Source organism: Lynx canadensis, chromosome D2 (assembly GCF_007474595.2).
Source record: "Lynx canadensis isolate LIC74 chromosome D2, mLynCan4.pri.v2, whole genome shotgun sequence".
Taxonomy (NCBI): Eukaryota; Metazoa; Chordata; class Mammalia; order Carnivora; family Felidae; genus Lynx; species Lynx canadensis.
This window is the reverse complement of record NC_044313.2, coordinates 56,163,340-56,214,551: the sequence shown is the minus strand read 5'-3', so window position 1 is coordinate 56,214,551 and position 51,212 is coordinate 56,163,340. Positions and strand designations below refer to the sequence as shown.

The window sequence follows — 51,212 nt, the reverse complement described above, 5'->3', positions numbered from 1 at the left end:
CCTTGGGCAAGTTAGCTTCTCTAAGGCTGCTCCCTCATCTGTAAAACATGCATAATAATATCTACCTTGTATGGCAGTTGGGAATACAGAGATAAGATCCCTAGAAGGCCTAGTACAGCACCTGACTCAGCCTGCATGCCTACAAAATTATCTATGATTGTTATCACCTTCTGAACACATTCTGTCTCTTATGTTTCAGGAGCTCAGGAAATGGATGCTGTTCATTGCCCAGTGAATTCAGAAATGTGACGATAAAGAATGGGAACCCAAGGGACATCTTGCCCTCTTTACAATGCAGGAAGCCACAGGGGCAGGAGAAAATGCACATGATGGCCAGCCAGAAGCGGGAACGCTAGTCCCAGCTCCCTGGCCTCTCAGAGAAGTCATAACCTCTTTGAGCCTCAGTTTCTTTATCTGTAAAACGTAGGTGAGAATAATAAGCAGCTTGCCTCCATCGCAGGGCTGTGGCTCAGCTTAAGTGAAATAATGGTCCAAAAGTGCTTTGTAAAGCAGAAAAGTATTATCCAAAGATAAGGGGTGATTATCCTTATGGTGATACAGATCTTGTGTGGATGGCCTCATTATAGGAGGTGGGGCCAGCCTCCTTCCACCCTTGGGAGAGACAGAACTAGAGGGAACAGAGGCACCAGATAAATGTAGGGAGAAGGAATGAGTTTTGGAAAGCCACGGTGGCTAACCACAATAACAGACTACAGGGAGGGTATCCCTGGGTCAGAGACACCCAGGCCATTTCCATTTTTTTTTTTTTTGCAACTTCAATTATATTATCAAATGTTAAACATTCCAAGAAAGAGCTGCCGAAATGTGGTGTATTTTGCATGTTTCATCAATAATTTGCATGCTCAATGGCAGTAACTCAGGTATGGACCTAGAGGTACTGTGTCTGGCTGGCGGGGGGGGGGGTCACAATTGCACTGCAGCTTTCCAAACCCAACTATCTAGATAACTTCATTCAGAGATAATACCCAACTAGTACATTTGAGGCCACATGAGACTCTCCTAGTCCCCCATGGTAGGCTTTGGGGGGAAGAGGCAGAGATATCTTTAAATTCTCATCTGACAAACAGACTGTGGTATGTCCATAAGTGGACTATTACTCTGCCATAAAAAGGAACGGACTACTCATACAAGCAAAACATTGTGATGCATGAAGAAGCGAGACATTAAATAATACATACGGTATGATTCCACGTATATAAAGTTTTAGAACACAGTTAATCAGCAGCCATAGGAAGCAGATCAGTGATTGCCTGGGGTTTGGGCTTTGACAGGGGCATGGTTGATTGCAAAAAGGTTCAGGGGTACTTCTGGGTATGATGAAATATTCTACATTTGATTGTGGTGGTGTTCACAAGAATGGAAACATTTGACCAAACTCATAAGCAAGCATACTTGAGAAGGGAGCATGTCAATTACACCATCGCTCAACTGAGAAACAAAAGTTCTCATCTGAATAGGGCCACGCCAGACCAATGTGCCCACAACTATGTCTGCTGTTTTATCTCTCAGCTTCCACAAAAGGTTTTTCAAGTCAGTTCAGCACATACGGACCACAGGCTGCTTCTGAGCCAGGCCCCGTGGGATTTGAGGCAAGGACGTTCTCATCCTTGTAGAGTTAGCAGTTCTGCAGGGGACCAGATACAGAAGCAGACAATGCTCCTGCACAAGGTCGGTACAAGTGACCTCAGTGTGCACAGGGACCTGCCAGAGCTCAGAGGCAGGGTGCCAACCCTGGCTGGGGAGAGGAAAGTCCAGGAAGGTCGACCTAAATGGAGTATTAAAGGGGCTCGGGCAGTTGAGCATCCGACTTCGGCTCAGGTCTTGATCTCAGGGTTCATGAGTTTGAGCCCTGTGTTGGGCCCTGTGCTGATAGCTCAGAGCCTGGAGCCTGCTTTGGATTCTGTGCCTCCCTTTCTCTCTGCCCCTCCCTGCCCTCCCGTCAAAAACAAATAAACTGTAAAAAAAAAAAACATTTAAATGGAGTGTTATATAAGAGTGTGTGTTAGGCAGGGAAGGGGTGGGGGAGGAGACAATCACTCCAGGTAGGATGTTCACTTTAGGGGACATGGGGCGTCTCTGCCTTGTTTACTGCTATATCCCCTCCTCCAGAAAGCACCTGACACATAGTAGATGCTCAGTAAGGATTTGTTGAGTCAACAGACAGTAACAGCAAACACGGGGGTCTGCAAACTATGGCCCACAGGCCAAATCCGGCTGGCTGCCTGCTTCTGTGAAGAGTCTTACTGGATCTACACTCATTTGTGCACATGTTGTCTATGGCTTCCCTCTCACCATAGCAATAAAGTCAAATACTTGTGACAGAGCCCATCTAGCCTGCAAATCCTAAAGTATTTACTCTCCAAGTTTGCTAACCCCCGACCAAAGGCAAGAGGGGACGCTTCTGGAGTTTAATCCCCCCTCCTTTTTTTAAGTTTATTTATTTATTTTGAGAGAGAGAGAGAGAGAGAGAGAGAGAGAGAGAGTGCAAGCATGCACGCGAGTGAGGGAAGGGCAGAGACAGGGAGAGAGAGAATCCCAAGCAGGCTCTGTGCTATCAGAGCAGAGTCCAAAGCGGAGCCTGATCCCACGAACCATGAAATCATGACCTGAGCTGAAATCAAGAGTCTATTGTTTAGCTGACTGGGCCACCCAGGCGCCCCTGGAGTTTAATCCTTAACTCAAGGCTAGGAGGAAGGAAGTTAGGTAAGGTGAGAAGAACAAGGGAATGAATCCTAGTGTCCAGTTACAAAACAGATATCCACATCTTCTTACCCTTTGTGGTGGATAGGTAGATTGGTACACTCAACACCTGTTCTAACTTCTTTCCGCTGTGCCTTCTTGCACTGCAGGGGCTGGAAAGCTAAACAATGGCAAGCCCCCCCAGATGCGTGTCAGGGGTTGGGGTTCCACCAGTCAGACGCCTTCACACAAGACTTGAATTCAGAATGGAGTTAAGTAGAGGGGGGAGCGGCTTTGTTGCTCCAGGCATCCATTTTCTGGATGGATCTAGTGAGCTCTGTGTGGCTTTGAGGCCAACAGTCTGACGGCAGCTCTCGGATCCCTCATCGTGGCTAAGGTGGGGCTGGCAGCTGGGACAGCAGCTGCTTACTCCCCAGTTTCCTGACTCTGGTCTGGGTAGCAGCTCTCCTGGAGGGTCAGTTCTGCAGGGTTCTGAGGTCATCCCTGGAGGCCTAGCCTGGAAACCATTCCTCTAGTGCATTCAGTTTGTTTTAAGCACCTACTATTCTGAATAAACCTCTTCTGTTACTACAACTGACTCCTAACTGATAGGCTGTTTAAAAACATATGTTGTCCTCGGTTCCCCCCCCCCCCCGGTTGCTCTCTCTCTCTCTCAGCCCCTCCCCTGCTTGCTCTCTCTCTCTCTCTCTCTCTCAGCCCCTCCCCTGCTTGCTCTCTCTCTCTCACAAATGAACATTTAAAAAGATAAAAACATGTTGTGTTCTTTAAATGAAACCACGTAAACATATGTGTTTAGCTATTTACATGTTTTCCCATTAGATTCCCCCTTAAATGAGAGCAGAGGAATTTTTTTTTAAAGCATAAATCCATAAGGACTAAGAAGTCAGGAAAGGATACAGCAGAGGACCCGTGATAGTTACAACATTCTGGAAGTTGGAGAGCAAGGTGGTGTTGGAGAGAGAAGGACTGGCTTAAAGTCTTTAAAAGGAACAGCTGGGACCCCCAAATCTCTTTCACTATCCTGCCCAGCCAAGCACCTTTCCCTCCGTGACACCCACAGATGATGGGAGGTTTACCTCTGAGAGAGGTTGAACAATAGATACAGGAGGTTTGGGGGACACCGGGGTCTTCAGAGACGTACTCCAGGCGTGGCCTTGTGGCCTAGGGAAGGCGCTGTACTGAAAGCAAGTGAAAGTCTGCATTCTGAATGGAGAGAGTCCCTACTCCCTGCCTGGCCCCAGCTTGGTTTTCAGAACCCAGGCCTGGACTTCCATTCCCCTGGCAGGAATATGGAGGCTGCTTTTTTGGGGAATACTGACCAGCAGAAGAGAAAACATCTATAGATACTGACGTTTGGGGATCCACCCCTCCACCCTCCTCCACCCCCCCCCCACCCCCCTGTCCTATGAGACAGCAGGTCTGGGTCTGATTACCATACAGAGAATCTCCTTCTGAGACAAGCCTCACTCTCCACCCCAGAGCTTCCTTAAGTATTTTAGTCCTTCATGAATGGAGAGCCAAAGATCATCAGGCATGTGAGGAATGTTTCTAACCTGAAAAACAGTGGCTTAAAAACAGGCAGAGAAAGTAAACCCAAGGAAATAGAGACAATGCAAGTTGGAAAAGACAATTCCAGAAGACTCCAACATTTCAGGGAGATAAAAGACAGTGCATTATCTAGACTATTATATTGCTGGCCCCCAGTGAACTCGAACTCCTAGTTGAGAGGCTCTTGTCCTCTTCCCCATTGCTTTTGGGCTTGGCCACATGACTTGCTTTGGCCAAGGGGACATTAACAAGTGTGGTGCAAGCAGGGATTTAGCAGTGCTTGCACAGTGGGTTTCTCTTGTTAAAGCACTTATAATCTTTGTGAGCTTGGGCAAGTGTCACGGTTTTAAAATATGTCTACAAATCCTTGGATATGTCACCCTTCAAAAGGTAGAGCCTAATTCCCTCCCCAGAGAATGCTGGCCTTACTTAGTGACTTGATTCTAATGAATAGAATGTGGCAGACGTAACGGTATGATTCGTGATTTCCAAGGTCAGGTCAAGAGATTCGCTGTAACTCATTCCCTATTCCCTCTCAGTTCAATCACTCAGGGAGAAGCCCACTGCTATGTCATGAGGACACACAAGCAACACTGGAGAGGTCCACATGGTGAGGAACTGAGGCCTCTTGCCTCTGGCCATGTGAATGAGCTTGGAAGTAAATCCTCTGACCCCGGTCAAGCCTTCAGATACTTAAAGACCTGGCAAGCATCCTCATTTGCAACCTCATGAGAGAGTGGCTTTCACGTTCCTGACCCTCAAAGACTGACAGATAATAAATATGCATTGTTGGGGTGCCTGGGTGGCTTAGTCAGTTGAGCGTCCAATGTTGGCTCAGGTCATGATCTCGCAGTTCGTGGGTTCGAGCCCCGTGTCAGACTCTATGCTGACAGCTGGGAGCCTGGAGCCTGCTTAGGATTGTGCATCTCCCTCTCTCTCTGCCCCGCCCCTGCTCGGTCTCTCTCTCTCTCTCTCTCAAAAATAAATAAACATTAAAAAAATAAATATGCGTAATTTTAAGCACAAGGTTTGGAGTAATTTGTGACGCAGCAATATATAACTAATACAGCAAGTTATTCCACTTCCTTGAGCCTCAGTTCCCCATCTGTAAAACGGATATAATAATGGAGGCTACTGTATAGGGTTGTTGTCAGGAATACATGAAGCAGTGGTATACATAAATTACTTAAAAGAGTGAGACATTGGACGTGAGTCGTGGTGACAGTCATTGCTCTGCTGATTCTAAAAGTATTCTGCCAACCTACAATGGTCCCACTTCCTCGAGTTCCTCATTCGGAAGTACGTTTCCCCACAGAATGCTAGTTTAAGAAGCAGGTTTTTGTCAAGACAATTCAACAGGGAAAGAATAACCTTTTCAACAAATGGTGCCAGTTGAACCCCTACCTCACTCCATATATAAAAATTAACTTATAATGGAGCAAAGCCCCAGAAGTAAGAGCTGAAAGTATAAAACTCTTAGAAAGAAATAAAGCATGAATTTTTGTGGTCTTGGATTAAGCAATGGTTTCTTAGGAAACCAAATGCACAAGCAACTAAAGGGGGAAAAAATCAATAAATAGGACTTTACTGAAATTAACAACTTTTGTGCTTCCAAGGAAACCATCAAAAAAGTGAAAAGAACCCACAGAATGAGAGAAATTATTTGCAAATCATCTGTCTGATAAGGTTGCAGTTTTGGGAATGTTTATAAAGAACATGTAAAATTCAATAAAAAGACGACCCAATTTTAAAATGGCCAAATTATATGAAGAGATATTTCTCCAAAGAAGATATACTTTGGAGCATTAATAGGAACATGAAAAGATGCTCAACGTCATTAGTCACCAGGGAAATGTAAATCAAAACCATAATAAGATACCTCTTCATACCCACTGGGATGGCTATAATCAAGAAGACAGATAATAACAAGTATTGGCAAAGATGTGGAGAAATTGGAACCTTCATACATCGTTGGTGGGAATGTGAAATGGTACAGCCACTCTGGAAAACAGCCTGGCAGTTCCCCAGATGGTTACGTCTAGAGTTACAATATGAGCCCGCAATTCCATTCCTGGGTGTACACCCAAGAGAATTGAAAACATATACTCACACGAAACTTGCACACAAATGTTCATAACAGTGTGATCCTAACAGCCCCCAAATCGAAACAAACTAAATTTCCATCAACTCATGAATGGATAAACAAAATGTGGTAGGTATATCCATGCAACGGAACAGTATCAGTCATTAAAAAGAACAAAGTACTGGGGCACCTGGAAGGCTCAGTCGGTTGAGCATCCAACTTCGGCTCAGGTCATGATCCCAGGGTTCGTGAGTTCAATCCCCGCATCAGGCTCATTGCTGTTAGCGCAGAGCCCACTTTAAATCCTCTGTTCCCCTCTCTCTGCCTCTCCCCTTCTTGCCACTCCCTCAAAAATAAATAAACATTTTAAAAAAAGAGTCTAAAAAAAGAAGGAACAAAGTACTGATATATACTACCCAAGTTGAACTTTAAAAACATGCTAAAGGGGCACCTGGGTGGCTCAGTCGGTTGAGCGTCCGACTTCGGCTCAGGTCACCATCTCGCGGTCTGTGAGTTCGAGCCCTGCGTCGGGCTCTGTGCTGACGGCTCCAAGCCTGGAGCCTGCTTCAGATCCTGTGTCTCCCTCGCTCTCTGCCCCTCCCCCGCTCATGCTCCTTCTCTTTCTCTCTCTGTCAAAAACAAATAAACATTGACAACAAATTTTTTTCAAACACGCTAAATGGAAGAAACCAGTTGCAAAAGGCTACATGATCTCTTATTTCATTTATATGAAATGTCCCAATAGGGAAACCTAGTAGTGGTACTGTAGTGATTGCCTAGGGCTGAGGAGGTTGGAGGTAAATATGAGCGACCGCTAATGCATCCTGGATGTCTTTTTGGGGTGAAAAAATGTTCCGATGTTAGACAGTGGTGATGATAGGTGAATGATTTTGTGACTATACTAAAAACCACTGAATCAGCTTTAAAGGGCTGAATTTTATGGTAAACTATTATATCTCAATAAAGCTGTTACACACAAAAAAGAGCAAGTTTTTCGAAAGGGTGCGAAAAAATTAGTTGAGGGTTTGTGTGTGTGTGTGTGTGTGTGTGTTTTTTAGGGTATTCTAGAGGTGATAATATCCAGCCATTCATGCGCACACACGACCACGTGCACACACACACATGTTTAATTTCAAAAGCCCCACGAAAGCAGTTTTGTGGGGTTTCTGAAACCAGGACAGGTGGCTATGATACCTTCCATGTGGGGAACGAAGACACCGGAGCTCCCAAGAGGAAAATAATAAACCTCCATTAATTTCAATATGACCTTCCTAGGAGACGATTATTTGTTAAACACCTTATATGCTTCGCTCACAGGACTACTCAGTGAGGTAAAGGTGTTAATATGAATGAGGCCCAGAGAGTGTGAGTACCTTGCCTGGGGTCACACAGTTGTTAATGGAAGAGCTCCTTCCTGCACTCCAGGCTGCCTGTCAAGATGAATTAAAAAACAGATGATACTTCCCTGTCTCTGCAATTTCAAAATTGAACCCTGGTGTCAACCTTATTTACTTCATTTCATTCCATATTCCAACCCAATCTTTGTCCGGAAAGATCTCCCTGTTCGTCTCAGAACATCCCAAAATCTATCATCAAAAGCGAGATCAAGGACGGGTGCACGCTGTAATCACACACTTTGTTTTATACAGATGTAAACGAGTATCTCACCTTTTCTTTCCCCTGGAAAGTGCCTCCTTTCTAGACATATGCAAAGCCATAGAACTTCCAAGGTTGAGCTCAGTCCCCTCCAACCCTGGGGACCGTCAAAGGTTCTTCTTCCTGAATTCTTGGACACTCCCCACAAAATTGGTTCCATGTCATGCTCTGGCCCAACCTGACCACCAATCACAGTATTTGCTCCACTATGTAAGTTTGTTTGTTTCCATCTTTACTAAGCAACTGTTTGGCTCTCTCAGTAGTGAGGTAGTAGCCGTTTTACTCTGGCTAAACACTTAATATCTTGTAGCTTCAATTTCCTTATTCGCAAAATGGGAATGATGGTAGATATTTGGTGGTAGTCATGATTCTCTTTTCAATTCCATCTTGGATATGTTGCGGGTAGAGACAATGCTGCCTAGAGCAACAGTCCTCAAAGAGTGGTCTGGAATTTTGGGGGTCCCTGAGACCCCTTCCAAGGTTCTGTGAAGTTTCCTCTTTTTAAGGACGTACTTGTAGGAGTCTGGGTTTCCTTCACAGACTTGAATCAAAATAATACATCACAACAGTTTGAGTACAGAAACAGATGTGAGGCTCCAGCTGACTTCTATGGAACACACATTCAAATGTTTGCCAAAAAGTAAAACAATGCCACGCTTCTCAGTGATTTCTTTTTGTTTTGGAAAATAGAATTTTTTAAATAAACATGTCATGTTAACATGTAATGACATTATTTTATAAACTAATGAACATTTAAAAAATTCTCAGTTTTAATTTCTAATATAGCAATTATAAACAGATATAATCCACACACACAAAAGCTCTTCAGGATCCTCAATAATTCTTAGGAATGTAAACTTTGAGACTGAAAAGTTTGAGAACCCCTAGAGGAAAGAATGGCGTTCCAAATCTAGAATTTTCAGGTACCTTGTGTTCTCAACCTTTCTCTGTGCTTCGGTTCCTTTCTCTCTAACATAATAATAATCCTTGCGACACGGAGAATTATTAATGTTTCTTTTGTTAATGTTTATATGTTGCATTATGTGTGTGTGTAAGGACTGTCTCCGGAAGGATTCACAAATACACAGCTGGTACCAATGGTTTACCCGGGAAAGGGAAATTGGGAAACTGGGAGACAGTACTTAACCTTTCAGCTCTGATTTTTTTCCTAATACATAGTGCGGGCATTGCCTATATTTAATACGAAGCAATTAAAAGTAAACTTACACTTTTGTTTACGTGGCTAGAAAACAGAAGTTGGCTCAAGTAAAGTAGTGTTGACTGGCAATTTGAAACAAAACAACAACAACAGCAACAAACAACACCTAAGTTTTCCGGGCCGACCTTCGAGCTGCTGCCAAACGCTTCGCGTAGATTCCCACCCACTTGCGTCCGGCTCGCTTGTCTTCGGTCCCTCCTCGCCCTCGCCCCGCCCCCTCGCCCGCCCCGCCCCTCGCCGCCTCGCCCCGCCCCCCGCGACGTCACCTCCGCCGATCCGCTTCCCCGAACTCCCTCTGGCTCCCGCCTTCGCCCGCTTCCGGTCGTCGTCGTCGCCGCTGCTGCCGCTGCTGCTGCTGCTGCTGAGGCTGCTGGCGGAGGCCGGAGGATCGGGCGGCGGCGGCGGCGGCGGCTGAGAGGGCGGCGGCGGGAGCGGAGCGGGACGAGGGAGCGAGAGGAAGCGAGCGAGGAGCTAGCGGAGCGCGCCCAGCCCCGCCCGCCCTTCCGCTCGCCGGAGCAGCCCGAGCAGCCCCGGCCCCCAGCCGCCGCCGCCGCCGCCGCCGCAGCCGCCTGCCCGCCCGCCCGCCGGACAAAGCCCGAGAGCCCGCGCCCAGAGCCATGTCCTCGTCCTCCGGCAGCGGCCACCAGCCCAGCCAGAGCCGCGCCATCCCCACCCGCACCGTGCCCATCAGCGACGCCGCGCAGCTACCTCATGACTATTGCACCACGCCCGGGGGGACGCTCTTCTCCACCACGCCGGGAGGTGAGCGCCGGCCGCCCAGCCGCGGCCCCGAGCCTGCAGCCGGTTTCTTACGCCGCTCTCCCGCCGCGGGCTTTTAACTCAGGGCGTGTCCACGCTGGGCCACCTCGGCCACCGCAGCTCTACCGGAGTCCCCCAACCCCTCCCCCCCACCCCAGCTCCGCGGAAGCCCCCGGGAGACTGCTTTCGGGAACCTTAACTTCGCATTATCTGTTGGCTGCAACTCGATTCAGCGCCGCCGACTCTGAGAACGTGGCTCTCCCGTCTCTGGGGGCGGGGGGGGGCGGTGAAAAAAGCCCTTGTTCCCGCTTCGTGGCAGCTTTACGCGCTCGACCCAGTTTTCTCCCCCCTCTCTGCCTCCTCCTGGGCAAACTCGTCTATAGTTGGCCTTGCTCTCACCCTGCATTGCCTCTGTTTCTTGCATATTGTGCATTTGTGCACACCAGGGCTTGGTTTTGGAGCTCTCTCCCGGGCTTTTTTAGAAAGGAAGTTGGGCAGAGTAATTCGCTCCTGGGACCCTGAGATGACTTGTTTTGCTGCTTTTAGAACAGCGGGAGGAGGCTGGAATGCAGTGTTTGGACGCCTCGCCCAGCGTTATCCTGCTTTGACAGCATTGTTTACTTGCTGGACGAGGCCCCACGGAGGGGGGGTGGGAGGGGAGTCCCCAGGCTAGGGGGGGAGAATGAGAGAATGCTAAAGAAATAACTCAAGTAATAGCCAAGGGGGTAGTGGAGCACTTGGCAGCCCTAACGGTAGGGTTTTGAAGGTGACGCTTTTGGGGGTAGACGAAGAGGGCATTGTCAGGAAGGGCATTCGGATCGATGGGATTGCTTGACCCTGGGCAAGGGCAGTGCAGGTAGAGTTTCCTGAGCATTGCTTTTCGAAGTATGACCAGGAACTGTTTACAAGGAAGAACACTGGGGTAGAGGTGAAGCATGTTGAATTGGTCACGGGAAAAGGGAGCTCAAAGGTTGTCTGTACCCTGACTGGGCTGTTCTCCAGAGGGAGGAGGAGACTAGAGAGCGATCTCATGGGACCTTATTGAAGGGAATGGCGCTTCAGTTTAACTTCGGAACTTTGCCTTCTTTTGGTGATGGCGTGGCCTCTCGAGAGGGTTGAACTTTGCTGCAGCCCCTGCCCTAGGAGATTGCTAGCTTCGTTCCTGTGGGCCGGCTCACCAGCTGTACTACAACCAACCCGGTGCAGTTAGGCCTGGGCGATCCTTGGATTGGTTGCACAATAGCAAGGCCCATAGAGTAGGAAGACCTTCTTGCCAACAACAAGGGATAAAAATCTAGGAAGAGCGCTCTACCGAGGAATCCATCCAGGCCACTGTGAGGGGAGAGGGGGGCATGGAAGACTTTAAAATGACCCAAACAGGAGGAGTTCCTCAATACGTGTGGAGTAAAGAAGTTTTAACTTTGCAGGCCAGTCAGCTGACTTGGCGAGGCCACTTGCCTCATTGGACAACCCTCTCTCCTGACCTGATGTGTTCAAGGCCAGCCCCTGGGCGTGCTGAGGTCTTGCTTTTTGATCCTGAAAGATTTTTGCAGACCAGTATCTGCTCCAGATAGAGTTGTCCTGAACTTGAACTGACAGCTTTTAAGAAATGGGTATTGTTTTCCAAGGTGATAGAGATATGTGGATTCTTGCAGAATTCTTTGTGCTATTTGTCAGTAAATGCCTGTGCCTTCAGCAGTTGAGAACATATGTCATGGTAACAACTGCACTCAGCTATTAGTTATGTGGGAGAGGAACTAAACTTTTAGCTATATATTAATCATTTTTCCCCTGAAGGAAGACTTACAGAGGGGGTACCCTTTGGGTGTATTTCAACCAACCAGGCTACCATGTTTTTAAAAATAAGGGCATAGTCCTTAAGAATTGCTTTAAAGATAGAAGCCTGTCTCATAGTCTGGATTAGTTCCTAAAATGCTTGGAAAGAGTCCGCCAGAAATACTGATTCATTTACCCTTCCTCCCAACTTACACAGCCAGTACTGCTTTCTCAAATATCGCTTAGCCTGTCTCCAGATAGTTTCGATACCCACAGTTTTTTTTGTCTCATTTAAATACTTGTCGTCTTGGCTTATTTATCATATTGAACTTGTATTTGTTGGTAGAGCAGGTTGTAATCTTTGGATGTTTGTTGTTTGTTTTTTGAAGAGAACGCGTCTATAGGGGCAGAGGGAGAGAGAGAGAATCGTAAGCAGGCTTCTTGCCCAGCGAGGAGCCTGACTCCGGGCTCAGTCTGATGCCGTGAGATCATGACCTGAGATGAAATCAAGAGTCGGACACTTAACTGACTCAGCCATCCAGGCGCCCCTTCTTTGGATTTTTAACACAAAGACTTACATAATGTGTTTATAGGATATAGCACTGTTGGGATTGGATTTAATCACTTATTAACTCAGTGCCGTTTAGATGTACAGTACTTACTAATTAAATTTCCCCCCTTTGGAAATTTTCCCATCCTCTGAAGGTTTGTTCATCTCTCTTGTTACATTCCTCTCTCTCCCACCATGTAATTGAACCAGGGTAAGATAGTTGGTTATTTGGTCTCTTCCAGGCACCTGACTTAATGTGGTTAGGTATCTTAAATGAGTTTTGTGGGCTTAGTGCAGTGCTTTGCACAAAAGAGGACCACAGACAAAAGTAGGAAATGCAGTCCTTGCTCTGAATGATCATAAAATCTTGAAGGGGGTTGGGGAGTGATAAGATTTTTCGTTCTAGAACAAAAGACGTATAGAATCAAGTGCTAACATGTGAAAACATTGAGAAAAATGATAGTAGGTTCGTACTGGTGATCTCTATTTAGTGGGAAGGAAGGGGATTGGCATGTCCTGTCTCAAACTTCTGGAGACCTTCTGGAGTGTCTTACACATGTTGGAGCATTCCAGGATAACAGTTGATGTGCTGAATGCCCTAAAAGATCAGACTGGGCAGGGACATTCACAACACAGTGAACTTACAATTTCTCCTTCTTTGAGAGTGCTTTATTCATTGGGAATCAGAGGATACAGCTTATCCTTGAAAAGGTTTCTCACAATTGCCTTCCTGTGGTTTGGGAAATGAGAGGTGGGTGGAAACAACTTGCTCTGTGACCTTTGGGTTTCTCAAATTGCTGGAAGAGTACCTTTTCTCATTGTTAAGGAGGACAATTTTTAAGTAAATTCAAGGCCAAAAAAAAAAAATGCCCTTGGATTTTATTTTGTTTTATCTGCCTGTGGAGGAGTGAGAATGATATTTGGTTCTTCCTTTGAGACACTACATCTAGCCTCAATGGAAGGGAAAGTTACCGTAGTTGTCTTCACTTTTATAACACTTTGGTTAGCTGGAAGGGAGCTAATGCTTTCGTAAGTTCTGAAATTTCTCCCTCTGGGAGTGTTGTGCTCTGGGAAATGAGCAGAAACATAGAGAACTCTTTTTAGCCTTTCTTTCTGCCTTTCTTTTCCTGCATAACATCCTCATCAGCTGTGGAAAAGTGCTGTTGCCGTAACAAGAGCACCAGAGGGGAACTAACTGATGGTCTAAAATCTTGTTCGCGCTGCTGGGCTTCCTCTCTGCCAGCTGGAGAGTTGCTGTGATTGGTTCATTGAGGCAGAATTACCTGAAGGCCATTGGGAGGTCTGGAAATACAGGAGAAGGTAGGAAGAAGGGAAAATAATCCACTTGGAGTGAGCTATAATAAAATAAGAGTATCGGGTGGGAGTCCTAAGTTTTCATCTGGTTTGTTTCTTGGGAGACGAATGGAGTTGTGTGTAGATTTGGGGAAGGAAGGCCAGTATCTGACTGTCTGTGACCTTGGCTTGGGTTTATTCTAGGCCAAAACCTTCTAAACCAACAACTGTACTTATTTGGCTCTCTAGCTTCATTATTAACCAAAGAACTTCATTATTACATGTGAGAAGTACATGAAAAACATAATGAAAGGCGTTCAGTCTCTCTGCCTTGTGTTTGAGGAAGATGGCATTTACTCATCTCAGAATAATGCTAATTATTAACATATTTGTCATTCTGTGGGCGATTCAGCTGTAGTCTCGTATTCATCAGCTGCCAAACCATATATTAAGGAAGATGTACTTCAGTTTTTATGTTGTGCATTTCGGCTTCCGCAGGACTGAATTCTGAGCCTGTGGGGGAGGCAGCAGTCTGCATCCTGAAGGCCTATAGCAATGTCTGTCCTAAGCCAGAAGCGGTCTGACCAGGGAGGAGGGTAGCATGCACCAAGGCGCTGTGCACAGCTCCTTCAGTTCTGCTGAGGCCTGTTGTGGGCAGGAGGAAGAGGGCAAAGTGACGAATCTGTAAACCGGCACTAGCGGGGTTACTACAAAAGACTTGTAGGACTGGAGTCCTAAAGACAATTTTATAAGAGGGGTCTTGCATGGTTTGGCCACAGCGTCGGCTTGATCACGTGTCTGTGTGTGTGTGTAGATTTGCGGATCAGACGTGGTACAGTTAATGTGCAGTAGGCTAGTCCATCTGGTTGGAGAGGAAGACAGCCTGAGCAGGAGAATAGTTTGTTGGTGAGTGGCAGACCTTTTTCTTGGCTTCCAGGTATTTGGATGAAAACACTAATGTTTAGAAGATTTTCGCTACTTCAGTAATTTATAATAAAAGGCAGTTGAGAATTGCGGCCATTCAACTTACTGAATAGGTAAGGCCTAGACTTCCATTTTCAAATTTGTTCATCGTGGAACTTTGTTTTATGAAGGTCCCTTAGAACCTGAGTTTTAACACCCGACAGCTGTCCATCCCAAGGGTGACTAGTATTTGAAGGGCCCCTTCACCTGTTCTCAGGCTGTAGCTTGAAGCCAAAAGCTCAGATATCTGAGTGTTTACATCTAAGTAAATAATCTTTCGTATCTTTAGGATGAATGCCCCGACAAACAGAAGCTCTTCATTTCATCGAGTAGTTTAAGAAAGTAAAAACCTTAGCGAGCAAGGACAGATTGACTGGAAAATACAATTCAGTTCTTGTAGATTACATGGGATTCTCTATAGACAAGCTCATGTCATCTGTAAATACTGATAGTTTCACCTCTTCCTTATCTATCTGGGTGCCTTTTATTTTTTTCTTGCCTAATTGCTCTGGCTAGAACTTTCAGTACAATGTTGAACAGAAGTGGCAAGATAGTGCGGACACCCTTGACTTGTTCTCAGTGTTAGAGAGAAAACATCTAGTCTTTCACCATTAGATAAGAGGTTAGCTGGGGAGTTTCATAGATACCCTTCATCAGATTGAGGAAGTTCCCTTTTATGCCTAGTCTGTTGACTATTCCTGTCATGAAAGGGGGTTGAATTTTGTCAAATGCATATTTTTTTTTCACCTTTTGAGTTGATTGTGTGATTTTGTTTTTTATTCTGTTGACATGATGTGTTATGTCCATTTTTGGATGTTAAACCAGCCTCGTATTTCTGCGATAAATCCCACTTGGTCATGGTATATAGCCCTTTCTGTATGTAGCTAAATTTGTTGTGCTAATATGTGATTGAGGATTTTTGCATATTTGATGTACTTTATTTTGACCCAGATTTTCTGATGGTCAAGGCTAGACAGACTTAAAATCATTTGGCACTTATTTAAGATTAGCTTGTGGTTCGTATACCGTTTTGGACCTGTTACCAGCTAAAAAGATCATCTTTCCAACTCATGTTGCGGCTGAGACTCAAGAACACCAGAGTTGCTTAGCACGCTAGCTTATTTGTGTTGGTCTCCTGAGCCCTGTGTCACTGTGTGTCCTTTCACAAATACTTTTAACTTCTCTGGATCTTAGTTTCTTCATGTCGAAAATGACAGGCTTTTGCCAGATGATCTCTAAGGCCTCTTCTAACACGAGGCCTTCAGGATAGGAGCATGGTCATTATCAACTTTCAGCCTTGGGCGTGTGTTCTGTGATGACGTGTCCTAAGTGATTGGGCCGGGAGCCATCCTTTGACAATATCTTGAAAATCTTTGCTCCCACTACTTGAGACTTGGAGTGAAAGGATAGTGGGATTGGCTTTTCACACATCTTAGATGTGTCCCATTAGCCATAATACTTTGGTCATACTAAGTTATAAGATCCTGAGGCTCCAGTTGTGCCTTCTGTTGATGTAAAAAATTGTCCCTCTCTTGATTTTATTATCCCTTTAGGGACTTGTTTGCACACACCGAATGTGGTTTGGCCATCATCAGCATACCTGGAGGATGCTGGCTTGAGCAGCTTTTAGTTTCCTCTGGGTTATCTGGCATAGAGCGTTTTAGGAGTCTGTCTTTTCATCCAGAGCCTCCCTGAAGAACAGAGGTTTAAACAGACATTTTTTTTTTATAGAGTGGCAGTGTGCCAAGCCCCAGGATATGCACCATGGCTACCAGTCATGGCTTCCCCCAGTGTCTCGTCTGGAATGCATCTGACCCAGTTCTGGCCAAATGAGATGTAGGGGCAAATCTGCTAAGGGTTTGCTGAGAAAGATATTCTCTTGGATGTAGAAAAAAATCCCCCGAGGGACACCCTGTTTGAGTCCTTGTCCCTTCCTCCTTGAGACACTGTTGTATGGAGGTGTAGGTCCATCTCAGGCTTTGGAAGATTTTGTCACCAGCTTGTTCAAGCTATGCGATTTGGGCAAGTTACTTGATGTTTCTTGTTCTGAGTTGTCATTTTGCATGAGTGGATGCTTAATTCTAATACAGCAAGCAGCCTTAGTTGAACAGAATTTTATGATGGGGACTCTGTGAAAGTACAGTAACTACTACTCTGTCAGTTAACCGCATTACAATGGGCCTTCTCTAGGTGGTTTAATTTGAAGTTAATGCAATTTCTTGGATGTTTATAGCATAATGCCTGGATTAATTACTTAAACTAAGTCACTTGGTCTTGAAAGAGACCCTTAGGCTTGAATGACCTTGTTTATGTACCTAACCATCTTGGCAAGTGTAATTTTGGGTCTCTTTCTTTGGCTTTCTTGTTCCTTGCCACTTGAAAATCACTAGTTTTTAGATCAAAGGGTAGAAGTCCCCCCCCCACCCCGCCTTTCTGTTCTCCGCCAAAGGAACTCTGCCGTTTTACTCTTACGTTTTCCTAGTAATGTCAGCATCTAGAAAGTAATGGGTCAAGGTATCAGATTTATCCTAGTAACTGGTCATCAAGGGATGAAGAAAATTTATAAATATCTAATGTTAACCTAGATCGAAAAGTTCCTGTTTGTTCTGAAGTACAAACATGAAGAACGAAGTATTATATGCATAGTTAAAAAATAAAATAGAAAAATAAAAATTAAAACAGAAGCACCTAAAATCCAAAGTAAAATGCCAGTAGACAACTACTTTTAACAGTTTTTGTGTATAGTGCTTCTGTTGGTTATCACTGTTGCCATACATATGTGTGCCACAGTTTCTTGGTTAACCTTCGATAATACCTCTGACTCCCTGTTACGAAAGATGAACATTTTCATTACTTTCTACCTCTCATTTCCCCTCCTCTCCATCTACCAACTTTTGTAAATTGTATTATTGGTTCTGGTTCCTCTGGTAGCTGCCTTTATTTAAAGTGCAAAACAATGGAGTCCAAACCTCCGTGTCTCAATCTGTCAATTTAGCTCTCCACTATATGAAATTATACCATCCGTCCTGCCTCTACTTCCCCTGATAGGTCAACTTTTCCATAATTTTTGCAATATCAGGGCCTGTAACATTTGTATACTCTCCTGTGTTTATTTTGCTTCGCTTTTATTATAGTTTGATTATAATCATTGAAAGCTGTGTATACCGTATATGATATTTTGGTTCTTAGGTTTTCCATATAAAACCAAGGGGTGTGATTATTTTCATAGAAAAGGAAATGGAGAAAACTCACCAGAAGGAAAAACGTCCATGGTCAAGGTGAAATACTTTTTTTTTTTTTTTTTTAACACTCCCATCAGTTGATCAGAATCATGCCCCGTTTTAAAATGGTATATTCAAGGGCATCTGGGTGGCTCCATCGGTTAGGCATCTAACTGGATTTTGGCTCGGGTCATGATCTTGGAGTTATGAGTTTGAGCCCTGCATCGGGCTCTGTGTTGCAGTGTGGAGCCTGCTTGGAATTCTCTCTCTGCTCCTCCTTGCTCGTGCTCCCTGTCTTTCTCTCTCTTAAAAATAAACATTAAAAAAATGTTATATTCAAGGTCTGAATTTCTTGTGTGGTCTTTCGTTTTCCTTCTTCAGGAATTCAGGATTAACTCATTTCTAGTCACTTGTGGCCGGACTGGTTGACATTAAATTGGCCTGACATAAATGTGGCAGGTAGTTTGGGTGAAATGTGAATTACCAGGAATTTCTTGCTTCAGAAAACTGTATGCCTCTGCGTGGGACACGTATGAGAGACCTTGAGTATTTTAGGTTTTTTAGTTTCTTGGAAAAAGTACAATCTCGTGGTAAACACAATACGTGACAAAGGAAACAAAGGGTTTTTTTTTTTCTTGCCATTTTATTCATAATTGAGTCTTAATGTTTTTCTTTGAATAGTTTTGGTTTTTTGAATGATCAGGTGCTTTTAAATCACACCATAGATCCTTAGCTACCCACTGACAGCCTGATTCCTCATTTTTGCTCTATACCTGCTACAATTAAACTAGCAGCGATCTAAAATTCAAGCACTTAAAATTCTATGCTTCTGTACTTCTATTTTCCCTGGCCATATTTGAGAATATTAATGGCATCACTTAAGACTCCAGTTCTTCGGGGTGTCGTCTCTTCTGAATTAATTTGCTTTGTTTGCATTCAAAATCAAATGTATTTTAGGAATCCACTAAACAACTAGATCCACTTAGAACTCATTGAGTTTAACAAGGTTCCAGGCTATAAGATTGGTATACAAAAACCAGTGTATTTCTGTACCCTTTTGATGGACAATACAAAAATGAAAACAATTCCGTTTCTAACAACATAAAAATAAAATGTGTAGGATTTTAATTTAATGAAAAGACCACAAAACTTACACTGTGGAAACCACAAAACATTCTTGAAAGAAATTAAAGAAGCCCTAAATAGATGGAAGGCCATTTTACCTTCATGGATCAGAAGACAACATTGTTAAGATGACTGTGCTTCCCAAATTGATCTACACGTTCAGCACAATCCCATCACGATCCCAGCTGGCTTCTTCGCATAAGTTGACAAGCTGACCCAAAATTTAATACCTAAGAGACCTAAAATAGCCCAATTTCAAAAAAAGAAAAAGTTGGAAGACTCACATTTTGAAATGACTACAGATCAAGACAGTGTGACACTGCCATAGGGATAAACATAGATCAGTGGAATAGAATTGGGAGTCCAGAAATGAACTGTCACAATTAATGACCAATTGGTCTTTGACAAGGATGCCAAAACAATTAAATGGGGGAAAAATCGTCTTTTCAACAGATGTTACTGGGTACAACTGGATATCCACACACAAAAACTTGATCCCACAGCTGAAAGACCTAAATGTATTAAGAGCTAAAACTGTAAAACGTTTAGAAAAAAACATAGGCACAAATCATTATGACCTTGATTAGCAAATAGTTTTCTTTGGCGTGGCACCAAAAACACAACAGAAGAAAAGGGTATAAATCAGACTTGCATCAAAGTTAAAAACTTTTGTGCTTCAAAGAATATCAAGGAAGTGAAAAGGCAATGCACGGAGTAGGAGAAAATATTTGCAAATCATAGATCAATATGGGACTTGTATTCATGGATATAAAAAACTCTTAATAGTAAACAGACAACCCACTAAAAAATGGGCAAAGGATCTGAGTAGACGACATTGTACATCAGAATGGCCGATAGGCATATGAAAAGGTGCTCAACACCATTATCCAACAGGGAAATGTAAATAAAATCAAACCACAATGAAATTTAAGAAAGAAAACAAATGAGCAAAGGCGGGGGTGGGGTGGGGAAGCAAATCAAGAAACAGACTCTTAACTGTGGAGAACTGATGGCTGCCACAGAGAAGGTGGGTGGGGGGATGGGTGAAATAGGTGATGGAGATTGAGGACACTTGGGATGAGCACAGGATGATGTACGGAAGTATTGACTCACTGTATTGTACACCTGAAGCTAATTTTACACTGCATCTTAATTGGAATTTCAATAAAAACTTAAACCACAATGAGATACCACTTCATACCCAAAAGATAGCTATAATAAAAAAGATAGCAAGCGTTGCCTGCAATGTGTACACGTTGGAACCCTCTCTCACTGCTGGTGGGAATGTGAAAATGGTAGAGCCACTTTGGAACAGTCTGATGGTTCCTAAAAGATTAAACAGTTAACCACATGATCCAGCAATTCTACTCGTAGGTATATTCCCGAGACAAATTAAAACATGTCCACACAAAGACATGTAGGTGTACGCTTATGGCAGCATTATTCAAAGTCGAAGCAACCCAGTTGTCCAGCAACTGATTCCTGGACAAAACGTGATATATACCTGTAATGGAGTATTGTTTGGCAATAGAAAGAAGTGAAGTGTTGATAAATGCTAAACAAGGACGGACCTTGAAAACATACGCAACTAAAAGAAGCAGCCGTAGAAGATCACATACTGTACAATTCCATTTATACGAAATGTCCGGAATAGGCAAATCTGTAGAGACAGAAAACAGTGGTTGCCTAGGGCTGTAGAGGTCAGAGGACAATGGGGAAGGATTACTGCATGTGTCTACGGGTTATCTTGCTGGGATGATTGCAGTGTTCTAAAATTGTGGTGATGGTTGCACAATTCTGTGAATACACTAAAAACTTATGTACTTGTAATGCATTATATGTGAACTATAGCTCAGTAAAGCTGCAAAAAAATGTATTTTTTCATCTCTGCAAGGTCTTAGAAGTTCTTCAAAGTTTATCTTAGAATCTCTACTACTTATTTCCTAGTTGGTCCAATTACAGTTCTTTAAAGCATGGGTTATTGCCAGTACATAATTTAGAAATATAAAGCTTGCTTTTATCCTGTGCTTTTTTTTTTTTTTTTTTTTTTTTTTTTTCCATCTCCTCCCCAGAGTTTCCAAGCTTGGCGTACTACAGAAATAAGAATAATCTTGTTCCAGCTTGCAAGCTGAATGTTAGTCGAAGAACATCTCACAGTGAAATCTCACTCTTTGGAAACCTAGCTATGAACAAAAGTGGAGGTGACACAGCAAATGTGTAAAGTCCATCCACTAAAGCTCCGTCCCTTTCATTGGAAAGCCATCGGGGCCCCCCTCAGCCTGTTTGCTTTTATTTTACATAGCCTTCTAATAAGCATATCGCTGATTTCGAAGGCCCTACAAGGTTAGAAGCATCGAGTTAGGATGGGTATAGAGGGTGTGCCCCCTTTTCCAAGTTCATATGTTGAAGTTCTAACCTCCAGGTGATGATATTTGCAGATGGGGCCAAGGGAACTAATTAGGTTTAGATAAGGTCGCGAGGCCCTCATGATGGGATCAGTACCCGTGTAAGAAGAGGCCCTAGGGAGCTTGCTCCCCCACCCTGCCCCATCTGAGGGCACAATGAAAATGTGGTTGTCCACACACCCAGGGGAGAGCTCTCAGCAGAAACAGACCTTGGCTGGCATGTTGATCTTGGACTTCTCAAGAAGTGCGAAAATGACTTTCTGTTTAAGCCGCCCAGTCTGTGGTATTTTGTTGTGCAGCCTGAGCTGACTGAGATTTGGAGGGAAAAAGGCAGTTCAGAGGCCTAACAGTGAGGGAGGGACTACAGATGAGGGAAGGGGCGCTGGTGTGGCTGTGCAGTGGAAGGCAGATAAGGCGCATGAGCCCAGAGACTTTGTGGGCCACAGCGCAGTTTATGAAGTGATCTTCACGCCCGCGACCCCACTTCATCAAGAAAGGCTTGGATTGATTTCTGTTTAAGGTGGTAAAAAGTTTTAAATCTGTACACAGAAAATTGCCATCTAAAATAATTCACATTATTCACTTGTTGAAAGTTGAACTAAGTGTTCTACCATCCAGAATGACTCCTCATCATTTCCAGATGCCTTTTTAAGGTGTTACTATAGTTCTTATTTTTTCAAAGCAAAGAGGGTTGAAGGTAAATTTTTACTGTCCTTGTCCTGAATTTATTTTGAGATGGGACGTAAGACATGTGTCTTCGTTAAACCAGGAACCAGGGATTTCCAACTTTTCCGGGTATTCTTCCAAGGTTGGAGCGAGGCGTATGCAAAGCTGCTCTGCTGGGTTTGGGTTTGTGGTGGGAGTCCTGCCGCGCTTGGGCTGTGGGCCTTTGTGGCTCAGTCATCCTGTGAGTAAAAATAGGAGGTTGATTCTAGCCCCCTCTACGACTCGGAGACTTCCTTTTTGAAGTTTGCAGCCTTTGCTGATCTTGTGGAGCCTTAAAAATGAAAGAACCAGGGGCGCCTGGGTGGTTCGGTCAGTTAAGCCTCTTGAGTCTTGATTTTTGGCTCAGGTCATGATCTCGTGGTTTGTAAGTTCGAGCCCCCAAGTCAGGCTCTGCACGGACAGTGTGGAGCCTGCTTGGGATTCTCTCTTTCCCTCTGTCTCTGCCTCTCCGCTGCTCGCTCGCTGTCAAAAATAAGTGAGTAAACTAAAAACAAAAAAACAAAACAAGAAAAGCACTTAGGGTAATTAGAGCTGTTGACCTGAGTTGTGCCTTGCCATCCTTCAGAGGTTATCCTCTCCAGCACCTCCTTTATTACAGTAGTCTGCAAGTCCCCGTTTACTATTCTGAAATAGACTTCTTAGACTATGGGACCTTCAAAACTGTTTATTTCTGTTACGTACACAAAACCGGATTAACTAATTTATCAAATAACATCAGTACTCAGGCCTTGGCAAACTAGAAGACCAAAAAAGACCCAGAAGCCACCTCTGCCCATCTCTGTCACACTCGAGGGGGCAGTAACCCCACCGGCATCCCACTCTTCCCTCTGGAAAAGCCGTGCTTAGGGCAAGCGGGGTGGGGTCTGCTGTGTAAACCCGTACCATCTACTGTCGCCCTGTTTATAGGGAAGCGGCAGTTACCTTCTCACTGCTTTCGCTTCGGACGGTGTGGCCCCCACTTTGGGCGGCCCAGAGACTGGGGCCGAGTGGCAAGAGGGCTGCCCTGGGAGTCTGGAGACCATGGGCTCAGTTCCAATTTTGCTTCTGGTTTGCTGTGAGCTCCATTAAGTCACTCTCTGGGTCTCGGCTTCACCTGTTGGGGTGACCTCGATAGGCCCTTTCATCATTCTCCTCCTAATTCCTCATACTTCTTTAGTATTTCATCTATTCTCGGATCACTGTTACTAGGCTCTTGGTAGAAGGTTGAAGATGGGTTCTTTTTTTTTTTTTTTTTTTTAAGGATTATTTATTTATTTTTATTTTTGAGAGAGAGTGAGAGCACCAGTGAGGGAGGAGCAGAGAGAGAGGGAGACACGGAATCCAAAGCAGGCTCCAGGCTCTGAGCTGGCAGCACAGAGCCCAACGTGGGGGCTCGAACCCACAAACTGTGAGATCTTGACCTGAACTGAAGTCAGATGCTAACCGACTGAGCCACCCAGGTGTCCCTAGGATTTTATTTTAAAGTAATCTCTACACCTAATATAGGGCTTGAACTCACAACCCCAAGACCAAGAGTTTCATCCTCCACTGACTGAGCCAGCCAGGTACCCCTGAAGCTGTGTTCTTCACTTTAGTGAACAGAAGAATGGTCTGGGGAACTTAAAAATACAGATTTCCAGGGGCACCTGGGTGGCTCAGTCGGTTAAGCGTGCGACTTTGGCTCTGGTCATGATCCTGCAATTTGTGAGTTTGAGCCCGGCATCAGACTCTGTGCTGACAGCTCAGAGCCAGGAGCCTGCTTGGAATTCCGGGTCTCCTTCTCTCTCTGCCCCTCTCCCGCTCACGCTGTCTCTCTCTCAAAAATAAACATTTAAAAAATTTCTAAAAATACAGATTTCCAGATTCTAATCCCTAAGAATTCCGATTCAGATAGAATCTTTTTTAACAAGCTTGTCAGAAGATTCCGATGCAGTTACTTGCAAAAAAGACTGTCCTAATAGGTTCCAAATACGGCACGGCATTTTTCTGAGTACTTTATCAGGTAGAGGCTGGGAGCTAGATACTTTATTTTCACCTCTTACAAGCTGTAGATATGATTATTTGTGCAGTGTAGTTTTAACGGAACTAGGTAGTAAAAACAAAATTGATACCCTTTGGAGTTGGTTTGAAAGCCTTAAAGGTTTTGTTTTAAGATGCCTACATGTGCTGATGGGTGCCCATCAGAGAACATTTCCATCCTGAGACACCTAGTCATTCTTTCCTGTGACAGGTGTTGTAGTATTATGGAGAGGAGAATATGTTCATTAGCACTTGATTCTGGTTGCAAAAGGAAGGATAGGGGGGCAAATTGCAGGGTAGAGTCTCTCCTGGCCACTTTCTCACCTCGAAGCCATTAGTGTGACTCTTATTTTCCATCTAGTTGAAAAGAAATGACTTCCTGGCATTTGCATGAAAGTGTTGTCGTGGTACTACCACAGATTTGAATCCCAGGAAAACCACTGAGTTTGCAATTCCTTTTCCAGCCCTTTAGCGTAATGTTGGTATCATTTCTTTAGATTAAATGTTCATCTCCTTTGTTCTTTAGAAACACTGTCCAGAGTTTCCGTTCCTCTTGCAATAAATGCCTTGCTTTTTTCTACCTGCTTCCTCACATTTCAGGTAGATGTGTTAGCTGTTTTATTTGTCCTTCTGTTTCCTGGGGCATAGCTGTCACGTGTTGTTTGAGGAAATCTGCCTGAATCAGACTCTCATTATTATGACGGGAGTATTTTCACTTGAGAATTTAAAAGCATTGAGCAGCAGGTAGTGTTTGCATTCTACCTCTTTAAATGGATGACTTGGTACACAATCTCATTTTCATATAATATTGCTTTTAACGTCGATGCCCGAACCGTTTCCTTCTTTGGACTTAAGCCTGGTGTGAGCAAGATGCCTTCACTTCCCTTTGTTCCATAGGCAGGGGTGGCGGGTGCGTGTGGCTGCCATCCCCCCCTTCTCCCCTCCCGCCTTCAGCAGACATCGCTAAATGGTGGCCAAGTTCTTTATCACTGAGCCAGCTGTACTCAGAGTCAGCAGCAGAGCCCCAGGCATCCACTACCTTAAGCCAACATCAGCTTCTCTAAGTTGTTGTTTACTTTTATTTTATTTTATTATTATTTCTTAATGTTTGTTTATTTTTGAGAGAGAGAGTGAGAGAGACCACCAGCGGGGAAGGGGCAGAGAGAGGGAGACATAGAATCGGCAGCAGGCTCCAGGCTCTGAGCTGTCAGCACAGAGCCTGACGCGGGGCTCCGACTCACGAACCGTGAGATCATGACCTGAACTGAAGTCGGACACTCAACCAGCTGAGCCACCCAGGTGCCCCTGTTGCTTAGCTTTAGATCTTATTTCTGGCCATTAGTACCTTGGGAAGACCATGACAGAAGAAACAGCAGCAGCAGGTTTTCTTAACTGTTCGTCAGGTCAAATGCACTCCTCGGAACTGTTGTGAAGCACTCTGGTGGCACTTCTTGGTATGCAGATTGTTTTGTAAAGTAGAGACGGGCTGCCCCTTCTAGCTTCTACTCAGTTCTTCTACTCTAGCTTCTACTCAGAGACGGGCTGCCCCTTCTAGCTCAGTCTGGGAAGAACGTTGGCCTCAGTGCCTTTAGAAAGCCTTTAACTTACAGGCAGCTATCTATCTGTTGGTGATTTTTTTTTTTTTCACATACTTATTTATTACTTCATTTGAAACTTTCTAGAGGGCGCCTGTGTGGCTCAGTTGGTTAAGTGTCTGACTCTTGATCTCGGCTCAGGTCACGATCTCACAGTTTGTGTGTTCGAGCCCTGCGTCGGGCTCTGCACTGACAGCAGGGAGCCTGCTTGGGATTCTGTCTCCTTCTCGCTCTGCCCCTCCCCAGCTGTCTCTCTGTATCTTTCTCAAAATAAATAAAAGTAAGCTTAAAAAAAACTCTACATGGCAGGACCTTGGTCAGAGAGAAATAAGACCTAGCCCTGGCATAAGGAAATCCCAGTCTTTACAGAGGCAAATCGATAAACTGGACATTTATGATAGGTGATATGTATTGAGTAAGGTTGGGGGCAGAATTTTTTTTTTCAAGGTTTTTTTTTTTGTAAAGGTAGCGATGTTGGGGCTGAGCCTTAAAAGATGAGTGGCAAAGGAGCCTGGGCCCAGGCAGGGAGGGGAGAACTTAGCCTGTTTGCTTGAACTGTGAACCCTCAAGGCCTAGGTTTGGATGGAGTTTAAAATAAATTCCTGGGGAATATTATCTGTTGAGAACCCCTTAATTCGTTTCAGACTCTTCAACCTTGTTTTCCAGGAACGCGAATCATTTATGATCGAAAGTTTCTGTTGGATCGTCGCAATTCTCCCATGGCTCAGACCCCGCCCTGCCATCTGCCCAATATCCCAGGGGTCACCAGCCCTGGCACCTTAATCGAAGACTCCAAAGTAGAAGTAAACAATTTGAACAACTTGAACAATCATGACAGGAAGCAGGCAGTTGGTAAGAGAGTGCTGGTTTTGGGGGACCAAGAGGGTACGCTTGGGAACTCAAATGTCATTCGGCTGTGGGTGGAACAGTTGTCGAGGCCTCAGTTACAATTGACATTCATTCATGTGTCTCTCAGGTTCTCCCCTCCCATCAGCAAGGCTCATTGAAATGTTCTGGAAATCCTGTGTTCTAAATCATAAGCAAATCTAACCCGAGGGCGGCGGGAAATCCAAAACCAGGGAATAGTAAATCCTTAAGATGCGTCATGAAACCAGGTCTCAGGTACTGCCTAGCCTGGGCTGTATTGGACTGGGAGTAACACACAGAAAACAGAATCGAATAGGTTCCTTTTCCATTGCCTCCCAGAAATAGACCCGTTGCTTACAAGAAGAATGTCCTTTTTGTGGTGCCAGGGGAAACAATATGGTTTGTTTCCCCCATTTTCCAGGACTGCCACCTGCAGATGGAGGGGTCGCTAGGCAGATTTTCACTTGCATTTTTTTCCCCCAGATGCTCCTCCTTGTGGGTGGTTCGACTGCCAGTCTTTTTTTGTTGTTTTTTCAGTTTTAAGTATTTTGAGAGAGACCACAAAAGAGAGCAGGCGCGTGGTGGAGGGGCAGAGAAAGAGGGAGAGAGAGAATCCAAGCGAGTTCCGTGCTGTCAGCGATCAGCCTGACTCAGGGCTCGATCCCACGAACCGTGAGATCATGACCTAAGGGGAAACCAGGAGTCGGATGCTTAACCGCCACCCAGGGGCCCCGACTGCCACTTTTCCCCCTCCCAGATTAAAACGCCCAGCCAAAGCAAACAAATCATTGTTTTAAGGCAGCAGAGAATGGGAGCGTTTGGATTATTTTTTGACCCACGTGCAGAGAAAAGAGCTGCCTGGCTTTTCCTTTTTGTGCTAAACTTTGTCTTGATTCTAACCAGGGGATGACGCTCAGTTTGAGATGGACATCTGAGTGCCCTGCAGGATCGGAAGAAAAGCGGCAGCACCGAGGCTGTGTCACCGGATGGGGCCCAGAGGACCAACAACCAGCAGACAGGAGGGGCGGTGTCGGCAAGCGTCACAGCCCCCGCGTCCCCTTCTTCCTTCCTCTGGGTGCCAAATGATGCAAAGATGAGCTTCATCTGACTATTTCCTCTCCGTTTCCTGTCCCCCTTCCCAGGTAGTCAAGTTCGCTCCAAGGTCCTTGGCATATTTCCCTAGACCTAAGCAGCCCACAGAGGAAAGCAGTTCAACTCTGGCTTCCGTGGTCATTTTACTGTTGAGAAAACCTCTCCTCCCTCCCCCAGCCCCCTCTTTCTTCTTTTAATCCCAAATCAAGTATCAGCCTACCAATAATTGCCTGCCTGGGAAGTCTGGGGAAGTGATAGGTTTGCTGGGCTCAGCATTATGCATGTTCTAACCCTCTATCTGCCCTCCGTGTCTCCCATCTGTGGTTCAGAGCTGCAAGAATCTGGGTTTTCGGTCTTCACAGCCACCAGAGGGAAATGATAAACGAGAAGGGCGCGCTCTCCCTTTTACCTTGAGGTGTTTGTCCTTAGGGGCAGAGCACAGCCTGTGCGTTCTGGTAGCATCCCTGTGTGGTGCCGTTTGGAGGCCCGCTTCCCCACCTTCCTCTGGCAGGAGTGTCTTGTGTCTTTGAGAGCCGAGTTCAGCTTCCCAGGCCTTCGCTCAGCACATTGGTGCAGAAAGGTTTGAGCTCTACCTGAGAAGGGCGTCCTCGGTGAGCAGCGGGGCTCTCCTCCTGTCCTGCCTCCCTGCTGGCATTCCCCTTGCCCACAGTCCTCTTGTCTCTGAGCCGCCCAAGTGGTTCTGTCGCTCCTGGAACAGGCCTGTCCAAGTGACACAGGCGCTCTGGGGAAGGCCTGGTCATCGTGTTCCGCTGGGTGACACCGAAGAATGACCTTGGGAGCGTGGCGAACCCCGAGGGTGCTTGGTCTCAGTAGTCCTTGCTTTTCAGTCCACTGAGCGTTGTGATGTTTGCTGTCTCTGATTGCAGTTTCTTATGTTTTGAGTTTAAAAGGTGACTTTCAGAATGCTCTTAGAAAAGAACGAAACTGTTTTTCTCTGTGGACCCGCTTAGGCTGCTGGGATAGATGAGCATGGGCTTAAAAGTGTGTCCCCACCCCCACCCCCTCCCCGGTTCTCTTGCCTTCCCCATCGTACTCGGAACTGTCCCTCTCTTTCCCCGCTTCCTGCCCTCCCTCCCACCTTGTTCTCTGCCAGGCCATTTTTCAGATATACATCAAAGATACCTCAAGTGTTGGTATCTGATAAGATCTCACTCCTCTTATCTGAGGAGGGGTCTTTTATTTTTAAGATGACTACAGACCTATTTTTAGATATGTTTTCAATACAGTTTTGAACAGCAACTTTTTAATTACACATCTTCCAGTGTTAGGAAGGTGAGAGATGTCCACAGGCGAGTCTGCTGTTCCGTGTCACCCTCCTCTGTCTACCCCAGTTCCTGATGAGCTCTTTGCTTCTCCCTCTAGTTTTGGGTGTGCATGTTTGCAGTTTGTAGTGGGTGGTTTGTAAAACTGGACCATTCTCCTTGCCGTGGGTTGTTTATGAAAGCCTCATTCTTTTCCCTCACCCTTTGCTTTTTCATTCCCTGTCCTCCCTGTCCCGCTCTCCTCACTATTGACTGGCATGGTGATCCCGGGAGAGTGACCCCCTCGTAGAAAGACTTAACGCCTCCGTCCCCTCAAAGAACCACCAGGAAAGTAGCCACTGGTGTCCTGGGAACTTCTGGTTACGTGTGGTATCCTGAGCCCTCTGAAGAGATCACATCCCAGAGTGAGAATAACAGGCCAATTGCCTAAGAAAGAAAGCTGTTTGTTTTTCTTTCGAGCTATGAAAAGACCCTGTTAACAAACACATTTTAGACAGAAGAGAGGAAGGATGTCTGGGGAACTTTGTTCTGGTTTTTTACTACAAAATGTGAATAGTTCAAAGAGTGAACCTTTTGTGATGGTTGATGTCTCTCAGGAATAAGCTGGATCTCCAAAATTGGGGGGGATGCTTTTCAGTCTCAAAAATTGATGATCAGAAAAGTATTTTTTGTTTGTTTGTTTGTTTGTTTAATGTATCCCTGTTCTGATTTTAATTAAACTCCAAATTTCACTTTACCTACTCTTGGAAAAACTTCAGTTGCACTGCAGTTTGCATGGGAAGTTTGCTCAGGACCCCTTTGTCCCCTAGGAGCATGATTCCTTGGGAATGAGGCTTCTCGTTCTTCATAGCTGACTTTGGCATCCGTGGAACCTGGCTCCAGCTCCCGCTAGGCTGGTTGGACCACGAGCAGAAGAGCGCCCCCTTCTTGATCTTTATTGCTGCACATGAAAACCTGGCCTCCTTGCTGAGCAGCGGGGAGTGCCTTGAAAACATGCCAGCTTGGGTAATATCAAGGTGCCATTTTCCCCTTTTTGGCCATTCTGGGGAATCTCTGCACATAGCTCCCTAATCGAAGGCCATTTTGCTAGCAGCTGTATAATAGAGCAGCGGCCCAGTCCTTTAGTCCTTCTCTGCAAGGAGTCCCTTACTGCTTGGTGCAGTTCTCTCCTGGAGGCCACTACTAGGAGAGATACCTTAACCTCCGTGAGTCTGCATTTTAAAGATCATTTCACAAGGCAACAGAGTAACTTGTAACAAACAGACGGCACCTTTGTGCCGTGCCTCATAGAATGATTTTCAGGGCAAGCCAGATCCAGAAGAATGAATAATCTGTCCCTTGGGGAGGGAGTCCCCTGAGGGTACCATTTGAATGAGATGGTTCTTAAAATCTTGGTGATCATTTGTTGCCCTTATGGGGAAACCATGTTTCTGTGCTTTGGGGGCAGTCCATCTTAATGAGAAATGACCTTGTTCCTCCAGATTCCAGCAGGAGACGCCCATTGTCTCGGTCTGGCTTCCTTCTGGTACGGTTTGCCGAGATCCCCACTCACTCACATTCTCAAGAGCACATTGTAGAGCAGCGGCCTTCGTGTTTGTCCTTCCACCTGTCTTCATTCTCTGTTGCCGTGTAATAGATTATTCCCATACCGTGAGTCTTGAGAGAGCAAACATTACCTGTCAGCTTCTGGAGTTAGGAATTGGGAAGCGGCTGAGCAGGACGGTTCCGGCACAGGGTCTCAGGAAGTTGCAGGCAAGATGTTGGTAGGGTCTGCAGTCATCTGGGGCCGGAGAGGCCACTGCTACGCTCTCTTTGTGGCTGTTGGTAGGAAGCCTGGGTTCCCTCCGCAGGGGTGTCTCAGTAGGGCAGCGTGAGTGTCCTCGCACCACAGGGGCTGGCTTCCCCTGAGCAGGGGGTCCCAGGGAGAGGGTAAGTCTCCCAGGGAGGGAGTCTGCAGTGCCTATCGTGACGTCTCTGAAAGCACACACCAGCACCTATTCCTGATTCTGTTCCTTAGAAGCAGGCTCCGAAGTCCGGCCTGCATTCAAGGGGCCGGGAATTACACCCCATGGGGCAGTAGCGAAGAATTTGAGGATGTACCTTAAAACCACCTTACCCCCAACAGAGGATAAAATCAGTCCGACGGGGGGCGTTGGTTAAACTAGGTAACACACCAAGAGCGATGCCGCTACTATGTCTCCTGGCTAGAAGGTGGACACTCTTCTCTTTCCCCAAAACCACCTGCTGGCTTTAAGAGTGACAAGAAATGACATCTCTCAGGAGAATAAAGAGCCATACATTTGCCTAATGACCAGCAGCGTGACAGTGCATCATGACGAGTCCCAGGCTCGGTGACTCTGAGACTCCATACCACTTCCTGATATCTCCCATAGCCAGGAACTGCCAAAGGGAATTGGATCCTCCTAGCGGAGCCCCTAAAGCTGACTTCATTGGAGTCAGGGTTGGTAAGCAAGAGGAGGAAATGGGAGTCAGATGTTGGGTTACCGGGCTGGGTAAAAAGCTTAACGGTTCAGATTCAGGGTGAACTAGATGATAGCATCTGGAAGCCAGGTCCCTGTCAGAGTCTGTGCCTGGCACCCGGTCTTTGCAGCCGTACCAGCTGGAACAGGTTGGGGTTGGCTCTCTCACCCAAGAAGCCACTTCTCCAGTGAAGTCGGAACATCTGGGAATTAGAGATGTCTGGCGGTGCTTGATTGCTCCTCTCAAATCCGGTTTTCTCTGACATGTGCGCCCACCTCGTCCTGGGCTTCCTGAGGGGAATGTGTTCTTAAAGAGAACTGACCCTGTCTTCACCTGTGAGAGAAGCTTAGACGAGGCTAGTCAGTTGAACACATCCTTAGTGAATGTCTGCTGTGTTTCTGGCACCCGCGTCCAGCCACGCTGTAGAGATTTCAGACCTCTTCGAGATGCACATTCCTGTCCGGCTTTAGGCCCCGCCTCTTCCCCGGCGTTTTCTTTAGCCCTGCTTGGTTTTAGCGTGAACTTGAACCAGAGGCACTGCTGCCGAGGCGGCTGTAAGAAAAAGGGTACTTCCTCCCCAAGTAAGGAACTCCTCTTCACAGCACTTTCAGATGAGTTGTGTTTTTCCTTCTGATTTTGAGGCGGATTCAGAATAGATGGTCTTTTATTCTTTGTTGTTCGGGTTACCGGCTCTTTGGGACGCTCCGACCTCAGGTCAGACGTTCCCATTAGCCCGCAGCCTGCTGCATGAGTGGGATTCACCCCCAGAGTCCCATCGTTCAGCCGCCACACGCTGAGTGCCTCCGTTGGGTCAAGCCAGCTGGTACGAGGGGCTCATCATGTTGGCAGTCATGTCCCAGAACCAGACTCTCTACCCATTCTCCCCTTCTTGGATGTTTGATGGGGTGTCAGGCGTCTTGGCTGCTTGAAGCCAGGGCCCTTGGCCCTTTGCATTCTCCTGGAGACAGGAGGTCCGCTGCGTCTCCGTCTGGGTCAGAACTTTCCCCTCTAGGCAGGTTTCTGGACTACGGGCACAACAGCTGTTGACTAATCTGCGAAAACCCAATCACCTACCCACCCGTGACATCTGGGACGGGGTAATACTCATTTTAAAAAAGCATTGTTTCTTTGAAAGGGCAATTGCTGTCTGGACTTTGAAGGGGGTGTGGTTACCACACACACACACACACACACACACACACTCTCTCTCTCTCTTTCTCTCTCTCTCTCTCTCTCTCTCTCTCTCTCTCTCTCTCTCACATACAAACACACACACCCACACCCATCCCCGTTCCTTTAGCTCTGGGCTTTTAATAAAGGACAAAATCAGACCTTGAGGCAATGGGGTCAGAATTCTTTTGAATGCTTATACCCCAGGGGCGTTTCCTGTTCTAGTAAGGATTTTCCGGTTGAGCTCTGAAGTTTCCTTGAGGCTAGCTCAGAGAAATTTGGAGGGAAATGGATACAAACTTATTTTTTCAAACAATCATTCACGTCACCTTGCCCATCCTCTGGAATTTAAATTTCTGTCTCTGGGCTGGTCCTGGAAGTTCATACCTTTTGGCAAAGGTAGATTTAGGAAGTCTCAAGTCCCTGTTCAGATGGTCTTTGGTTTCTCTTTGCCTACCCTCTGCCCGCAGCTCTGGCATACCATCATACCGAATGGATGGCCAGTGCGAAGCATTGCCGAGATGAAACACAGTTCCTGGGGGCTTTGAGTTCTTAACTCTGCTACCTTTCTAAGAGCGGGAAGCTGACAGTTGCTGCAATGCTTGATAATCATGTGGCCGCGCTGAAATTCCAAAGGGAGCTCTTGCCGGTGCTTAAACCCCAAATTCCTGGACACTCCCGAGACAATTCCGTGAATCCAGCACAGCATAAGACAAATGCCCTTTCCCGTCTTAGTGCCACCAGTGGCCCATTTCCATGGGCTCTGAATGGAAAAGTGGAGAGTGCCAGTACTTTCCTCGGTCTTCCCTTCGTCTCCTTTGATGTGATCGTCCCTCCACTCCTCCCATCCATTTCACGGCTGTGGATGGATAGCAGAGGGCACCATGCAGTCTGGAGGCAGCCCTGTGTGAATCCGTGGTCAGTTTTTTGTTGGTTTTTTGTTGTTGTTGTTGTTTTGTTTTGTTTTTTTTTTTTTTTGGTAACTGTCCTAAACCAGCAGGTGTTTGGAAATTACGGAAAAAATTAAATTCTCACCAATGGTTGCTGTTACAGTTAAATCAATAAAGATCTTGAGTATCACCTTGCGTTTTATTTGAGTCTGTAAAATTTCAGGTGGCCTCCCATTTGGAGGGCCTTGACTGGTGAGGTGGGTGGACCCAGACGGTCAGTCACTTCGCGTGTCTGTTCTCAGCATTCGTGGAGCACTTTCTTTGTCTATCTGGCCTTGTATATACAGCGAGGTGACGTGTCCCTTTCCTCAGCAGCTTGGTGGTGAACAGGTGCTTGTGGAGCTGGACACGCCAGGGAAGGCCCTGTCCAGGAACCAGCCTCGCAGAAGCCCAAACAAGGGCTTTTCCTCTTTCTGAAGAGGGCTGCCTGTGCCCCCCAGGAGCACTTGTTAGGCATTCGTCCCATCTGGTCTTAAACTAGGCTGTGCTGCCTGAGCATCCGATTCCTTGCTATTATTAATCCAGGAAGTCTCCTATTAATACCAAGAGCAAGAACTCCTGTTGTGTTCTAGGTGTGAACAGAGGTCCGCAGAATAAAACGGTAGACTCGAGGAAGCGTTCTCCCGTCGGGACAGCGTAGAGTTTCGTTCACAGGCGTCCGAGTGAGACAGCCTTGAATTCCAGGTGAGCTGCTTAGAGGCCTCATCCCTTCCAGCAGGATTCTCTGCTGTAGGCTAGGGTTAGGAACTACAACTTTCCGAGGTGGCTGTGAGGCTCAGCTAGGCTCACGGCAAGCGCTTAGCTTAGCTCAGGGCCTGCTTCGGCAGGAGTTCAGCAAAGGACTGGAGCTCAGCAAGGTTGGCGTGGCGACCAGAGGTAAGCCACTTGGGCCTCCTTTCCCTCAGGAGTGAGCCGAGTCTGGGCGTGGAGCCTGCAGCCACCACCTAGCCCTGGACCTCTGGAAGGACTAAATCTTTAGGGGAAGATGGGGCCAAACTATTTTGGTAGCACTTCACGCATCCTTTACTTTGTCCAAAGGTAGGTAGGATGTTAACTTCAAAGGCAACTTAAGGGGGCTTTGCCCCTAAGAATGGGAGACTGGAGAAGAAGGAGGCAAACCCCTAATGGTGCTACTGGAGTCACAACTGCTTCCCACATCCCGTGTAGCCCATGCTTCTGCTGCTCTCCCTTTTCGTTGTCTGTCCTTTTCTCCACTCCCACGTGCCACCGGGTCCACCCGCTTCCCCAGCCAAGGAGAGCCAGGCATCCCATTTTCCCCACTCAGCTACCGGCTTAGCACTACTCCAAGTACGGTAGGCCTTTGGCTGGAGAGCAAGTTCAAATCCCTGTTCTGTAAAGCCCCTTCCTGGCCCCCAGGTTAGGGCTCCGTTCTTAGAGATGGTATTTCCTCTGGTTCAAAGCTTTACTGCAGGGCCCAGAGCATGAAGCAGTGTTTCTAGGCTTGACTCCCAAGTGCCTCTGGCCAGGCAGCAGGGTGACCTACTGCGGACAGGCCCAGTGCTGAGCTCCCAGCAGGGGTCAGCAAAACGTAGTCCACTCCTCTGCCTCCATCTACGTGCCTTGTCCGTGAGGTTTGTTCGGAGTCCGTAAAGCTGCTAACTAAACACTCCCACAAGCTGTGGCCACAAATAGCTTGAACTTTTGCTCTCCGGGCCCTAGCCGTAGAAGGAATGTTGGGGACCTATCTAGTGAGGAAGATGCTCTAAAGCCTTAGGATGGGATTTTTCCCTCCCAAGAACTTCAGTCTGGTAGCGAAATTGGGTCCAAACATTTGGTTCCAAAGGCCAGGCCTTGACCTAGAGGTAGGGGAGCAAAAACCTCGCGATTCAAGACAGTGTCCCTGGGGCGGCTCCGGAGACCAGAGCTGAGTTCTTGACGCAGTCACTCCTAGCTGTGGTCAGGCCTCTAGGCCGCCGTGGTCTCTCGCTTAGGAAAGCAGTGGGATGAAAGCTGGCCTCGCGAGGCCTCCCCACCTCTACTGCTTTCTGAGTAGAACCCGATGCGGAATCCTACTGTGATTCGGGATTGTGGTGAGGGCTGGTCTATTTCCACTCCAAGGAATGCACAGCTCGATCAGCTTTGTTGCTGAATCAGGGCTTTGAGGTTTCTCAAGCCCAGGCCTGGCTTCAGCTTAGCCAGCCGATGCTTAGGCCGGGATTACTACCTTGACTCCACCAAGGCTGTGGCTGAGTCACGTCCAAAGTCAGGAGGGATTCCCACGCGGTGGGGATCATTCTGGAGCACAGGGGGACAGGCTTCTTGGGAAAGAGCAGCAGAACTACTGTAAACTCCCATCCCCGGTAAAACACTCCCCACCCACCCCCCATCCCTGCCAAGCAAACAAAAAGTCCGTTTTGGCAATGCTTAATGAGTCAACTAAAAGAAAAACAGAATCGCTGCCTTTGGGGTCTTTTTATCCAAGAGGCAAAGACACGCTCTGTTGTTTTTGCGGGAGAGCTTCCTATGAGAAAGCTTGGGTTCTTTCTGCTGTGCTGCTAGGCGGAGCCTGAAATTAAGCCAGACTTAGAACCCTGGGCTGATAAAGGTTGGATAAAGGGGGTACAGCAGGCCTCACACGTTGTAGAGGGGGATGGGGATGAGGCCCAGAGGACAGTCCAGGACCTCAGGCCTGTGGCGCTTCTGCACCCACTAACAGACGTTTTACAGGAGTGCATTAGGATCCATCCACTTTGATTTCAGAGGAAGAGGTTGGGCAAGGAATTACTCGCCTGAGGTCACACGGCTTTTCAGTGGCTGAGCTGTGTGACCATAAGCCAAGTTCACCCGAGTCTTCGGCTACTTCACCCCTGCCGGATGGGAAGCTCCAGGGCCTCATTAACAGCACACAATGAGAGGCCAAAGTGAATTGTCACCAACTTTAATAGACTCGGATTGTGTCTGCCCGAGCAGGCTGACGGGGATGACTGAGAGCTCCACCACTATAGTCCAGTGTGGCCAGTTCAGAGTTCCTGCCTCTCCCTTCAACGGCACCAGCTGGCCTAGGAGGATTTCACAATGGCTTTATTGTTTGTGCAACTCATTAGCAGAGACCCACTCCAGGGAGCCTCTGGACAAGGCCGACAGATTGCCACTGGCCAGCCTGAAAGATGCGGGGGCTCCCCTCAACCAGCCGGAGGCAATAAGAGCCAACTCTTTATTATTGTCTTTTAATTTATTTATTTTTTTATTTTTGAAGTAGGCTTCACGCCCAGCGTGGAGCCCAAAGCGGGGCTTGAACTCACAACCCTGAGATTAAGACCTGAGCTGAGATCAAGAGTAGGGCGCTTAGCCAAACCAACTTGAGCCACCCAGGCGCCCCTTGAGCCAACTGTTTTTAATTTAACACAGTGAACTCAATCTTGGCAGGGGTGGTCAAAGACCACTTTTGAGAATACATAAAAGTTGTAGATAATCTGTCCCACCTCAAAAATGAATGCACGTGTGCCCCAACGTTTGCGTATAATTTCTAGGGGTTCACAGGTTAAAAAGTCAAAGAACCCTTTTCGCTAGTGCTTTTATTCACCACTGTCTCTTCAGTAAAGAGAAAACCCAACAAGCCTGCTTCCAGAGGCTTGCCCTCTCTCCTGACGACAGCAACCTTCCTTTACAGAGTGGGCGCCTTCCTCCTCACATCTGGCAGGCAGAGCAAACTTCCCCCCACTCTCCTCATTGGGTTAGACGGCTATCGTGTCTTCTAGGACCTTCCCGAACCTTCTAGAACCTTCCCAGGGTACAGGCAAATCCAGCTCCCACCAGGATCTCCTCAGAGGCACCCACATTCTTCCACAATCATGTCTTTGTGATGGTCTAGAAGGACTCTGCCATTGTCCACGTACAGCATGCTCAACGGCTTGGTCTTCACTGGGGCACAGCACGTAGAAGGGACTCGGTGGGGCTGGTATCGTTTCAGCAGGCTCTGGCGGGGGGAAATAAGTTAAAGTCAGTTTCTGGGTACAAAAACAGAAGAAAATGGTTTTCATAAAGGAATCAGCCTGCTAACACATCATAAAGTCTGACATGCAAAGTCTAACTTTACAGGCTGTTTTTAAAAAAAAAAAAAAAGGAGCTAAACAGAAGATTCTAAAAGCCGTCTCTGGGTAGAGCAGCAGCAAACTTAACATGTCCTTCTATTGTTCTAGCCTAGCGTGCCTACCAATTCCAAGAAACTCCTGGTTTAGTTCCAGAAACATGAAGCAAAAGCGAGTCATGTGGAAATTCTTGTGGGATTTGTTTTGTTGCCCAGAGAAGGGCGAATGGAGTCAATAGGAGAAAAGGTAACAATCCCTTGGCACTCTGGAACTGGGCCCTGTCCCTGTGGTCCAGCAAAGTCTTTTTAGATCCGAGTGTCACCCGCGAGTTGCCAGTTGGGACTATCTGGGTCTCTGCAGGCCCCCTTAATCATGCAGCAGGTAGGTTAGTGGCAGGAAGTCCCGGGAGAGGCTCAGGCCTCCGCCCAGGGAAGGTCCCACAGAGCTCTGGCCCCACCAGTGCTTCCCTTGCATGAGCTCAGCTCACATACTCCCCAGAGGCTCTGAATCCAAATACTAGGGTCATGATGTTAGGCCCTCTTCTCTGTTTTCTCCCTCTCATTCTCCCTTTGCTTTCCTCCACCACCTTCTAGACCTTAGGCTGATGAGTGTGGCACCTGGGGGTAGCCTCGGGCCTTCTCTACTGCAAAGAAACCTCCTCTTTCAGGCAGCAAAAGTACAGTGGGTGGAAACAGTATTGTGCCAACCATGGCCCCATAAATGTGGCCCCCATTTCATCAGTGAATCACAGACTTCTAGTAATGATAATACAACATCACACGTGCTGGTTCTCTGCCCACAGATGTACATGGGTATACGTATCGTCTCCTTGAACCCTACGACATTCCTGTGAAACACGGCATTGCCATCCCCATTTCACAGGTGGTAAAACTGAGGCTCGAAGAGACTAAAGAATTTGGTCAATATCACACGGCTAATCTGTAGGAATCAAATCCAGGTTTATTCCCAAAATCCAGATTCTGAACTCCCTTTCCTAGAAATCAGGGCCGAGGGGAAGCTGAGACCTTCTAGTCTATACCCCGCCACCCCTAATTTTACGAAAAGACAAGGAAGAAGTCCTAAGGGAGGGAAGTGTTCGAGGTTACCCGGTGGGGCATGACTCCTCGTAGGCCCCTCTGAGGCTGGTGCCACAGGCCATCCCTATATCCCAGCACAGCAGCTGGCACACTGTTGGTGCTCGGATAAGTGAATGAATGAACAGCAATGGGATCGCAGAGCTCGAGTCCTGTCCCCCGATCCGGCAGTATGGCCACTTCTCCCGCAGAGCCCACCGCCTCCCCTCCCCTGGCAGGGCTCCGCACCTGGATGTATGCGTGGTTGGTGGGATAGAACTCCTCCCCCACAGGGTTAGGACACTCGCCCTCACAACGGTAGGCGTTGTACTGCTTGGGGTAGATGATCCAGGAGCCCCATCCGATGAGGTTGAAGTCCACCTGGAACTTGACCTTCCGACACAGCTGGCTTCTGTCCGGCAAATGGTGCCGGCGGTGCCTCCGGCCCCTCTCCTGGGAGAGCTGTCCCTCTCGGGCCCGCCAGGAGCTTTCCGCCTCCCACAGCAAGGTGGAGCCACCCAGCCGCCTCTGCTCCGGGGAGAGGTTGGAGTAGAGCACGAGGAGCGCGCTGGCGACCGGCGGCACGGGAGGCCGCTGCGGACACTCTCTGGCCAAACTGGACGCCTGCTCCACCAGCTCCCCAGGGTGCTTCAGCCACTTGGAGAGAGGCCTGGTCACCTCCAGGACCATGCTGCCTGAGGAAAAGGTCATCTGGGACAGAGGAACAGTGAACGAGTCCATCCGAAGACGCTCCCGGCAGTCGGCTGGGTCCTGCTCCGCATCCGGCTTTAGCTGGTGCAAAATCTCGATGGAGGGCAGCACGCCAGGGGGAAGGTCCACGGGGCCGGCCAGCTGCAGCCGGAGCTCGGCCCACACCAGATCCTCCGCTTGGCTCAGGAAGGAGAAGTCAAAAGCAAAGGTCCAGTTCTGCCCATCGGCGTGCACATCTGGGTGGGGAGAAACCAGGAAGGAAGCAGGGTGAGTGGGGGCCCCCTGTATGCTCCCAGCGCTCATGTTGCAGCCTTCACCTGACAGGGACCCTCTCAATCCTCATCCCAACCCTACGAGTTGGGAATGTGGCCATTTTAGTCCAATTCAAATCGAGGCTCAGAGAGGTTAAATTACCTGCACGAGGTGGCGGGGCCAAGAATTGACCCAGATTTGCCCAACCGCAAAGCTCACACTCCAAATCCCGATTCTGCTGTTCCCGCTAAGACACCCCCCAGCCAGAGAACAGCTGGTAGACGCTGGATGCGTTCTCCCTGCTCTTTGGCCAAACCCTGAGCTTTCTCACCTAAACCCTGGGCTTCCCCTCACCCTGTGACCCTGAGCTCCCCAGACTCCATTTTCTCATTGGAAACGGTGGCCTGATTCACGGGCACGTGGAAAGGCCCCGAACCTTCTTGGAAGGCCCAAGCAACAGAAGCCCAAGGCCGGCCACCCTCTGCTCCACCTATTCCTAAAGATGGAGGCAGAAACTTCCGGGGTTTTTGACAACCTCACACGTTCTAAGCATGACTTTGCACTGACCTGGCAGTTTTCCAACCAGTGGGCTTTCCCATCTACCTGCAAGGTGCTCATCACCGCCCCCTGTCAGGTCATTCACACACCTGGGGCAGACACAGTCTGCACACACACAGCCCCCAGCCTGGTCCCAGCCCCCTCCCCAAGATGACAAAACCCAAAATGGATGAAACAGAATGGGGAAGCGTGTTCCATTCATCTTAGTCCCGGACTAATTTGGCCCAATATCTGGTAATAGCATGTATGTGTGCATGCTAAAAGTGACCTTGAATTTGTTTCGAGCCCAGTTTCCTCTCCTTTGCAATGGGAATGGTCATGCCCTGCCCATCTCAGCCTCATCACAAGCTTTCATGGAAATAAAAAGGGCTGACCGTCTGTTGCTAAATAAAAGGGATTATTCATTCCTTAGAATAAAAACACTACCCTTTTGCGAACAGATCTCAACGGTAGTGACGACCTCCTATTTGGGTCCACTCTGGGCAGACCTCACGACAGTTTCCTTTTTTTATTGCCTCCTAGAGCATCTTTGGTGAGATGATGTAAGTGAATTTCCCTGAGAAATCCAGCCTGCATTATTATAAGGAAGCAGTTTCCAGCTTCAGCCTCCTGGCAGCTTCTCCGAGCCCATCCCCAGAGGCTCTTCACTTAATTTCCACTTCCCTCCTCATTAGCACCTGTAGGGGGCAATAACCCGCCCCTGGCTAGCAACTCTCCCTGGAGGTGTGGGGAGGAGGCCTGCATTACCCATTGCCCACTGCAGCACCCCCTAGCCACCTGGGGATTCCGTGGGACGTGTAACAACTCCTGGCCACCTGCACCAGGAGTTAAAGACTTTTCATCTCAAGTATCCACCAATGGCCTTTTAGAGGAAGACATTCCAGCTCAGTGATCAAGAGCAGGGGCTCTCGTGCCTCCTGTGATGGTTCAAATCCTGCCACTTGCTGTTTAACACTGGGCAGGCTAGTTTCCTTCTCTGGGCCTCAGTTTCCCGCTTTGCAAAAGGGAGCCAGTGACAGTATCACCTCACAGAAGTGTTAGGATTTGCTGAGATAATGTGCAGAAAGTGTTTGGCCCAGCACAACCAACGTGCAATAGGTGTCAGCTGTCATCAACCACTTCCTTATTATTGCGGACGTCCAAGGTTAGAAATGAAGGTGTCCAGATAGGTAGTGAAAGACCTGGACAGAAGAGCAAAGTCAGCCATTACCAGGATGGACAATGTGTATGGAGCGCTCCTTCCCAGTGGGGCGGAGTCTCTGACTCCATGACCCCACCCCCAGCCAAGGGGTCCTTGGGACACAGTGCTGATAGGTTCTCTTAGATCGGTCTCTGGTTCTTGTTAGGATAGGGGTGCCTAATCTTTTGGGGGTCACCGATGCTTGCTACAAGCCAAGAATGCTCTCTCCCCAGGAAAGAAAGCATCTCCCACTTCTACAGCAAATGTGATTTGTTGGTATCAGGTATCAGGAAAGGGTTCGTGGACACCCTGAAACCTATCCACGCAACTCAACAGAATCGGCCACACAGGCCCCAGGGATATTCTTGACCCGCGTCCAATTCTAAAGAAGAAAGTGGTTGGGCCCATGCCCTGGGGGTTCCCTCACCCTCAAACAGGATGCTGAGGCCGAGTTGGGATTCCGGGCTCCGTAGGAAAGGAGGGTGTGGGTATGACGCTAAGTGTCCACTCTACATTATTACAAACTAGCAGTTAATTGCCACTCATTGCTTCCCGGGCCAAGCATTGTCTCTTTGAATCCTCCCCACCATTATCACGGTTTCGCAGATGAGAGAAAACTGAAGTTCGGAGCTGAGGCTGGCTCCACAGCCACAGACGAAGATGCAAACCCAGTTTGGTTAGACTCCAACACCCCGTTTCCCGCTTTACAGGTGCGGCATGACAGATAAACCCAAGAGGGAAAGGAGCAGTTAGACCATCCCTTCTCCACCCGTGTCCCTCCAGGCAGGCTCCTCTGGCTGCTTTCAAAAACTGAAACCAGTTCACAACACTGTGAATGTACTTAAAGTCACTGTACATTTTAAAAACAGTAAAATGGTAGGTTTTGTCATGTATATTTTGCCGCATTCACACACAAATGAGGCAGAAGGAAAGCCAGCCCCCGGTTTTACAAAAGGGGAAACTAGTTCTGCAAAGGATACACCAGGAATTGGGAAGCAGGGTTTGAGGGAACTGAACCCAGTTTTCCAGTCTCCCAGACTCTCAAACCACCACGAACCTTCCGGAACTCTCCAGAAGGAGAGAGTGAACTGAAGAAGGGCACTCTCTGCCCCTTTGCCCAGCCTCCTCCCCACACCAGCTTTCCGGTAGAGGGACTGAGCAGAGCCCTCCAGTAATTTCCAAGCCCCTCAGGTTAGCCCCTCGGGTGTCCCTAAATCTGGCTGATCCCCAGATGACCCTTCAAGAGGGGTCATCGGCTGTCTGACCCCAGACGTGGCAGGCCAGGGAGCTAAGAGCCCCCACCCCCGCACCCGACCAAAGGGCTGGCGGGTGGCCAATTAGGTCAGATGATCGGATGTGGATTGCGCCCCAGCGTGGGGGAGGGCCGTCTGGCCCCAGCCGGCAGAGGGAGGCACAGGCCGGCGCAGGGCGGCAGGGGTCTGCCCCCCGACCCCAGGAGTCAGGATGTGGATTGCATGGGGCAAGGGGACCCCGCGGAAGGGGTCCCTCCACTCAGCACCCACCTGTCCGTCCCGCCCGATGCCCAGAACGCCCTGCCCCGACTCCGAGGGTGAAACTCCCGCGTCACCACGGTCGCTGAGCGTTTCCCCCAACCAAATCTAGGCCCCGAACCCGGTACTACTCGGGACACTGGCACCTTCCCGGCCTGGACTCGAGTCCCCAAGCCTGCCTCAGTTCCCGACTTCGGGGCACTCCACCTCTAGTACCGTATCTCTGAACTATAATCCCTGATGTTTGTTACGCGCTCGGTGCTGGGTTTCGAAGTTCGCGGTCAGCCTCCGGCATCCATTCACCCTGACGCGCGAAAAGAAATTCGACAGAGCGTATGTGGCAATAATAACGACCACTTTATTACCATGCCTGGTTTTGTGCTAAGCGTTTTATGTGCTTTGTCACCTGGCGCTCGCCACACTTTTATAAGGGAGGGACTGCTGTCCCCATTTCACGGAAGCGCAAACCGAGGCGCCCGGAGGTTACGTAGTTGAACAAGACCGCATCGTCGACTGGCGCAATCGGGCTCCCACCCTCCAGCGCTGCGCTCTACCCACCCTAAACCAAGGCCCAGAACGCAGGGGTCTCCGCCCCGGGGCCCTTCCCGATGCCAGAATCCCCTCCACCCGCCGACCCTGCGCGCCGAGCCAGTGCCGACGCCGGTGCCACCCCAGACCTGGACCCCCGATGCTCCTCCCTCCCAGCGCAGAGCGCCCTCAGCGGCGGGGTCCCCAGCCCGGAGCCACCCTCACGCAGCATTTCCCAGCGCCCTTCCGGAGTCCCAAGGCGCCCCCGGGGCTCGGCGGGGCTGCGCAGCCTACCTTGCGCCTGCAGGCTGCGGATGATGTCCGCCCGGGGCAGCGGGTCGCGGTAGAGGCTCAGCATGTACGCTAGAGGGGACGGCGACGAGGGCTGCCCCCGCGTACGGAGGGGCGACGGGGCCACGGTCGCGGCGCCCGCCTGGACCAGGGCCCACCAGGCGTGCAGGAAGAACCAGGGCAGACGGGGGGCTTGCATGGTGGGCTGGCTGGGCCCGGAGCGGCGCCTCCGCCCCTTTTATCCTGGGCCTTCGCTGCCGCCCCGCCCTCTCCCTCCTTCCCTGGGGGAAGCCTTGGGATCCTGTACCTCCCCCCCCCCACCCCATCCAGGGGGGTGGCCCCCAGAGGGACCACCTGCTGCGGGAGGGCCAGACCTGAGCCTGGGAGGGAGGAGACCCGCTGAGCTAGAGGAGCCCTTAGGTCCCGCGACCCTCTAGTTTGCCGCGTTTGAGGACCCTGGCACTCTGCTACTTTAGATACCCCAGGCCATGTTTCTGAGGCCCTGGTAAACTCCTCACCCTCAAACTGGCAGGTCAGAATTGTGGCTTCCTTGCTCTGCCTTACCTCGGATCCCTGCCCTTTCCTGTTTCTCCAAGCTCCAAATGGATGTCTGGCTCAACAGCAGCAGGTAGCGAATGACAGTGCATCCTGGAGGCTCTCAGGCCAGGTGAGGCCCCAGGCTGACCTGCGATGCTCCCCCCCCCACCCAGCCTGGCCAGGTGCAGCCTTCCGGGCCCTCACCCAGATGGCCTCCTGGAGCACTCCTGGCCTTAACTGGCAAGTCCTGTCTGGATGGCTCTGGGAAACCAGGGGTGACGGTACTGGGAGTTGCTGGAACCAAGAAGGTGAGCTCCAGAGGAAGGCCCCTGGGGACCTGCCTCAGACAGGGATGGAAGTGTTCTCTAGAAGGCAAAGGGCACAAGTGACCAGGATGAAGGACACACTTCTCCATCAGAAAGGGGAAGTGTTTCAGCAGAAGCCGGAGCCCGGGGCATAGCTAACAGGGTGATCCCGGCCCCTGAGAGTGGAGCACGTGTGGTGGGCATCATCCCAGTGATTTCAGGAGAAAGGTGTGTCCTGTGTTGTCCTTGGCCTGCAGTCCCTGTCTGGCCTGGCAGTTGCCCCCGGGGGACCCAGGTTTCAGCTCAGGACCTCTCATTTCCCTTTCTCTGGGCCCTGCTTTCCTCAGCTGCTTGGGAGTGATCCTCATGCGGCCTCCCTTCCGGGTGCCATCCCATCAGAGCTGGAACTACCTGTAAAGAAATACAAATCCCTGCCCCTTGTCAGGCCCCAGCTGTTTCCCTCAGCCCAGGGGGGCTCCTCCTCCCCACGTCCTTTCTTAGCCTGGGCGACATTTACTGAAATGCTCTGTGCTGGGCCCACGTCCAGGCCTTTCACAGGACGCTCCAGCTCCAAAGAACCACAGGCTCAGCCCGGAGCAGGTACAGACAGTGGGAGGAGGCCCAGCAGGTTCAGCTGGGAGCTCCAAACTTGGGGGGTGGGGGGGAGGCAGGTAGCTGGGGTGGAGCTGGTCCACCCAGCAGGAAGGAACCTCACTGTCACCAGGAAGAGAGTGGGGGAGGGGCGGGGACAGCGAGGGGGAGCGGCAAACCATGGGACCTGGACAGTCTGCTCTACCAGCAGCTTTTAGTTCCGTAAAGCTAAGGACCGCCTTGTTTGTTGTGTTTTCACCATTGTACACATTACAGTTGGGATCCCAAAAATCTTCGCTAGATGAGTAAATCAGGGAATGGCACTGTGTCCGGACTTGCCTGAAGACAAGTGTCACCCGGGGTGTTTGTTAAACTATTGACTCCTGACCTCTAGAATTAGAATTTGGGGAGAGGGCTTGGCCATCTACATATTTAACAAGCACCCCATGATCCTTACCTGACAACCTTGAGAACCTGGGTGGCCTGGAGTTCTCGTCACAGTTTGGACCCCCGCTCCCGGCGTTCAGGTTCCTCATCTATAAAACATTACTGGAGATCCTCCTTCCATACGGATTAAATGAAACCATTGTGAAAGTGCCTTGCGGACTCCAAACCCTGGTGTATTTGTAAATCCTTATGTGTGTGGATATTATTATGCTCCATGGCTGTCATTCAAATTTCCCAGCGTGGGAGCTTGCCGGTTCTGGATTGTTGGTCCCAGCCCTCGCATCAGACCCTTCCCCAGAGGCAGAAGGCAACCCTCCTGCGGGTTGTGAATATACAGATAAAAAAACAATGACAGATTGTGGTTAGTGCAAGGGAAACCCCTGGCGAGGACATGGGAACCAAGAATGGCAACACAGGGGAGTGCCTATAGCTAGACAGAGGTACAGGAATCCGCCTCCCCCCAATCCAGAGCTCCCCAGTCCCCACGTGACCTAATATCCAGGTGGTCCCTGTTTCAACAGGGACATTCAGCAGTCTTTACCCACCAAGGTTGGGAAAGGAACAAAGAAGATACATCTACTTCTCATAGTGGACCAGGAGCTCCTTGAAATTAAGGAGAACGCTTTATTCATCCTGTGTCCCTTGCACTACGTGACACATGGGAGGTCCTCGATAAACCTTTTAGCTAAAGTGAATGATTACGGCAACAGCTAACATTTATTGAGTGCTCAAAGCAATTGGCACTCTGCTAATCACTGAGCTGACTTTATCATCACCCCTACTTCAGAGATGAGAAAACAGAGGCTCAGAAGAAACATGGTAATTGGCTCAAGGCCACAAATTTACAGGTGGGAACAGCCAGTACGTGAAGGGCAGGTCTCTGCTTATCAACTACACCGGTGCTTTGAGCCTTACTGCTTCCCCGTAGATGAGAGGGTGAACGTGTGCCTTGTACTAGGACTTAAAAAACTCTCAGTCTTACCTTTCCCAGGGTCCAGGAGCGGCAGACAGAGCTCCTTCCTGATGTGTATTGGCCCAGAGCCACGTAGGGGCCTGGAATCACTCTCTGACCAGCAAGAGCCACTCTGTCAAAGCCCATCCGTCACGGATCTTTCTGCAGCTCCGGCACCCCAGAAGAAACCGAAACTGTCACCTCTTCGGGACAAAGGCTCACGGTCCTCCTTCTCAGTTTTAAAGGGTATTTGTCCGTCCAGGATCTGTTTCCTGCAGGAAGGACCAGAACTGCCCTCTTCCCAGGCGGGGAATGACACCTTCTCGCTTCCTCTGCCCCAGACGGACTGGCCGACAGATTACCTGACCTGGGAGATAACCTCTCAGGGTCGTTCCAGCTGCCTGGAGGAGGGAGAGCAAAGTCCCTCGCGGTTCTTGAATGCTTTCCATCAGGCTGTTCCACACCCTTCCTCTACATGAGTAACATATGTGGCATGGTTAAGTGCTGGGGCCGTGAGGTCAGGCTGCCAGGAGGCAGAGTCGGGATCCCTCTCTGTCACGATCTGAGTGTATTAGACCAGTCACTGACCATCTTGAAGCTTCTGCTTCCTCGGCTATGAAATGGAGATACAGGATAGGTAGTATCTCCTTGACAGGAATGTTGTAAGTAGTAAACGTGAGTAAAGCGCATAGTGCCGGTAGCATCTGGCAGTTTGTGGATTCATTCGTTGAACACACCTGCTTTTCTTCCAGTGAGTCTACAGCAGGTTAACTGCAAAAGCTAGATTTTCTCGGGGGGCTAGGCAAGAAGGCATTTCAGGTCTGCACATATTTAATGAGCATTTTCTATGTGCCAGTGTGACATTGGCTATGTTACTTTCCCAGCACACCTCTGCATTTCATGTGCCCCTTTTTCTGCATGTGTGTTTCCATCGTATGCCCCTGGTGAACTGCTTAATTACCAACACACCTCTTAAAAATCCCTTCCTCGGGGTGTCTGGGTGGCTCAGTCGGTTAAGCATCTGACCTTGGCTTAGGTCATGATCTCACAGTTCTTGGGTTCCAGCCCTGCGTTGGGCTCTGTGCTGACAGCTCAGAGCCTGGAGCCTGCTTTGGATTCTGTTTCCTCTCTCTCTCTTTGTCTCTCACGCTTTGTCTCTCTCTCCAAAATAAATAGTAAACAATTAAAAAAGTTTTTTTCGAAAGTCCCTTCCTCTGTAGACCTCTCACCAACTCCCCAGCAATTGAGCAGAGGACACTTCTAAGTATGGCACTGATAGATCAGTTGCCCAAATTCTCTTCAGTGGCTGCCACTGGGCTGTGAATTCCCAAGAAGCAGGGATGGCTCCTGACTCATTTCTCCTGAGGCGCTAGCCGCTGGTTCATGGCTGAACTTTGCTTGCTGTGATTTGCGGCATAGATGAATGAATCCAATAGTGGAAATGGTGGCTCTAAACACAGGCTCTTGGCTTCCACTGTGGCTCTCTGTGATCTGGAGATAGAGACCCCGCCCTCCCCGCCCCCACAATGCCCTTGTTCCCCAAATGCACTCCAGCCCCATGGAAATACCGACCCTTCCCCCAAAGTACAAAGCCATTCTTCCTCAGTCCAGAGTAATTTTGCCCCTTCTTCATTCACACAAGACACTCCTGTTTATCCCAGTGCCCAGCTTAACGGTTTCCTCTTCCACAAGGGCCTTCTTACGTGGTCTCTCTCCCCCTGCAGGCTCTGATCCGAGCCATTCTCTGTTGAAGGTTGAGGTCCTTGAGCCCTTAGGAGTTTTCCACCAGGGAGCCTGCTGCCTGGCTCACTTTGCATTCTTCATCCTTAGCAAAGGGTTTGGCGCTAAGTGGACGTTACAAACCATGCCTGTGGCCAGCCTTGGCTTATAGCACTATTTTGTCTACTCCCAACAATGTTTCGCAACGTTTTTATTTAAATCGCCAACACAAAAAAATGCTTTAGATTTTGAATAAAATAGTTTTGCCTCTTTTTAAAGTAATCTGTACACCCAACGTGGGGCTCAAACTCACACCCCTGAGATCAAGAGTCTCATGCTCTACCGACCAAGCTTGCCAGGTGCCCCTGAATAAAATAGTTTTATTTCATCATTTGAGAAATGGAAAGGTCTTGACCCTCATTTCAACGTGGCAAGTGTTCCCTAAAGCTGAATAGTAGCTGCTTTCTTTAGCAGGGTCTCTACACGCCACAGTCCCCAGCTCTCCTTAACATACTACACCCATCTGCCCGGCCCCCAGGACATATGAGTTTGAGACCCCTGCTGTAGGTTGGATGAGAAAAAGACACTCTGGAATCAGTTAGGAAACACGGACTCGGGAGTTTTCTCCACAGGGACTAAGCCACAGACTGTGGGTACCCGGCCCAGGCTGGATAAGCTAGAAATAATCTATTATTTAGTAAGTGCTTACCATAATGTGCTTGCATTATCTAATTTACCCTTCCTATCCCTGTGAAGCAGACTGGATATTTACTCCCATTTCACAGGTGAAGAAACTGACATGGAGCTTGCTCAGGACCGAACGCCTAGCAAGTGGTAAAGCTGTGCTGGACCCTAAGTTATTCTGATCCTGGAAGTGATACTGGACACGACCGCACCCAACACAGTCATTTCCTAGCCCCCTTGCACAGAGAGGCCTCTCCCTGCTTACCCCATCTCAGCTGACCTCCTGCACTCTGTCATATCACCATGTTCCTTTCTTCCGTGCTCAGAAATTGATTTGTTCGGTGCTGTTCATTTTTGTCTGTTCCCTCCCGCTCTGGGCGTTAAGCCAGATCCACTGTCTGTTCAGTTCACCACCGAACCCCCGGGCTTGGCACAGTTCTGACACATGGAAGTGCTCAGTACATATTTATTGAGTGAATACATTGAAGCCGGTCCCTGGACTGGGGGGCAGACAGGTAAGATGGCAAGGATGGGGAGACGCTGCTTGATCCAGTGGCCACAGGTAAGCCCCACAGGTCACCAGCTTCCTCTGGTTCCAAGTTCGTCCATCTCACTGTCCTCAGCACGTGGTGGTGGTGGGGGATCATAGTAGATGTTCAATAAATGCTCAGTATCCCTCTCTTAGCATGCTGATGTTTTACATCAGCAACAGATGCCTCCTTAGTGCTCCTGGCTCCTTAGGGCCATGATTCATGTTAGGGAGTCCTGTATGCCACCCTCTCACTTCCATTCTGGCTCCGGATCCTTTCACGAGCTGCGTGATCTGAGCAAGGCTGGCATCACCCTCGTAGAGGGGGACCAGCCTGACATAGTACAGCTGGTAGGGGCCAGGCCCGTCTGACTCGGAGTCTCATGCTCCCTCCAGCCCCGGCTCTCCTTCCCAACCCCTCCTGGGTACAGCCCAGACTCAACTTGTGCTTCCCACAGGGTCAGGAGGTGAAGGCTCAGCCCGCCCTGGGAAACAAACAAAGAGACCACCAGGAGGATCCCTCTCCTCCCACTGGGAAGCTTCTCAGAGATTCCCACAGCCCAGCCAGCCACCCCTGCCTCCTGCCTCCCACCTCCCTATGTCCTCCCACTGAGACTCACTGGTGCTGAAATTGGGCTGGAGTTGGATGACACAACCTAGTCTGGGGCTGGAGAGGCTGTGCGAGTATGTGTGTGTGTGTGTGTGTGTGTGTGTAGGGCAAGGAAAAGAATCAGAACTAAGGGCAAGCACTCAAGGGAGCACATACTGTGGGAATAAGGAGTGCTTAGGGCGTGCCCCCCGGGTGCCAGGCATGGGCTATGCTGAGAGATCTATGTGCACTACGACTTGGGGTCTCCCTAAACTGATCGCAGTAATCCCCTGGAGCACTTAGTAAAGATAAAGGGAGCCCCAAGAGTCAGGGTGCACTTTTAGTGCTCTTTGAAATGTTAACCACATCAAAGTATAAACGATAGAAACTTACAAAAACCATCCTTTGATAAGTGTAATTATTTAAATTCCTCTTGTACTTATTTGGTTTCGTGAATTTGTAATAAGACATTTTAAATTTAATTTTGTCGTTTCAGTCAACATTTGCTATCTTCCAAAAAACACAAAATGAAAATTTCATTATTTGAAATTCAAAACAACCCAAATGTCCATCAGTGGGTGACTGGATAAACAGATTGTAGCGTATCTGTACATCGGAATGCTACTTGACGATTAACTGTTGAAACAGGCAATGAGGATGGCCCTCAAAATAATGATGCTGACTTAAAGAAGCCAGACAAAAGATAGTGTATACTGTTTGATTCCATTTCTGTCCCATTAAAAAAAATTTTTTTAACGTTTATTTATTTTTGAGACAGAGAGAGACAGAGCATGAACGGGGGAGGGTTAGAGAGAGGGAGACACAGAATCTGAAACAGGTTCCAGGCTCTGAGCTGTCAGCACAGAGCCCGACGTGGGGCTCGAACTCACGGACCGCGAGATCATGACCTGAGCCGAAGTCGGCCGCTTAACCGGCTGAGCCACCCAGGCGCCCCATTTCTGTCCCATTTTAGAAAATGCAAACTAGTGATTGCAGAGAAGCGGTGCAGAATGTGGCTCAGGGGTTGTCTAGGAGGAGAGGAGAGACGGAGAAATTACAAAGGGGCACAAGGGAACTTGTGGGCGTGATAAATACATTCAGTGTCTTGATTGTAGGGATGGTTGTGTAGTATGTCAAAGCTTACCGAAATGCACACTTCAAATATTTGCAGCTGTTGTGTATCAATCATAACTTACTACAGTTGTAACAATGGGGGCAGCTGGCT

The 51,212-nt window shown here is 48.3% G+C and overlaps 2 protein-coding genes across 2 annotated transcripts; one reads left to right on the top strand and one right to left on the bottom strand.

Moving 5' to 3' along the window:
- The first annotated feature begins 9,763 nt into the window (after nt 1-9,763).
- On the top strand, nt 9,764-33,611 carry EIF4EBP2 (eukaryotic translation initiation factor 4E binding protein 2). Its single transcript, XM_030334104.2, has 3 exons — nt 9,764-9,989; nt 26,305-26,490; nt 27,409-33,611. Exons 1-3 carry the CDS (start codon nt 9,845-9,847, stop codon nt 27,438-27,440), a joined length of 363 nt encoding a protein of 120 aa, XP_030189964.1. The 5' UTR covers nt 9,764-9,844; the 3' UTR covers nt 27,441-33,611.
- A 3,552-nt stretch (nt 33,612-37,163) lies between these two features.
- On the bottom strand, nt 37,164-43,833 carry NODAL (nodal growth differentiation factor). The gene is made up of 3 exons (XM_030334229.1): nt 43,638-43,833; nt 38,853-39,550; nt 37,164-37,418 (listed from the first exon to the last, which is right to left on the bottom strand). The coding sequence occupies exons 1-3, from the start codon at nt 43,831-43,833 to the stop codon at nt 37,266-37,268; spliced, it is 1,047 nt and encodes a 348-aa protein (XP_030190089.1). The 3' UTR covers nt 37,164-37,265.
- Between the last annotated feature and the right edge of the window lie 7,379 nt (nt 43,834-51,212).

What these genes read in the sequence shown, in the direction of transcription:
- EIF4EBP2 (XM_030334104.2), top strand. Translation starts at nt 9,845, where the DNA reads ATGTCCTCGTCCTCCGGCAGCGGCCACCAGCCCAGCCAGAGCCGCGCC. An exon ending in CTTCTCCACCACGCCGGGAG is followed by an intron (nt 9,990 to 26,304) that starts GTGAGCGCCGGC and finishes CTTGTTTTCCAG; the next exon opens with GAACGCGAATCATTTATGAT. An exon ending in TGACAGGAAGCAGGCAGTTG is followed by an intron (nt 26,491 to 27,408) that starts GTAAGAGAGTGC and finishes GATTCTAACCAG; the next exon opens with GGGATGACGCTCAGTTTGAG.
- NODAL (XM_030334229.1), bottom strand. Translation starts at nt 43,833, where the DNA reads ATGCAAGCCCCCCGTCTGCCCTGGTTCTTCCTGCACGCCTGGTGGGCC. An exon ending in CCGCAGCCTGCAGGCGCAAG is followed by an intron (nt 39,551 to 43,637) that starts GTAGGCTGCGCA and finishes CTCCCCACCCAG; the next exon opens with ATGTGCACGCCGATGGGCAG. An exon ending in CCAACCACGCATACATCCAG is followed by an intron (nt 37,419 to 38,852) that starts GTGCGGAGCCCT and finishes TCCCCCCGCCAG; the next exon opens with AGCCTGCTGAAACGATACCA.